Here is a 67173-nt window from a genome sequence, read left to right as displayed (position 1 = left end):
AGATTTCTTCTGCACAGCCAGATTCTTTGCCACAAGGCCAGGGCAGATGGTTGGGCTACATACACAGCCTTGGGGAGGCACTGCAAAAGTCTATTGTTGACTTTTCTACAGGTAGGAGAATGCAGGCTGGCTTGACTTGCCTAAGGAAATACTAAAGAAAGTCTTAGCACATTTTAAAACAAAGTGATAGTGGCATAGTTGGATATTAATTTTTTGCAACAAGCTAGCAATATTTGGTACAGCTCCATACTACAATGGTATTACTGCAATTTATGATAAGAAGTTTTTTCTATGACACACACCTTTTTATATTAATTAAAGCCATAATTAATCATATTGTACTTTTGTTTAGTATTATGTTGAAATATTGGTAAATTTATACACTCTTAAGCATTCATATGAACCTTTTACTCAAACAGGGTTTAAAAATCTGGTTAATTTTATAACACTTTTAAAGACCTTCCATTCAATTTATAACATATTAAATGAACTCAACTATTTAATTTTTCTTTCAAGGTAATTAGTTTGGATAAAAAGCTACTTTTCAGGATTTGATTTTGAGAAAGCAGGTTTGAAAATTAATTTCCTTTAAAAGAGATGAGACCTTTTTTTCTTTGAACACTGAGGAAATGATGAGGTTAAAGCACAAGAAGCTATTTTGATAAAACAGACTTTCTTTGTATACTGATTATTCAAGATGAAAACTTTTTATAAACTTTTATCAAAACAGGCTAATGATTTGAGAGACTTTGAGAAAGAAGAAAATTTTAACTTTGCATTAGTATACTTCTTGATACTAAACTATTTAAAACTTTATAGACAGACCCATCAAATCTTTCTTAACTTTAACCATAAAAATTTCTTTTCCATTAACCTTCTACACTTTCAGTATTCATTCAGGTTTTGTCACACATTTTTTCTTTCTTAATAATCATTTTTCTTAGGACAAAATCATCTCCTGTTTCCTTAACAATAAAAACACATTCCGTATATCCCACATACATAAGTTACCAAAACAATTTTGGAAACTTTACAGGCAACCTTTTTCCAAAATATAATTACTATCAACACTAAACAAACTTGTTAAAATAATGAACTTTTCTTCATTTTAAATAGTTATTAGCATGTAATACCAGAAATAGTCTTTTAGAAGCAGATTGGCAGGGGAGGCTGGCTGCCAACAAGTTTTCTTGTTATAAAATTACCTTTTATTATTATTATTATCAATTCAGGTTTTGTTTAATAATGACTTTTTGCAATTATCCATTTAAGTACCTTAATTTAAACAATGCTTTGTTAAAATTCTTATAATTATTTGTAACCATATAGACTATAATTATATTATTTTAAGACAAATTTTACCTTCACAGGACACATTCCCTTACTCAAAGTTACTACAATACCCTTTATAACTTACCGTATGCATTCAAGTTCTGTTCTGCATATGTTCTTTCTGATTTTATGAAGACCAGCTGTCTTATTTCAGGACAAAATACACTTTTTTAAACAAATGTATCAACTTTTAGTTAGCACTTCTACAAAATTTTACTTTTCAAAATATTTATTCAAGTTTTACATCCTTTATTTTGTGAATAAAAATAAACTATTCATTTCAACTTAGGCAAGAACCATTTTTTAATGAAGAGACATAGTAATTTCATTACTTAAGACTTACATTTTTTTATCATTGTAGAGATCCCATTAACATTTAAACTTAAGTATTAATATAAGCACTTATTTAATTTTTGGCCATTTGAATAAAACTCTTAGAAATTTTTATTTATTAATTTATATCACCATCCAGAGGTATCAAAACATAAACTGACATTGAACAAACACAAAACAATTACAACACATTAATAGGAACATACAGTTTACAATTGACTCATAATTCTTACTTTCTTACTTTTTTGGTATAGTTGTTTTTAAGTTCTCCATCATAGCACATCTTAGATTTTACTGTTTTTAAGATTTTTTCTGGAATCCATGTTGCCTGTAACATGCAAGCTTGTGCTTGGAAACATTTTTATTAGTTATCAGCAATCAGTTAAGATAATTTGAGCAGCATAAATGTAGTTAAGCTCTTATTTAGCAGTTTAGAACACACATTTCTTGGATTACTACTCTGTAAGACTATACTGAGACTTGAAGTTCAGGAGTAAACTATTGATTTAAAACCAAAAATTCCTTTTAACACCTTGATAAAAATTTTGTACTAGTTTTATTATTTTGGTTAAATAGGCCCAATCAGAATTAGCATGGAAACAAAACAGAACACTAATGTTGCTATGTTTATCTTCTTCTCCAAGAGTTTAATTCTATTAACACCCACTAGCCCACAACTACATTATTATGTAGACAGCAGGGGTTTACAGAGTTGCAGCCTGAATAATTTCCTTATCTTAGTTAACACTTTAACAGAGAGTTTTCTTACAAGCCTGATTTCACTAAAAAGGACTTTATTTAGTATTTTTACCTGTTTTAAATTTTCCCATACTTTAAAAGGTATTGGTTCATGATGGAACTCAGCACCTCCTTGAGGATTATTAGCATCTGATGGAGTTGGTCATGATATAACCAGAAAAGCTGATAAGAATTACATGGCCTCCAGATCCCCTTGTCAAGATCCTTGCAATAAACAGTATATGAAGGTTGTTCGAGGAGTGAGGTTGGAAACAACTATCTTTTTTTTTTATCATACAGCAATGGTTTATTTTTTTGTCTTTATTTTTTTAGTGTTACATTAAAAAAATATGAGGTCCCCATATACTCCCCACCCCCTCAGCCCACTCCATCCCCCCATAGGAACAATCTCCTCCATCATCATGAGACATTCATTGCATTTGGTGAATACATCTCTGAGCACTGCTGCACCTCATGGTCAAAGGTCCACATCATAGCCCACACTCAACCACTTCCCATTCAGTAGGCCATGGGAGGACATACAATGTGTGGTAAATGTCCCTGCAGCATCACCCAGAACAACTCCAAGTCCTGAAAATGCCTACACATCTCATCTCTTCCTCTCATTCCCCACACCCAGCAGCCACCATGGCCACTTTCTCCACACCAATGCCACATTTTCTTAGATTACTAATCACAATAGTTCATGAATAGAATATCAGTAAGTCCATTCTAATCCATATTCTATTCCTGCATCCTGTAGACCTTGGAATGGTTGTGCCCACTCCACATCTATATCCAGAGGGGGCTTAGATTCCACATGGATGCTGGATGCAATCCTCCTGCTTTCAGTTGTAGGCACTCTTGACTCCATGGTGTGTGGTTGACCTTCTTCAACTCCATGTTAGCTGAGTGAGGTAAGTCCAATAAATCATAGTGTAGGAGCTGAAGTCTGTTGAGGCTCGGGGCCTGGCTATCATATGGTCAGTCCAGAGATTCAGATCCCCTGGGTATATTTTATTTATTTATTTATTTTTATTGCCTTTGTAATAATATTACATTAAAAAAATATATATATGAGGTCCCATTGAACCCTACCACCCCACCTCTCCCCCCACCCAGCAACACTCCCTCCCATCATCATGACACATCCATTGCATTTGGCAAGTACATCCCTGGGCACCCCCGCAACCCATGGTCAACGGTCCACACCATGGCCCACACTCTCCCCCATTCCATCCAGTGGGCCCTGTGAGGATTTACAATGTCTGGTGATTGCCCCTGAAGCACCATCCAGGGCAGCTCCATGTTCCTGGGTATATTTTAAACCCCAGCATCAACTACAGTTCTGGTAAAAGTAACAGGAAAGGCTTGTGAAAAAAGATCACATCTGAGTCCAGCTCCATCACACAGAAACACAAACTCCAAAGAAGGGCCAACTGACATGGCACTGAACTCCATCTGCCATGACCATAGAACCTGTGGGTCTCTGTAGCCCTCAGAAGAACCAATACCCGGGGTTGTATCTACTTTGTCTCTGGGACTCTGCTGAGGTGTGCATAAAGGCAAACCCTCTGATAACCTCCCAACTCTTTTTTGGAGACTAATAGCCATATAAACTCAATTGTCCTTTCCATTTCCCCCTTGATTCAAGGTCAAAAAGCATTTTTAACTCCTGGTATTATATGTAGACTGAGATATTCTGCTGGTCCGAGTTGACCCTTTATTCAAGGTCATTTTCTAGTTATATCATCAGCTGATACTTGGTAGTAATCCCTCGACACCAGGGAGGCTCATCCCCGGGAGTCATGTCCCATGCTGGGGGTAAGGCAATGCATTTACATGCTGATTTTGGCTTCAAGACTGGCCACATTTGAGCAACACGGAGGCTCTCAGGAGATAACTCTTAGGCACCCTGCAGGTCTAGGCCTTGTTCTTATTTCAGGTGCACCGGCTCATAAGCATAGTCATTAGTATCAAGGGCTCATTGTTGGACCTCCATTCTTTTTCGGTCTTTGCCGTTGCACTTGGGGGATTGTTGCTGTTCCTTTAGGGACTGTGATAGAGCTCCCCTGGCTAGGAACTCAGCACTCCCGCAGTTGTTGTTTTTAATCATATCCACTATGAAAATATCCAAACATTTTTATGTACCCTGGATATATGCCCTGTAGAACTCCCTGCCAATCATGTGTCCCCTGTCAATAACATCCCACACCAGTATTTCTCTGCTGCCATTGTTGAACTTCTCTGTGATCCAAAGCTTCCTGAAAAGTGAAGCCCAATATATTGCCAGGTTGCCTTAATAGTAAAATGGAATATAGCAATGAGTTTAAAGGATAGATATAGAATACATATTAATTTGGAAAAATTATGGTAAAAATAAATTGGGGTATCAAAAAATTTAAAAATGCAAAAGCTTTGTTTTTGATGTTTTGCCTTCCATCACTGCAGTAAATGTTGTCCTGTATGCAAATTGTCAAGGCAACTACTTCCATCATTTCCTCAGTGTCTATGTCCTATCTTTTTGTTTTCTTTTTTCTAATTATTAAGCTTATCTTCACAAGAGTTTTAGATCACAGTAATTCATATATACAATATACAGTACTCTCACATAGCCAACATAAAACCTTTTCCCTTCCACAGCAATAATCTTTTTACATATTCATACTATATTTACTGAAACTGATGTACAGATATTGAGACAATAGCTTTCAAACAAGGTAACATCTGTGTTTTCATTGTGGTTTATATTTTAGATGATACAATTTTCTAAATTTTTAGTTATCTTATGTTTTACATTATGGTTTACATTTTAGTCCCTATATATTTTTGGTGTAATTTTACATGTCTTATATCCATCCTTGCATACTCTTGTGAAACAATTCTATTGCCCACACAGTTACATTGGTTCCACCTATTCAATACCTCTTCCCCCTCCCCTCAGGGCCCACAGTGACAGTCAATCTTCATTGCTTGAAGGGCCATGTTCAGAGATACTTGCAATAGTGTTGAGGGCTTGACATGCTAAACTGCCCTAATGCCCTGGGAACCACCATTTCTCTTGAGAGATACAGTTCCCTCTATTTGATGGCCTCAGTCCTCCCTAGAATGTGGGTATACCTTCACTCTCATTATATGGGTCTCTATCCAATGATATAACCCACTATGGCAAAATGAGCATTCACATATTCCCTAGGAGCCTGTCCTGTGTCATATTATCCCCTTTAAGCATCTTGAAGGTAACTTTCCTTATTATATTTTTGAAAAGGTTTTCTCAGCATTACTCTCAACCAAATACTTGACAATCTTCTATGTTTGTAAGTTTCCCCACCCTCCCCCCAATTTCTTGGGCAATACTACCCATCCTCCCATCCCTAAACCCCCTCAAGACCACAAAGTCCCACCCAAAGGTTAACACTATGCCCCCATTTTATCCCTTCCTTGTACAAATACTTACCCCCAGCTTATCATAGATTTCACCCATGTATGTGTCAGCTCGCAACCTTCCTCTACCCCCCAATTTCCTGTAAGCCTATCACCCAGGCTCTAGCTCTCTGAGGCAGCTTGGTTTACTTATTTCATACCATTGAGTCATGTAGTATTTGTCCTTCAATGTATGGGCTGCTTCACTCAAAATAAGGTTCTCAAGATTCATCAATGTTATCATGTGTGTTTGTAGTGTATTTGCTTTTAAAGCCGAGTAGTATTCCATTGTATGTGTATACCACATTTTATTTATCCATTCATCTGTTGATGGGCATTTGGGTTGATTCCAACTTTTGGCAATAGTAAACAATGCTGCTATGAAGATTGGTGTGCATATATCAGTTTTTGTCCTTGTTTTCAGTTCTATTGGGTATATCCCCAGCAATGGAATTGTTAGGTCATATGGCAAATCTATGGCGAGTTTTTTAAGAAACTGACAAACTGTCCTCCAGAATGGTTGGATCCTTCTGCATTCCCACCAAAAGTGGATGAGTGTTCCCATTCCTCCACATCCTCTCCAGCATTTGCAGTCTTCTGTTTTTTTCATAACTGCCAATCTTATGGGAGTAAGATGGTATCTCATTGTAGTTTTGATGTGCATTTCCCTGATAGCTAGAGATTTGGAGAGTTTTTTCATGTGCTTTTCAGCCATTTGTATTTCTTCTTTGGAGAAGTGTCTGTTTAAATATTTTCCCCATTTTTAAAATGGGTTGTCTATCTTTTTATTTTCAAGATATAGGAGTTCTTTATATATGCAGGTTATAAGTCTCCTATCAGATATATGGTTACCAAATATTTTCTCCCATTGTGTAGGCTCTCTTTTCACTTTCTTGACAAACTCCTTTGAGGTGCAGAAGGCTTTAATTTTGAGGAGGTCCCATTTATCTATTTGTTCTTTTGCTGCTCATGCTTTTGGTGTGAAGTTCATGAAGCCATTTCCTATTACAAGATCTTGTATATGTTTCCCTACACTGCTTTCCAAAGTTTTTATGGTCTTGGCTCTTATATTTAGGTCTTTGATCCATTTTGAGCTGATTTTTGTATAAGGTGTGAGATGGTAATCCTCTTTCATTCTTTTACATATGGATATCCAGTTCTCCAGGCACCATTTTTTTGAATAGGCCATTCTTTCCCAGTTGAGAGGGTTTGGTGGCTTTATTGAATATTATATTACTATATAAATGAGGATCTCTATCAGCTCTCAGTTCAGTTCTATTGGTCTGTGTGTCTCTCCTTGTGCCAATACCATGCTTTTTTCTCTACTGTAGCTTTGTAGTATGTTTTGAAGTCAGGTAGTGTGATTCCTCCAATTTCGTTTTTCTTTTTTCTTTTTTTTTTTTCAAGACACTTTTATTTTTAAAACAGGTCACAGCATTAAGCTTTTGGCCCATTCTGTGGTTATACAAGCTATAAATGCTTGCTCAGCACGTGAGAGGCATCCCTTAGAAGTATGTTTGAAAGTGAATAAAAATCCATATAAAACAAAATAATCAAGTAGTTTCCATAGGAACACAGATAAGTGTAACCCCATCTCCTAGTCTTCCTTATCGCTGTGTCTGTGCCAACCCTACTCTTAGAAGGACATTTCAAAACTAGCAGTAATTAAGTTAAATGATCCCCCCCCAAATACCTCCATTCTAGGTAAACTCACAGTTAGCAGCTACAAAAATAGTATTTACACATTAATACTAGCTGGAGCACAAGTGGCCAGGTGGTGCTTCATCCCACTTTCCCAAGCACAGGAAAAAGGCAGAGCACTGGCGTCTTGCTCCTCTACTTCGGGTGGAAACCCCCAGCTCTCGATTTGTTGCATGACTTGCCATGCAGGCCCTGACATCACATAGTAGATGGTTGGCCTCTGGAACCTATTGAAAGTGGAAGCAGTAGCCACAGTGTAAGCCCCCAGCATCCAGTCAAACAGCATCCAGTTGCCCACGTGCATTTCCGGCAGGCCACAGTGCTCAACGATCCGATCAAGGCCATCACACGTGGGTCCCCATATGCTAGATGAGTAATACTTCTCATCTGGTTTGCATCTCTTCTGCAGAAGAGGCTTTACATGCTCATGATCATAAAGGATACAATTAAATGATCCATATACTCCATCATTCACATAATACATAAAGGTTTGTTCACTTCATTCATCTTCATCATCAGAGCCTGTCTGTTCCTTAAATACAATTTATTTTGGCAATGATATTCACTGCAAGTGTGAAAGCTGAAGCAACATAATATCAGCCTGGTTCAGCTATGATTCTCACTCCAGAATCTAATGGGAAATACTTGTCTAATGCTGGATTAATGACACTGGTTATCTCTTCAAATTTAAGCTTCATGTCATCAGATCTGGGAAAGCCACCACCAATATCAAGCAGATACATGCTGAAACCAACCTCTGCTCCCATGTCAAAGACACAGCGGGCATCAGAGATGACCTGCACAAAAGTTTCAGGATCAGTACAGCCACTTCCCACATGGAAGCTGACATCAATGACATCAATATCGAGCTCTTTAGCCCATTCCAAAAGGAGCCTGCTGGTTTTGTGTGTGGCTCCAAATTTAACACTGAGGTGACAGACTGCTTTGGAGTCATCAGTGGCAATCCACAAAACCAACTTTGCCTTTGGATGTGCCCTGGCCACTTTCATCAACTCAACCTCGCTGTCAAAAGTCATCATCTCAACTCCATTATTGGTGGCATACTTAATTTGAGACACTTGTTTACAAGGGTTTGCATAGATTATCCTCTCTGGTGGCACCCCAAGACTCTGCACCAACTGGATTTCAGTCTTGCTAGCACAATCAAATCCTGTCCCTATGGAAGCCAGGGTCTTCACTATGGCTTTACTGTCATTACATTTGACTGCAAAGAATGGGGTGACACGAGGAAGAACTTTTAACCATCTCAGATGTTCTTTAGAATGTCTCCAAGGTCCACAACATAGACGGCATCTTTATCATCATCAGAAGAAACTTCATTAATTTTTTGGCCCAGAATGTCCTTGGCAGTAAAACCTTCATCAGGAAATGGCAGTCAAACTCCTCATTACTGAAGTTGTTCATGGTTTCTTGATGTTCCACTGAAACACAACAAAATGGAAAACTAAGAGACAGAATTTAAAGAGATTTCTGGGAAACGGACTTTGGCCCAGTAATTAGGGCGTCCGTCTACCATATGGGAGGTCCGCGGTTCAAACCCCGGGCCTCCTTGACCCATGTGGAGCTGCCCAGGCGCAGCGTTGATGCGCGCAAGGAGTGCCGTGCCATGCAAGGGTGTCCCCCGCGTGGGGGAGCCCCACGTGCAAGGAGTGCACCCGTGAGGAAAAGCCACCCAGCGTGAAAAGAAAGAGCAGCCTGCCCAGGAATGGCACCGCCCACACTTCCCATGCCGCTGACGACAACAGAAGCGGACAAAGAAACAAGACGCAGCAAATAGACACCAAGAACAGACAACCAGGGGAGGGGGGGGGAATCAAATAAATAAATAAATCTTTAAAAAAAAAAAGAGAGATTTCTTTCAACTTTTCAGGAAGGCAATTCTCCAGGAATTCCAAATCTTGCTGAATTATAAGACTTGTGCCCTTGATGCAGCAGTGGAAATGTTCTCCTAGCACTTGGGCACTGGGGCCACACCCCGAGGAGGTCCTGCAGCCCGCAATGCTGCCACCACCACCACCCACCTCACTCCCTCCCTCTGGGGGACTGCTGGCCCAAGGAGGCACCAGAACTGCTGCCAGAGGGTGGTTGGTGGCAGAGCTGCAGAGGCCTGACTTATTTTTCTTTTTCAATATGTCTTTAGCTATTCGGGGTCTCTTTCCTTTCCAAATAAATTTCATAGTGAGTTTTTCTAACTCCTTAAAGAATGCTGTGTTGATTTTTATTGGGATTACATTGAATGTGTAGATCAGTTTTGGTAGGATAGACATCTTGATAATATTTAGTCTTCCTATCCATGAACAGGGAATATTCTTCCATTTATTTAGGTCTTCTTTGATTTCCTTGAACAGTCTTGTGTGGTTCTCTGTGTATAAGTTTTTCACATCTTTAGTTAAATTTATTCCCAGGTATTTGATTTTTTAATTTACTATTGTAAATGATATTTGTTTCTTGATTTCCTCCTGAGCTTGCTCATGATTTGTATATAGAAATGCTACTGATTTCTGTGCATTCATCTTATAACCTGCAACTTCACTAAACTCATTTATGAGTTCTAGAAGCCTTGTTGTAGACCTCTTAGGGTTTTCTATGTATAGGATCATGTCATCTGCAAATAATGAATTTTTGATTTCTTCCTTTCCAATTTGAATGCCTTTTGTATCTGCTTCTTGCCTCAGTGCTCGAGCAAGTACTTCTAAGACAATGTTAAATAGAAGGGGTGAGAGTAGGCATCCTTGTCTTGTTCCTGATCTTAGAGGGAAGGACTTTAGGATTTCACCATTGTAAAAGATGTTGGCTGTGGGTTTTTCATATATACTCTTTATTATGTTAAAAAAATTTCCTTGTATTCTGATCTTTTGCAGTGTTTTTATCAAGAAAGGGTGCTGTATTTTGTCCAATTCTTTTTCTGCATCTATAGATATAATCGTGATTTTTTTCCCTTTAATCTGCTTATATGGTGTATTACATTGATTGATTTGCTTATGTTGAACCATCCTTGCATACCCGGAATGAACCCCACTTGGTTATGGTATATAATTTGCTTAATGTATTGTTGAATACAGTTAGCAACTATTTTGTTGAGGATTTTTGCATCTAGGTTCATTAGAGAAATTGGTCTGTAATTTTCCTTTCTTGTGGTGTCTTTGTTTGGCTTTGGTACTAGGATAATGTTGGCATCATAGAAGGAGTTAAGTAATGTTCCCTCTGCTTCGATTTTTTGGAAGAGTTTCAGCAGGATTGGTGTTAGTTCTTTCTGGAATGTTTTGTAGAATTCACCAGTGAAGCCGTCTGGCCCTGGGCTCTTCTTAGTTGGGAGGTTTTTAATGACTGATTCTATCTCTTTACTTGTGATTGGTTTGTTGAGATCATCAATTTCTTCTTTCATCAATATAGGCTGCTTATGTGTTTCTAGGAATTGTCCATTTCCTCTGAATTGTCATTTTTGTTGGAATATAGTTTTTCAAAGTATCCTCTCATGATAATCATTATTTCTGTGGGGTCAGTGGTGACATCTCCCTTCTTGTTTCTTATTTTGTGTATTTGCATCTTCTCTCTCTTTTTCTTTGTTAGTCTAGCTAAGGGTTTGTCAATTTTATTGATCTTCTCAAGGAACCAGCTTCTTGGTTTTGTTTATCTTTTCAAGTGCTTTCCTATTTTCTATTTCATTTAGTTCTGCTCTTATCTTTGTTCTTTCTTTCTTTCTTCTTCCTGTGGGGTTACTTTGTTGTTTTTTTACTAATTCCTCCAAATGTGCAGGTAGTTCTTCAATTTTTGCTCTTTCTTCTTTTTGGATGTATGAATTTATGGCTATAAATTTCCCTCTCAGTACTGCTTTTGCTGCATCCCATAAGTTTTGTATGTTGTGTTATCATTTTCATTAGTTTCAAGGTAGTTATTAATTTCTTTTGAGATTTCCTCTTTGACCCGCTGTTTTTCTAAGAGCATGCTGTTTAATTTCCATATCTTGGTGTGAAATCTCCACTGTAGTCAGAGATCTTATTTTTTATGATTTTGATCTTTCTGAATTCACTGAGCCTTTCTTTGTGGCTAGCATATGGTCCATCTTGGAGAATGATCCATGTGCACTTGAGAAAAATGTATATCCTGCTGTATTCAGGTGTAATGATCTGTAAATGTCTATTAGAGCCAAGTCCTCTAATATACTGTTTAAAGTTTTTATTTCTTTAGTGTTTCTCTTTTGAGATGTTCTATCCAAAGTTGATAGTGGTGTATTAAAATCTCCCACTATAATTGTAGAGGCATCTACTCTTTCACTTACTTTTTCCAGTGTTTGCCTCATGTATTTGGAGGTGCCCTTGTTAGGAGCATAAATATTTATGATTATTCGTTCTTCTTCAGAGATTGTCCCTTTACTAATATGTAGTAGCGTTCTTTGTCTCTCACAATTTTTTCACATTTAAAGTCTATTTTGTCTGATATTAATATAGCTACTCCTGCCTTTTTTGGTTATTGTTTGCTTGTAAGATTGTTTTCCAACCATTCACTGTCAACCTCCATGAATCCCTGGGCCTAAGATGTGTTTCTTATAGACAGCATATAGATGGGTCATATTTCCTTATCCAATCTCCAAGTCTGAATCTTTTGATAAGTGAGTTTAATCCATTGACATTCAGTGTTATTACTTTCAAGGAATTATTTATGTTAGCCATATTTTGATTGGACTTGTGTTTGTCATATTTTGTTTGTTTTTTTCCTTCTCTTTTTGTCTTTTTTGTTGCTCTTACATTCTCCTCCAACTCTGCCTCTCCTGTTTTTTTCTTTTCTTGAAGGTCAGGGTTATTGTTGGCATTCTCTTTCAATTTCTGTTTATCTGTGAATATTTTGAACTCTCCATCATTTTTGAATGCTAGTTTAGCTGGGTAGAGTATTCTTGGTTGGATTTTTTTTTCTTTTAGTACCTTGACTATATCTTGCCTCCATGGTTTCAGATGAGAAATCAGCACTTAATCTTATGGAGTGTCCCTTGTATGTGATGGTTTTCTTTTCTCTTGCTGCTTTTAGAATTTTTTCTTTGTCTTGAGCATTGGATAATTTGACACATATATGTCTTGTGGTGGGCCTGTTGGGATTTATGATGTTTGGGGTGTGTTGTGCTTCCTAGACATGTACATCCATCTCTCTCAGTAGATTTGGGAAGTTTTCAGCCATTATTTCCTCCAACAGCCCTTCTGTCTCCTTTCCCTTCTCTTCTCCTTCTGGGATGCCTATAATACATATGTTTGTGCATTTTGCATTGTCATTCAAGTCCCTAAGTCCTAGTTGGATTTTTTCTATCTTTTTATCTATCAGTTCTATTATCTGTTTGATTTCAGATGTAATGTCTTCCATGTTGCTAATTCTCTCCTCTGCCTCTTCTAATCTGCTACTATTTGCAGCAAGTGTATTTTTCATTTCTTGAACTGTGCTGTTCATCCCCATCATATCTGTTATCTTTTTGCACAGGTCTGCAATTTCCTCTCTAAGTGTTTTCTTCATATTGTTAATCTCTAATATATGTTTTGAGATCTTTAATTACTTGTCCAATGTTCTGCTTCCCTTCCCAGCTTTTAGTTTGTTCATTGGATTCAGCCATGTTTTCCTGATTATTGGTTTGCTTGGTAGTTTTTTTTGCTGTCTGGTCATCATTTTATCTTGATGGGTTTAATCAGTTCCTTAGCTTCTTTGTCTATTCTTGGGGATTAATTAGTTGTTCTTGCATAAGTGTTATGTCTTCTCTTTGTCACTTTGTTCTTCTTATTCTATGTTTTTGTTGCTGGCTAAGTTCACTTTGAAGGAAAATATTAGGGCCAGGGAAAGCAAAATGAGTAAGAAAAGAAAGTGTGTAATGTAGTATTGGTAATAACTGTTAACAGAGCAAAAATGTGAGATCTGGGAGAAAGGATATTAGACTCACGTAAGTTTTGTTGAGTTATAGCAGTAAATAGAGTACCTATAATGAGACAGTCTACTGAATATGGGAGAAATAGAGTATGAATTAAAAAGCAGTGTTTTAATGAGAGAGGGAAAGAGAAAAGAAAGACAATAATATCAAGAGTGGATAAAAGACAGAAAACAGAACAAAGGTATTAGAAATTAAAAGTCAAATAATTTGGGGGTCAAAGAAAGGGAGGTGGAATGTAAGGGAGACAGTAGATGATGGAGGATAATAAGATGTTGGGGGAAAGGGGATAGTGTAGGTGGCCAAAATCAATTCACACAGAAAAGAGGAAATGGAGGATGAGGAAACACAGCCAATGTGAAGCGCTCCCTGCAGCTCCTATTATATAAATTAAATATAATAAAATAAGAAGAAAAAGAGAGAAAAGAAAAAAAGAGAAGAAAAAAGAGGGTGGGAAAAGAAAAGGGAGGGAAACAAGCAAGAAAAAGAAAAGGAGAAAAAAAACTAAATAAACAAAAAAGGACCTTGGGGGATAAAATGGGAGAAAAGACCAGGAGATAATGCAATATTAGCAACTAAGACAAAAAAAGAAGAAAAATGAAAAAGAAAAAAAACAAACGCTGAGGGCTAGGATAATCAAAGACCTCAGTGGACCTCGTTGCATGGTGGATTCAGGGATGGGAAGTCTATGATATTGCAGACTTAAGGTGTGTGAGTCTCTGGAGTGTGGGCCACAAGGGTTTAGGGGACACAGACCTGAGAACCATGCATCCAGTTAACAGGGGGCCTGGGAGCACTGCAGTGCAACACAGCCTTCAGGGATCCCTGCAGCTGGGCACCAGCCCTAGGGAGAGGGGCCCCACCTGCAAACTCTGACCTCTGTGTCAGAAACCCAAAATTCCACCTCTTACAAGAATCTCTTCTGTTACTGACTCACCAAATCGACATCCAGACACCTCCTGCCCTGCAAGCCCCTGAAACAGCCTGCTGGGTGTGCTGCTGCACTACAAAGAGTTCAGGGACCACCCCAGACAGGCTGCCAGCCCTAGGTGGAAGGGTTCCTCCTAAAACTTCTGACCTCCATGTCAGAAACTGCAAGTTCCACCTCTTGCAAGAATCTCTTCTGTCACTGTCTCACCAAATTGACATCCAGTCACCTCCTGCCCTGCAAGCCCCCGAAACAGCCTGCTCAGGTTTAGGAACACCCCACACAACAAAGATCCCAGGGATCACCATGGCCCAGCCGCCAGCCCTAGGGGGAGGGGCTCCAGCCAGAACATCTGAATCAGAAACCCAAAATTCCACGTCTTGCAAGAATCTCCTCCATCACTGTCTCACCAAATCGACTTCCAGACACCTCCCACCCTGCAAGCCCCCAAAACAGTCTGCTCAGGGCTTGGGAACTCCCCAGCAAAGCAAAGCCTCCAGGAATCACCACCACCAGGCAGCCAGCCCCAGGGGGAAGGGTCCCACTCACAACCCCAACCTCTGTGAAAGAGACCCAAAATTCTACCTCTTCCAAGAATCTCCTCTGTCACCATCCCACCAAATCAACATCCAGACACCTCCTTCCCTTCAAACACTCAAAACAGCCTGGTCTAGCAGGACTCCAACCCTACTACTCAGCCGCTTCTTTGCAGGAGAGATTATAAGGTGCACTCACTCAGACGCCATCTTGCCTCCTACCCACAACTATCTTTTTAACATAGGGTAAAGCATCTGCCATATCTGAAAAGATTCCAGGTGTTGATGCTGGGGCAGCCATAATTGCTGGCTCAACAGGTGCATTAGATTGAACTGGATATAAGCTAGGATAAAGACCTGGATGATATATGGAGACTGCATATTTCATTAGAGTAGACAGGTATTTTCTTAACTATAAAAGGGTTAGTACTAGGACTAGGCATAAAGCCAGGAGACTCTCCTCTGCCTTTTGGCTCAGAATTTATTTCTTTCAAATGGCCCTCCACTTTCTGTTTGTCTATGGGTTTTGAAAATATAGTAATTTCTTCTTTGTCATCTTCCTCTGATTGTAAAGGCTCTAAGGTGGCAGTAATTTGCTGGCACAAAGCTCACACAGATAAAAGGAATGGATTCCCCTCTTTGATATGCTCTCTGTAAAGCTTTCATTACACATCTCCACTATTTCAAATTTAAAACATTATACCCCTGAGGCTGAAACCAACCACAATGCTTTTGTATTAAAGCAAACAATTCAATCAACTCTCAACTTTTTACAGGCACCCCACTAGCTTTCAACAAAGTTTTTAACACTTGCAAATATTCTTCCACACTTCCCATTTGAATACCCATTACCCTGATGACTTCGTGGAAATGTTACTTACCTAAAAGAAGACTTGAGTCACACTGCTTTGGACGTCATTTACAACCCTTGTAGGAGTCCTTTCCGTGGGTCCCAATACTGTTTTGGAAGACTCACTTCTTTGGGCTCTGCATTGGGCTCCATTTGTTGGAGATTTGGGCCTGAATGTTATTGGGAATGAAAGAAAGAGAAAAAGAAGAATGAAAGAAAGAGAGCGAGAGCTGGGATCAGGGGGTCTGTGAGTAGAGACTCATCAGATAACTTTTTGTTTACAAGGCACTCTATATATACCCATCTACATGAGAACAAGCAGCAACATGCAGTTAACTATCAGCATTACTCATAGTCTAAGGAACTTAAAAAAATCTTATCTCAAGGTACAAAGTCTAAGTGTTCAATTTACTACAAAACGTATGTGCTCATCTTTTCTTTTAGTCCTTAACAGCTTCCTCCTGTTTACTGGGAACTCTTTATTACCACATTCCTTCGGTTGCAAGCATAGCCATGGAAAGAGTATGTCTCTCCTTGTGAGACCACTGTGCCACAGTTTCCAAAGGGAAAAAGCTATAAAATATTCCAGTCTGTAATTGGATGCAGAAGTTATACCATACTCAGCCATGAAAGGATAGTAGCTGTGGTTGCAACATTACATGAGGTGTCAGCTGACTTGGGCAGGGGGCGTACTTTTTAGTTAATAGAGCTCATGATTTGCTGGTTGCTAATCTCAAGAAAAACCTAGCATATGTCAACTCACAGACTGACCTTTTTTGAAATCATACTGCTCACTCCTTAAAATATCCAAATCCTCTACTGTGATACTTTAAATCCAGTACTCTGTTGTCCATGCCTGAAAAAGACGATTCTCAAGATTGTGAAGTTCCTGTTTCTCAATTATTATCCCCAGGACCAGATTTACCAAAAATAAAGCAAAACAAAGCAAAACACACACACACAAAACAAGACAAACAACAACATAAAAATCCTTGCTAAACCTGGGTTAGATCAAATTTTAAGATGTGTCTTACCATAAAACAGAAACAGATAATTATGAGGCAGACTATGATGTAACCACTACAGTAGAAGCAATTACTGGTCAACAAGCCCCTAGCTTCACCATGCCCTAGTGAGCTGTGGTAAAACTTTTAAATAGAGGCAGTCATTTAGCTAAAAGGAAATCACAATATTTATACTGACCGTAGGTATGTGTTTGGAGTAATTCATGATTTGGGAAGTTTATGAAAACAAATGGACTCCCTGAAGTCATTAGGAAACAAATAAAAAATGGTAAATATCTGAAATAATAGGTGTATTTCTATCACCTAAGGAAAAGGTAAAACAAAGAAAAAATGCCGTGATAAAAGTGGAAGCTCACACTCACAAAACTTAGAAGAAAAATGCCAACCTAGCAGCTCAACAATATGTGGAGACAACAAAACAGTTTCCTTATACAATGTCCCTCATAAGCCCTCTCCAAATGAGTTAGCTCACAGTTAGGAAAGTGTTTTTGTATTTGAAAAAGAAAAATAGAGTCAGTAGGGTCACCAGTTAAATTCTGGGGATAGAATCTAGGAAGTGCTGGATGGTGCCCTGTTTGCCCTAGAGTGCCTAGAAGAAACTACATGTGAGCACTCCATGAAATTACCCATTACAAATGCAAAAAATGAAAAAGGACAAGGAAATGTATTGGTGGGCAGTCTTTGATAAGGTACTTTAAAAAATCTGTAACCAGATTCATACATGACAGGCTTGTAAACTAGGCAAAATTTATTAATGTATGTATCTCCATAACCTTAACCCCCATACCTGGACTATTTGAACATCAGCTGAAGGGCTTTACCAGCCAGTTCTTTCAATGGATTTTAATTATATATAGTTTATGGCTTACAGGTATTAAGAATGGGTTGAGGCATTCTCTTGTCAAAATAAGAATGCTTTAACTGTAGGGAAAAAAAGAAAATGGTTTTCCAAAGCAGGGAGTACCCTTTGAACTCTCAAGCAAGCTTCAAACTCACTTCACTGGAAAGGTTATAAAAAAGTGTGTCAATAAACATTTATGTAATCTAAGTATCTTTTTAAAATTTATATATATATATTTAAAGTTTGTGTCAAGTGGTTCCCATCCAGCAAATCACCCACTGCCCATACCATCCAACACCTATGGTAAGGTAGAATAAATCCATGAGATATACAAATTAAAGCTTAAATATTGACTCACTGGTTCTGTCTTGGCCAAAACATTCCCTTTGGTCCTCATGGCCCTGAGGTCTATGCCATCAGGCAACACCACTGATCCCACAAAAGGTAATTATAGGGCAGCCCATGTATGGGGAACAGTTCACTAGAGAGGATCTGTAACAGTTTGATGCTGGATGGATCCCAGAGAATCATGTCCTTAGAGCCAATCCATTCCTGTGGGAGTGGACCTATTGTAAATGGGACTCTTTGATTAGATTACTTCTGTAAGGCATGCCCCAGGGTGGGACTTAATCCTCTTACTAGAGTCCATATGGAAAGAGACAGACACAGGTGCTCAGAGTGAAATGCTCAGAAGCTGAGAGAGAAACCAGAAACTGAAAGCAACAGAGTTCAGAGGAGAAAGCAGAGACTGACAGATGACACCATGTACCTTCCCATATGACAGAAGAGTCCAGGATCACCCACAGCTGATCTTTGAGGAGAGAGCATTGCCAGAAGATGTCTTGATTTGGACTCTCTTCTCAGCTTCACAGCTGTAAGCTTGCAAGTCAATAAACCCCCTTTGGAAAAGCCAGTTCATTTGGGGAAATACTGTTTTCATCAGCCTCGGTTAAACTAAAACAGGATCCAATGATAGTGAATTGAGGTTTTTTCAGTATTGTAGGAAATCAGTGGAATATCCTCAGGGATTTTTTTTTTTAAGTTACTGAAGATTTACTGACCATCTACCACCTAAAGACAACATCCCACCACCTGCAAACTGATGACATTATATTCTGGAAAAGAAAACAATGAAAAACCAATCTCTGACCTACTTGAAATAAACTTATCAGATGTTAATAACTTCACATATAGCTGTCAAATTAGAAGGAAATGAGACTTGAGTACAACACATGCAGCTAAAACTGATGTCACTTCCAAGGTGGGTATATGAAATGGTACATGATTCAAAATTAAAATTAACCAAAATAATCCAGAAGCAGTTGACACTGTGTATCTGATGTGGACAGGTACTGCCAAGATCATGGAACAAGAACCCATTCAGCCAAGTGTTTTGTAGATTATGGGGAAGTTTTTTCAGTGATGAGGTACAAACACAGATACCCAGCAAGATAGCATGAAATGAGAGGTTCATAATATCAAAGAATCTGGAGGGGGAGAATGGAGAATCTTGGCATGGCAGGTCCCAGCTTACCTAGCCTGGGTTCCTGTGAGGGTTCATGGTAAGGCAGGTTGGAGCACATGTTTATTCCAGGCGCTTGTCTTTACTGTGACCCAGATGGGAAGGATCCAATGGATCCTGGGCCTGGCAGTTTCACAATATATGGTACAAAAAGCAGATGTGACTAAGGCCATGTGGAGAAGCTGGGAGCAGCTTCTTATCATCCAAGCCATATGGAAATTGATGCCTTGCAAATAAATTATGCAGCAGGAAAGAGCTGCAGTGGCAAGGGGGCAATTCAAAAGAAGTGGCAGAGGCTGATCATAGAAGCTGAGGTTAGCTCTTATCATCCATACGTGTGAAGGTGCAGGTGTTGCTAGTTGTGGTTATACCCAGGGAAGTGTTAACTCAGGTGGTTGCTCAAAATGACTAAGTTAGGACAAGGTGAAGATGTGTCAAAATAATTTATTTCATTACACCAAAATTCCCTTGTTTAATTGACACCCTTGTGCTTTTATCTATATTTACAATTTTGTTTTTATGCTTTTGTTATCTTCCTCAAAAGCCGATTTTCCATACTTTCTCTAGACATCAAGATAAAACCCTTAGTTTAAATAACACTATTAGGAGCAGATGTGGCTCAAGTGGTTGAGTGTCCACTTCTCACATTGGAGATCCTGGATTCAGTTGCCTCATGCCTCCTAAAAAATTAAGAAAAACAAACAAGAAAAACAAAAGAAAAAATCAATTCAGTGAAGCCTATGTGGCTCAATGTTTGAGCTCCAGCTTCCCACATATGAGGTCTCTGGTTCAAACCCTGGCCTTGGTACCTCAAACAGACAACAAAAACAACAACAAAGGGAAAACGGACTTTGGCCCAGTGGTTAGGGCGTCCGTCTACCACATGGGAGGTCCGAGGTTCAAGCCCCAGGCCTCTTTGACCCATGTGGAGCTGGCCCATGTGCAGTGCTGATGCGGTGCAAGGAGTGCGGCACCACGCAGGGGTGTCCCCTGCGTAGGGGAGCCCCACGCGCAAGGACTGCACCCGTGGGGAGAGCCGCTCAGCGCGAAGGAGGGAGCGGCCTGCTGAGGAATGGCGCCGCCCACACTTCCAGTGCCGCTGACGACAACAGAAGCAGACAAAGAAACAAGACACAGCAAAAAGACACAGAGAACAGACAACCGGGGGAGGGGAGGGGAATTAAATAAGTAAAAATAAATAAATCTTAAAAAAACAACAACAACAACAACAACAAAAATCCCAAGGGGACTGCACTTCATCAGTCCAAGAGTGGTTTATATGGACTAATATCCAGGTAACCCTTCCCAGGAGAACAAAAGACAAGTCAGCAAAGCCAGCATCAGGTGACCAAGGGTATTGGCTCTTCTAGGTTTGAATTTCCTAGTCTGAAAAGGCAGACTGTGTTCAGCAGTCATTTTGTTTTGTTTAAAAAAAAAAAAAACTTTCTCCTGAAAAAGGAAAAAAAATCATACTTTCTCTCATTTTTTAAAAGCATCACTACATAAAATTATGTGTTTACAAAGTAATAAAATTTGACATCCAAATAAAATAGTTTTTCTCCCAGGAATTTCTCAATCTCTTCTTGTGTCATATATGATGCTAACAAATATAAAGCAGGTAATCTAAATTTCAGTTTTGTGACAAAATGCATGTTTTTCCAAAGCTGCACAGAAAGCTCACCTAAACACTTGGGCCCTGAGAGAGTGGCCTTTAGGGAGCAAGCTGGGCACCCAGCAGCCTCTGGGGCTGAGGTCCAGAAGCAGAACTCCCTGTGAGTGGGGACTGGACCATGAAGGCAGCAGAGAGGCCACAGGAGCCCAGAGGCTTGGTGGGAAATCTCAGTCTCCATTCAGCCATGCTCCATTTGGTGTTCTCTGCACAAACCAAAGGCACCTGGATCCACTGTGTAAGGAGAGTGATAAAAGCACCTGGGGAAGTGGCTGCCTCCAGGGAGAAGACCAGGCTGGGGGAGCTCTCATTTACCCCCATGGAGCAGGGAAGAGCCTGAGGGCCATAAAGGACCACCTGCTCAAAGGGCCTCTATTCTCTAAGCACCGAGCTCAAGCCCTTGCCAACCACATCCCTCCAGTATAAACCAATGGTCTCTTTCTGACTGCACTCACCACTGGGAAGGCATTACTACTGCCCATGTGCAGAGAATGGTTTGTCAGGTCAAATCCTCCAAAACTGCAGGTTCTCTGTGTGAAGGAGAGGCAGACAGGAGAGGAGTTACCCCTGAAGTAGCTGGCAGAGCAGCACACCAACCCCAGACCCCACTTGCGGGGTGTCACTGAGCCACAGATGTGTGTGCAGGTGGAAGTGATGGGGGAGAGGGTGCAGGACTCAGGTTTCCAGGAACCTCTTGCCTAAACAGAGGTCCACAGTGTCCCTGACATACAAATGCCATGATCACCACAAAGCTCTCTGCATATTCTGTGCCCTAAGATTCCCAGTCTTGTCATGACCCAGCCTCCCATTCAACCTCCCTTATGTCAGCGACAAACAAAATAAGGGCTATTTATACAGGGTCATGCAGTTTTAGAAGAGAAGACAGAAGCCCAGTGGCTGCAGAGAGCCTTCTAATGGACTTCTGTGTAGTTTAAATCACTCAGAAAGGAACAAGGCTATGTTTATTGCAGGCTGACAGGCAGGCTCATGCACTGGTGTCTCCTAACCACAGCCACAACGTTACCAACCTACTTAAATAAGACCCTTTTTCTAAACGTGTGAAGGGAAGAGACCACATTCCCCCAGAAAGAAAAAGTTGGGTGAACAACTGTCTTCAGCCACACTCTTTAATTTCATCAGGAAAATTATTGAAGTTTTATAAGGAAGAAGAACTTCAGTGTCTTTTTAGCTTGTTTCAAACTTCATGGAATGCCTTTATATTAGGTAATATAAGGCAGTAATTTTATATTTCCAGAACTTGATTTGAATACACTGTTGACTAAAAAACTAAACAAACAATACCTAAACTTCTAAGAAAATAAGTGAAAGCAAAAACACCCTATTTTTGACACAGCTGATTATCTTTTTAAGTAGCTGTAATAAGATGTGAACAGCAGATACATGTTTCTCAAAGGACTATAGTTAATACTATGTATACTAGAACAGCACAATGAATATTAGAAGTGCTGCTTATTTAAAATAGGCATGCTTGCTCTAAATACTTTAATTAGCTGACTGAGAAACACCCAGGAAGGGAAATTCCAGACACTGGGCTCCCAGATGTGGACTCAAATCCTGTGTCTGTCCTATGCAGTGTGATGAGTGAAGTGCTTAGACTCAGCTCTGGTTCCCCAGCAGCAACACTTATCATGGACTGAAGACTGGATGGCAGGTGCTCAGTGAGGGCCACTGCACTCAGGACAGCCACCAGTGCCTCCTGACCACTGTGACCCTGAAGTTGAGGCTCAGTCAATGCCACAACCATGCAAATGAAGAGCTGGAATTCATTCTGTGAATTTCTACTCTAAAAGCAAAGCACACTGGGGAGGAATGGAAGGGCTGGATGTGGCAGTTTTGTCCAAAGAGGAGCAGGCAGCAGCCTTTCAAGGTGGCAGGTGATGAGGACACCACAGAACCTTCTCCCTCAGCAAACAGCTGCTGCTGCTCTGAATAATGTAGGGTGGATGTGATCTCCAATGGGACATGCCTAATTGATAGCAATTTAATGGGATATCTGACTTCCTTTATAGTCAACTTGGCTGGACCTCGATCTACTCTGTAAAAAGAGAAAGACCCACATGCAAAAACATTCACCAAACCACCTAACAAAGCAAATGGTGTTGCACCCACCCTTCAAGGCTGATTTTTAATATTAGCTTTCCCGTCCCACCTTATAAGGCTGAGTAAAGGTTCCCATGTTTACAAAGGCAATGATTTTATTTCAGTTCCTTTCCCCTGACTCGGGCTTCATGACAGTGTGAGGTCCAGATGCCACACTTGGTAGCATCTGCACATCCTTCTTTAACCAGCAGCAGCTTCACAAGACTGGAGCCTAGCTTGTTATTTCTAATGCACATGAAATAGCTGATAAAGAATTTATGAGGAAACTATGACTGCAATAAGTTAAGCAAACATTTAAGTTTCTAAATTCCTGCTGTATGCATTTATTCTTAAAATTGAAAGCTTAAAGCTAAGAATGGACTGGTTTTCTTAAATACCAACTAAGACCTCATCCTAAGATAAGATAAGCTATCTGGAACAATTTTTCTTTCAATCAGTGGGGGATTGACAAGGAGTATAACAATAAACAGTCTTCAAGCTAATCTCCAACTTTTTCTGTAATACCACATAGTTCTTGAAACAGCACTCCTTAAATGGAGAAAATAGGTTATAAACATTAAAAGAAAAATAACCCAATCTTTGATTTTGTGATATAAATGAAGCTATGTACTCCTTGCATCTTCTGTACAATTATAGAAATGTTTCAGACATACTTGTGGAGAAGGCAGCTAGTAAGTGGAATATGCCATGCAGTTGTCATGCATTTCTCTTCCCCCAAACAAAAATTTAATGACCAAATAAAATAAAGACAAGTGACACATCCAGTGTGTATGAGGCATTATCATTTCCCTGAGGTTTCATTAAGCAAATATGGCATTTTTAGAAGACAAAAAGATCAAGGTTGAAGAATAAAGGACAACTTTCAGTAAAATGAAGGAAATATATGAAAAGGAGAATGCAAAAGAACTTTAAAAATAAATAGAGCAAAGAAAACAATCCTAACCCCCTGAAAAACAACAAGAAAAATGTCTTATTTCTCAGTAAAACGATTTACATTACTTTCTCTGGATAATTAGAAAATTAAATGTTGTTTTCCTTATTGTACAGTAAAGAAATATGCACAAATATAATTGAACACTGAATACATTTCAGCAAGTGCTAAACTTCCCAGTGCTGCCCTAAGTTCATAGTACCTTAAAAATATTTAAACTTGGGCTGAGATTATATACATTGCTATCATTATGGCAAAATAAATATTTTCTTTTAAAAAATGGTACTTAAAAACAACCTTGTCTGATGTCTACATGATGCCTGTGGAATCAGTCCCTGACCCCCATGTTAGCACAAATCTGAAAAAAAAGAACTTTCAGAGGGAAGTTCTTGATGAAGTTACATTGTTATAAATGATGACATATGCAGTCTATGATTTAGGTATCATATTGATAATGTATCATCTTCTGTTGTGAACCTACATATATCATGAATACCATGAGGGTCATATGAACAACTGAATGTACTCAATTTGGAAAAATTGTCCGTGTCACATAATTTAAACCCACAAGGTTGGTCAGCCAATTAGGGAAGTGGGCTGTTTTATCATGGACATGAGCTGGGAAGACACTGGTGTGCTGAGCCTGTAGTGAGTCTGGCCATGGTATATTATACAGAACAGATGTGAGGCTGACTGAGCAAGAAAGAGAACTGTCATTTCAGCACAAAAACAAAACCCAAACAAAAAATACCATGCTAGAAAGGAAGAGAAAACTTTTGCTACATAGTAATAGTATTAAAAGAGCCACAAGATTCCTTTTTAGAATGGAGAAGGGTGTTTCACATTGGTGCTGACCAGACAAGGACCAGACAAGTAGCACAGCCTTGGGCTGGGGAGGATGGCAGGATGGAGGGCCACTGTCATCCTGAAGAGCTGGGTGGGAGCCCAGGGCTTCTCCAGGCTCTGGGCATTCATACAGACCATGTGCCAGCTTCAAGGGGACAGACACATCCTCTTACCAGTCTAACCACACAGTAGTAAAACTGAGAAGCATTTTATTATCTGTAAGCAACTGCTTCATTTCTGGCTACATACAGGAGAATAGACAAGATGTGTGTGTACATTTCCAAATGCTGCTTGTTTTGTTTAAAAAGATAAGAGCATCTAAGAGCTTAAGTAAAACAGAAGAGCTCTAATCTTCTTCCCTTTTAGTTAGCAGAGACAACAAGCATGTCTCTCAAGGCATCAAAGCAGAATGCTCTGATCCATATGGGTTCTCAGGAGGTTGGGGGGGCTCCATACTTAGCTTCCCAGCCCCAGTGGCCTCCCACTATCAAGAGGACAGATGGGAAGAGGGGGGAGCATGGCTATTAGCAACATTTGTTCCTTTTTTGGGGGGCTTGTGTTGCCCTGTGTGACTGGAAGGGGGATGGAGCAAGAAGCTGAGCCTTTTTCTGGTCAGAGCCTCTGACTCAGGTTCTGATGCTTTTGCCTCAAGGGATCTCCTATTCCCAATCTAATGTGTTGGAATACAATAGTGGTGTGAAATTGACACGCAGGCTTCCATGTGCCCCATGAACAGAACTGGGGAGCCTCAAAAGATCCCACTGTAGGCATGAAAAACCCTGCATGGCAAATGTGCAATATCAACAATTATCTATCTACTGATATGCTATGAGCACCTCACAGATTCCTGTTTCAGAACCAGAGACCCTGGTTAGAACAAAACAATCATTACTGAAGTTGCTAAAGTCTGTTGGTGCACAAAAACACACACAATGAAAGACATTATATTTTATCTTGGCCACTATATTATGACCAAGTGATGAGAAACAACAATATATTATATATTGTTTAAATATATAATTATCTTCTAGGGGAGTTGTTTGTAGTGCCAAGCTCCTCTGTGAAAGAACACAGGAAAATGTCTACAGAAACTTGGTAGTAGTCAACCAGCAGGAACCATCAGATTCAGGTGCATCTCTAAGTGAAAATAGGTGTCACCTTCAAGATGGCAACCATCAGGAAGCAGACTTTGTCCAGTGGATAGGGTGACCGTCTACAACATGGGAGGTCTGCGGTTCAAGCCCTGGGCCTCCTTGACCCATGTGGAGCTGGCCCATGTGCAGCACTGATGCACACAAGAAGTGCTGTCCCACGCAGGGGTGCCCCCCGCATAGGGGAGCCCCATCACAAGGAGAGCACTCCATAAGGAGAGCCAACCAGTGTGAAAGTTCAGCCTGCCCTGTAATGGTGCCACCTGCATGGAGAGCTGACACAAGACGATGCAACAAAAAAGAGACACAGATTCCCATGCCACTGAAAACAACAGATGCAGACAAAGAACACACAGCAAATGAACACAGAGAACAGACAACTGGGGCAGGGGAGGGGGAAGGGGAGAGAAATAAATAAAATATATCTTAAAAAAAAAGATGGCAGCCATCAAAGGGACCCTGTGCAAGAGGTGTAGGAGGAGAAACCTTCATCCTCAAATTGATTTTTAGACCTTCATCTAAAAGGAGAGTAATTAGTGAGACAGAAAATTCAGAAGACTTAGTTGGTGGACAACAGAGAAAGCACCACAAATCTGCTAGCATTTACCTTTCCTCTGATGAAAGTCTTGCTCTATAATAAGGAAGATATGGTGTAAAAGATTCTGTAGGAGTGAATCAATGGAGACTATCAAATCTGGATCTTGATACTGGTTTAAGTGAACATTCTGGTGATTGGTTGAATCAGGATTCAGTTTCAGATCAATTCAGTGTATAATTTGAAGTTGAATCTCTTCATTCAGAAGATTAGTGAAGAAGGACAAGAACTCTCATATGAAGATGATCAGGTTTATCAAGTTACTGTATATCAAGCAGGGGAGAGTGATACAGACTCATCTGAAGAAGATCCTGAAATTTCCTTAGCTCTCTGTGGGAAATGTACTTCATGCAATGAAATGTATCCTCCCCTTGTGGAAATGCATTACAACAGATGTGAGAATTGGCTTCCTAAAGATAAAGGAAATGATAAAGGGAAAATACCTGGGAAAGCCATACTAGAAAACTCAACACATATAGAAGAGGACTTTAATGTTCCTGATTTCAGAAAAATGACATAGAGGAAAAGAATAAAATCACACAAGCCTCCCAATCCCAAGAAAATGAGGGCTATTCTCAGCCATCAATTTCTAGTAGCAACATTTATACCAGTAAGAAGATGTCAGCCATCTGCCCATTGGGATTTAAGCCCCCTCTCAAGTAAAAGCAGTGGGATCACCATCCTGAAATTCTCAAGACTGGGGAGTGAACAATGGACTAAAGTAGACTTAGTATTATTCTATTATAGACTTAATATTATTCTAGCAATGGAAGAACTTTTATCATTGATGTAAAGGTAGTGGCCACCAGAGGTTCTGAGGTGAGGGAGAGGGAAGAATAGATATAATATGGGGGCATTTGGGGCATTGGAATTGTCCTGCATGACATTGCAATGACAGGTATAGGCCGTTACATTTGGTCATAACCTATAAAATTGGGTAAGGCAGAGTGTAAGCTATAATAGAAACTACAGTACATTGTTAAATAACAATGCTTCAATATGTGTTTATCAATTGTAGCAAATTTACCACACTAATGAAAGATGTTAATGTGGGAAAGTGTGGGAGGGTTAGGGTGAGGGGTTGGGGAATATGGGAATCCCCTATATTTTTTATTAAACATTTATATAATCTAAAGCTTCTTTAAAAATTAAAAAAAATTAAAGCTGTCTGAGAGTTTGAGAGGAATGAAACACAAGATAAAGAAAAATGCATGGAATCTAGTTTCCATCTTTGTGCCATTGAACCTTGTGACCTAAAATTGACTGTATCATCCATGACAAAAAAGGACATCTTAAGGCTTGTTTTACATGTTCAAAAAAGCTAAAAAAAAACACACACAAAAAACAAAATAAGGCCTGCCCAATATGTAGGCAGCTAGTTCAAATGATTATGCTAACTTATTTCTCATAGTTGACTTGTTTGTAAGAGTAGAATTATATATTTCTAACTCTGTAACCCTAAAAACTCAGATAGTTATTTTAGCAACATTAAATTTATTTTTATGTTTTTATACATACTGAAGTGTAAAAGTATCTCAGTCCATGTAGAATTCTTCTCCTTAATGTAATTTACCTACTTGGGGAGGGGATATGGTTTAGTGAATATTCATTTCATTTTAGGAAAATTTCACTTCTCTTTATAGTTCATATTTGGGTTTTAATGTAATTTGAATTGGCTATATAGCTGGTAACATTAAATTACAATTGGCAACATTAAATTTATTTTTATGTTTTCATACATATTGAAGCTTAAAAGTATCTCAATTCATGTAGAATTCTTCTCCTTAATATAATTTACCTACTAGGGGAGGAGATGGGTTTAGTGCATATTCACTTAATTTTAAGAAAATTTCACTTCTGTTTATAGTTCATGTTTGGGTTTTAATGTAATTTGAATTGGTTATATAGCTGGTTTTTTAACTCTATCCTTCATATTTTAATTCATTTCTACCTTCACTTAAATAAAAATATTTGATTTTTCAAAATATAAGTAGGGTATTCACATATACATCATTTAGTACATTTCTTTTAAGGAGATAAATTTTGTGAGAGAGATTTATTATTTAAATTTTAGATACTCTTAAATCTTCTCATCCTTACTCTGCTCTTTCAGAGTCTCTTAAAATATTCTTTACAGGAAAGCAGACTTGGCCCAGTGGCTAGGGTGTCTGTCTACCACATGGGAGGTCCACAGTTCAAACCCCGGACCTCCTTGACCTGTGTGGAGCTGGCCCACGTGCAGTGCTTATGTGCACAAGGAGTGCTGTGCCACACAGGAGTGTCCCCTGTGTAGGGGAGCCCCATGTGCAAGGAGTGTGCCCCGTAAGGAGAGCTGCCCAGCATGAAAGAACGTGCAGCCTGCCCAGGGATGGCACCACACACATGGAGAGCTGATGCAGCAAGATGATGCAACAAAAAGAGACACAGATTCCCAAGCCGCTGACAACAGAAGCTGACAAAAACAAGAACACAGCAAATGGACACAGAGAACAAATGACTGGGGGCGGGGGGCAGGAAGGGCAGAGAAAAAAAATCTTTAAAAGATATTCTTTACAGATAAATAGAAATTGGTAGTTATATTCTCTGCTACTGAAGTAAAAAATGTACCACTTGTTCTCCAGGTATAGGTGGTGATGATGTTGTCCATTGAGAGTCTTTCAGAAGAGCCAATACAACTTTTTTAAAGCTCTGCAGTAAAATGCGGAGTTGTCCTGGGAGGTCCAATGTGACATACATTTTCAGGGTTTGGTGGGAATTGTTTGTTTCTCTCAAGTGAAAAACAGTTTAATTCACTTTGAAGTGTCTTCTTAGGATTACACAGTCTCTATTAATTGCCTAGACATCAGAACTTTGCTTAAGACCAGTTTCAGAAACAAGTGAATTCAGAAAGATTAATTCATAAATTAGTTAAAAGGAAGAACTGTTAATTTTTAAAAAAATAGCTGGAAAGGTCAACATTTCTCTAAATTATCCAGAAAATATACATCACTTCCTTCAAGAATTACAGGGTCATGGGATTCTAATATTGCTGTCAAACTGCACAGATTAACTTATTGATTTATATATATGTATGAGTCCTTCAGCAAAATAGTATGAATAAACAAACCTTTAGATAAGTGGAGTTGAGTTTTAATTTAAAGTTCCAGTGTTTTGCTTCTGGTTATGACAGGTTGAGGGCAATAAAATAAACTGAACTATGAGTCTAGAACAGAACTGAGGGCCAATTTTAAACAGCAACATAGTGTGTGGGAAGCTGCCTCTGGCACAGGTGTTGTATTGGCCATCTTGTTGCTAAGCACTATTTTTAGATACTAACCCGGTTAAGTTTCCATTTCCCCACCCTCGCTGAAGCAATTAAGTTTCTATTCTTACACCACTCCCCCGGGCTCCAATTGGGCACTCCCTAAAGAGCACGAAAGTCTTTCCACTGACGTTGCCAAATAACCATCTGCACATGCATGTGGCATGAGAATCAAAATCTAGTTAATCAATCATTTACTGACACATGTGTTGTCATCAGTATGTACCACCTCATTCATCCCTGGCTATAAATACCCCTGATTGACCCTCAATAAATGAGACTTGATCAGAATCCTGTCTTGTCTCCATTCTTTGTGTCTCTTGTCCCTTTTCATTCCCAATCCCTCCCTCAGGTCTTGGTTCTACTGATCCGTGGGTCAGGTCAATAGTGTGTCTGTTATTAGCAGTAGATTGTTATAGATAGATTTCATAAAAACAATAAACAAATCCACATATGACTTACCCATGTATACGTATGTAAATATAAAACAAATGGCTGAAGGTATTGGTAATTAAGCCAAAGCTATTCTCAAATACAGTAAAGTTTAATTAATTTTTAATTTGATACCTCCAGCTAGAGCTAAACAGAATACATCCTTTCTTAGAAGAGTTAGTATAAATGAGATAATTTAATATACATTCAGAGTATACCTTTGCAGTGATTATGCTGCTTACAATGCAAAACTGAGCAAATGGAATCTCATTCTAAATGCCTATGGATTATTAATGTGGTCTTGATTACCTAAATTTTAAAGCATGGTGTAAAATATTATTGATTGATTTACAAAGAAACAACTTATTAAGTGATTTTAAAAATTTAAAAAGCAATGCTATTGTTGTAGAGAAATCAGGTGTGCGAGGTATCGAAGGCCACGACATGAGAGTACCGAGAAGGAAGTTGGTTTATTTCAACCGGCTGGGCTCGGTGGACTCTTGTCCTAATAAAAACCGAGGCCCGAATAGCTTTTTTCAGACCCTTTTATACAGAGGATATAGGATTAGGGAGACTAACAGTGATGGCAAACAGACCTCTGGTTAGGTTCTTCAGTGTTTGATCTTAGTATCAGATAGGTTATTTCCTCCAGGCGAGTTACATATTCTCCACATCCAAGGCAGCTTGGATTAGCATATCTTCCATATCTCATCTGGAGGCAACCCTAAATACACATTTAGTCTCACATCATATCTGATCATTCAAAGACTGTAGGGCCTATATTACTTATTTGGCTATTTTGGGGACCAGGTACACTGGGAAACAATTTTGAATTTATGCACAGGCTATATCACTATTAATCACTGCTACTTCTCTAAGGTTAGATTTAGCTCAACTCCAGTTATTTATAGGGTTTCTAGCATTATAAATTTAACTGATTGCTGGGTTTGCCAATATCTAGATGATAAAGACAGACCTAGATATTTGCCGGTGCGGCCGGAGCCACCGCCAACAAAAAGTGCGCGGGAGCCTGGCGGGCGCACGGACGGGCGCAGGGGCCATGGGCACAGCGCCCCCTCTCCGCCTCGCTACCGCCACAGCCACCACCGCAGGCCGGACCCCGCACGCCCTGAGCCCCGCCGCCCACGGGGATGCCTTACAAACCGAACTTGAATGCGCACATGCCCGCCGCCTCCCTCAACGCGGCTGGAAGTGTCCACTGTCCTTCTACCAGCATGGCCACATCCTCGCAGTACCACCAGCTGCTGAGTGACTATGGCGGCCATCCTTTGGCTACACCCAGGGAACTGGGAAGAGCCAGGTCCCCCAAAGCAAATATGCTGAGCTGCTGGCCATCATCAAAGAGCTGGGGAAAGAGATCAGACCCACCTACGCAGGGAGCAAGAGGGCCATGAAGAGATTGAAACGAGGCATCATTCATGCTAGAGGACTGGTTCGGGAGTGCTTGGCCAAAACAGAACAGAATGCCAGATCCTAGCCACCTCGTTAGCTTTGAAGGCTTTCCATCTTTTTACAAGATGAGAAGTTACAGTTCATCTACCTGTTCAGACGTAACTCTATTGTTTTCAAAATGTTAACAGTTTGTTTTCATGGTTCATTAGGCTCTGAACCTACCGACTAAGATTGAGAAAAGATTTTGCAGTTGATTAGGATTTGTGTTTTAAGTAGTTAGGACGTACCTGGGTATTTTTTTAAGCATTGATTAAAAAAATAATACTTGGAAAATTACCTATCTTACATCAAACTATAGTTTGCCTCCAAGATACCAGTATCTCACTTTAATCTTCTCTTGAATATATTTATGTTACCTAAGTTGTTATTTTCATAAGCTAATACAACTCTAAGGATTCTGTTTTTAGCAAATACTGACAGCATGCTTTTCTTAGTAGCCAGTCCCAGTTTGGCAATACAGTGTAGATTCTGCTTAATATAACTTTTTGCTTAAGCATTTGCATGACTATTAGTGCTTTGAAGTCAAATAAAAAGTGCACAAGTTATAAATACAGAAGAACAATCTATCATACTGAACAAGGATCCCCCAAAATTTTCATACTGAGACTGTGTAGCTTTCAGTTTTGTGTTTCCTGTAAGTTGATCAAAATGTCTGGGAAAAAATGACTGAAACTGTTTGCATCTTTGTATGTATTTATTACTTGATGTAATAAAGCTTATTTTCATTAAAAAAAAAAAAGATGGACCTAAAATAGTGTTCCATTCAGGCAAAAGTGATCACTGGCCAAAAAAAGAGGTAAATGTTTAATAAAAAGATTTGGTATCCTGTTAAAAATTAGTCAGCCCTTGTTACAGATCAGTAAGTTAAATGTATTTGGCATTGGGACACTTTATTTGAAGCTTTAACTACATTTTCACAACTTATAATTTGGTGACTATAAACTCTTCTTTATGCAAGAAAACTGTAATAAGACAGGGCCAAAATTGGATATATACAAGACTGGTTGTATATATTGGTTGTATATAAACAATCAGGTTAGATTCAGACAATAGAGATGGGACTCCCATAGTCAAAGACTGAGAGCTTAAAAGTGACTCCAATAATGATACTTTTACTGATGTAACAAAGAAAATCACTAAATTAGATATTCATTCAATGACAAGTATCCCACTTGCATGTGTAATGCCTGCATTATCTCTTTCCCCAATACGATAAACTTATATAACATGATTTAGTCAATATTCAGGTTATATTTAAAATGGAAACTCAACATACTTAATTAGGAGTAATATACATGATTTGTTACATCATTTAAATAGGAATGCTTTCTTCTTTCTCAGACTAATGGACTCTTGTAAAATGGCAATGTGCTGATGCTTATATGACCTCCTTAAAGGGTAAAAAAATACAAATAGAGAGACACTCAAGATGGTTTTCTGGATCTAATCTTAACCTAACTTTAGATCATATTGGATTGCTTATTTTCCATGTGGGAAAATATATAAAACTTTTCTCCATGCTTGGTCAGGAAGATGTGTACTAGGTTATCTTGTTCCATGTATACCAAAGATATTTACACTAGCAAGGGAATTTCCAGGAAGATGGCAGAGCAGGGAGATTCAGGACTCACTTCTCTTCCAAAAGAGCTAGTGAAGAGTCAGAAACTGTCTGTAACAGCTGTTCTGGAGCTCAGGAGGCCAAAGGAGCATTATACAGCATCCAGAGAATGGTGTATGGAAAAGGCTGAGAAACTGTGCTAAAAACTGTGTGTACAACATTATGATTATAATAAAAGCCATTGATTATACACTTTGGATAGATCATAGTGTATGTGAATACATCTCAAAAAAACAACTTAATGAACTAATAAATAATTTTGCAAGAGTAGCCAGAAATAGCAACTATGTACAGCAGGGGAATCATAGAGAGGTTGAGAGGTGAGGAATTTTCCTGTTTTTTATTATTACTGAAATAATAGAAATACTCCAATAATGATTGAAGTGATGAATGCACAACTATGTGATCATACCAAATTCCACTGTTTTTTTACTTTGTGTGAATTGTAAGCTTTATTAATATGTATAAATAAAATTGATTTGTTAAAAAAGAACACTACACAGTCTGATTACAATTTTTATCAAGTTTAAAAAATACTGAGTAGCTCACTCTATACTTACAGCTGGCACCCATCGCCCATTCATGATATGGGCTATCTTAGGATCTAGTCCCTGGCTGGCTGTTGTGGGTGGAGAGGAACATGGAAGTCTACCCTGAGAATGGTGGGGTTGAGCATATCTTTTGATCAGCAAGTTTTGATTACTGACTTCCAGTTCTGAACTGCTGTTTTAGCTAACCCAGACAAGGACAGCCACTGCCATTGACTCAACCCCACTGCTGACATGGAGGAAGGCAGTTAAAGCTTAAAGGCACAATACCTCCTTAGGGTTGTAGGGAACAGTTTTCTAAAGGGTGCCTATTTTTGGCAGGCCAGGAATTCAAGCTTCACCGAGTTCTGAAAAAGGCTTCTGGTGTCTTACCTGTACCTCTCTCCAGGGCTCACTGAGGCTGGCCTAAGCCCTTTTTGTGAGTCTCTGATCCTCATTTGACTGGAAATACTGACTTCAGAAAGTCTTTTCTGAGGTGACCATCCTCCAAGATTTTGCATATCATGTAAAACAGCTAGAGGCAATGAAAGGAGTGTATAAAAAAAAAACTCAGAACAGATCAATATTCTCAGAGAAGGAACTAGGAAAGAATCTTTTTTCTTAGGGTAAAACAATTACACACATAGTACAATCTTAAAAATTATAGCAAATATCCAGGGCTAGAATGAGATGAAGAACTGGGAAAATTTGATCAATTAAATACAGCCAATTCTAAGTGTCAGAGAAGAGGTTTTTTTAAAAATATTTATTTATTTATTATTATTTTTTAATTACATTAAAAAAATATATGAGGTCCCATTCAACCCCACCGCCCCCGCCCCCCACTCCCCCCACAGCAACACTCTCTCCCATCACCGTGATACATCCATTGCACCTGGTAAGTTCATCTCTGAGCATCACTGCACCCCATAGTCAATGGTCCACATCATAGCCCAGACTCTCTCACGTTCCATCCAGTGGGCCCTGGGGGGATCTACAGTGTCCCGTAATTGTCCGTGAGGCACTATCCAGGACAACTCCACGTCCCGAAAACGCCTCCACATCTCATCTCTTCCTCCCATTCCCCACACCCCGCAGCCCCCATGGCTACCGTTCCCACACCCATTTCACATTTCCTCTGTGGACATTGGATTGGTTGTGTCCATTGCACACCTATGTCAAGTGAGGGCTTAGATTCCACATGGGTACTGGATGCACTCTTCCCGCTTCTAGTTGTAGACACTCTAGGCTCCATGTTGTGGTGGTTGACCTTCTTCAACTCCATGTTAGCTGAGTGGAGTAAGTCCAATAAGTCAAAGTGTAGGAGCTGAAGTCTGTTGAGGCTCTGGGCCTGGGTGTCATATTATCAGTCCAGAGATTCAAATCCCCTACATATATCTTAAACTCAGCACCAACTACAATTCCAATAAAGTAGCATGCAAGTCTTGTGAAAAGAGATCCCCTCTGAATCCATTTCCATCACGCAGAAACACCAGCTCCAAAGAAGGGCCATCTGTCATGGCAGTGAACCCCTTCTGCCATGACCATAGAACCCGTGGGTCTCTTTATCCCTCAAAAGAACCAATACCTGGGGTTGTATCTACCTTATCTGTCTCTTAGACTCTGTTCAGTTGTACATAGGGGTATTCCTTCTGACAACCTCCAGACTCTTTTTTAGAGACTCACAGCCTTATAATCTCATTTCTCCTTTCCATTTCCCCCTTACATTAGGTCAAACCGCTTCCCGAAGTCATGTTATTATATGTAGACAGGTATATTCTGCTGTTCCGCATTGAATCTTTAATTCAAGGTCATTTTCTAGTTGCTTCTTCAGCTGGTATGTGGTAGTGATCCCTCGGTGCCAGGGAGGCTCATCCCCGGGTGTCATGTCCCACGCTGGGGGGAATGCATCACATCTACACGCTGAGTTTGGCTGTGAGAGTGGCCACATTTGAGTAACATGAAGGCTGTCAGGAGGAAACCCCCAGGCACAATGCTACTCTAGGCCTTGTTCTTATTGCAGGTGCATAGGCTCAAAAGTGTAGCCATTAGTATCAAGAGCCCACTGTTGGGCCCTCCTTCCTTCCTGGTTCTTGCCGTTGCACCTGGAGGATTGCCACTGCTCTCCCAGGGCCCACAACAGTGACCCCCCGGCCAGGAGCCCAGTACCCCCCCAGCTGTTGTTTTTAATTGTTTCCACTATGAGTATATATAGACATTACCATATACCCTGGGCATATGCCCTGTAAAACTCCCTGTCAACCATATATATCCTGTCAATAACATCGCATATCAGTATTCCTCCGCTGCCATTGTTGAACCACTCTGTGATCCAAAACTTCCCGTAAAGTGAATCCCAACATAATGTCAGCTTCAGAGGAGTCTTAGATCACCAAAATTCATATATACAATATACAGTATTTCCCCAGATCCACCATAAAACCTTTTCCCTTCCACAGCAATAATCTTTTAACTTATTCATATCATATTTCCTGAAACTGATGTACAGATTCCGAAACTATAGTTTTCAAACAAGGTAACATTTGTGCTTACTATGTGGTCCATACTTTAGGTTGTACAGTTTTCTAAATTTTTTAGTTATCCTATATTTTGTCTTATGGTTTTCATTATTAGTCTGTCGTCCCCTATATGTTTTTGGTGTAATATTAGCTGTTTTATATTCATCCTCGTGTACTCTCACATAACTCCTCTTTTGCCCCCTTATTTAACCTTTGTTCTATCCATTGCACGTCCATTTTCCCCTCCCCCTTAGGGCCCACAACGCCTGCCAATCTAATGCCCTGGGAGCCGTCCTTTCTCACGAGAGATACAGTTCTCTCTATTTGACGGCATTAGTCTTCCCCAGGATATGGGTCCACCCCACCCAATGGTAGAACCCACCTTGGCAAAATGAGCCTTCAGCTATTCCCTCTGGAGTCCGTCCCGCATCAGACCATACCCCCTGAGCATCCTAACCAGGTGACCCTCCTATTTATACTTTGATACGTTTTACTCAACATTTAGTTCTCAACGAACTTCTGGCACTCTCCCATGTTTGTATGTTTCCCCTCCCTCCCACCTATTTCTTGGACCATATTACCCCTCTTCCCATCCCCAGCCCCCCTCAAGCCCAGAAAACCCCACCCGAAGGTAACCCCTTGCCCCCATTTTGTCCCTTCTTTGTGCTCATACTTACCCCCAGCTCATCACAGATTCCACCCCTACAGACATTAACTCACATCCTTCCTCCACCCCCCCCATTTCCAGTAAGCGACTTTTCCAGACTCTAGCTCTCTGAGGCAGTTAACTTATTTCATATCATTGAGGTCATATAGTATTTGTCCTTCAATGCCTGGGTTGCTTCACTTAACATAAGATTCTCAAGGTTCATCCATGTTATCACGTGCGATTGTAGTGTATTGGTTCTTACAGCTGAGTAGTATTCCATTGTGTGTATATACCACATTTTATTGATCCACTCATCTGTTGATGGACTTTTGGATTGATTCCAACTTTTGGCGATGGTGAACAATGCTGCTATGAACATTGGTGTACATATATCGGTTTGTGTCCTTGTTTTCAGATCTGATGGGTATATACCCAGCAGTGGTATTGCTGGGTCATATGGCAAATCTATGGATAATTTTTTGAGAAACTGCCAAACTGTCCTCCAGAATGGTTGGATCCTTCTGCATTCCCACCAGCAATGGATGAGTGTTCCCCTTTCTTCACATCCTCTCCAGCATTTGTATTCTACTGTTTTTTTCATGGCTGCCAATCTTATGGGAGTAAGATGGTATCTCATTGTAGTTTTGATTTGCATTTCCCTGATAGCTAGGGATTTGGAGCATTTTTTCATGTGCTTTTTAGCCATTTGTATTTCTTCTTTGGAGAAGTGTCTGTTTAAATCTTTTTCCCATTTTTTAAATGGGTTGTTTATCTTTTTGTTTTCGAGATATATGAGTTCTTTATATATGCAAGTTATAAGTCTCTTATCAGATATATGGTTGCCAAATATTTTCTCCCATTGTGTGGGTTCCCTTTTTACTTTCTTGACAAACTCCTTTGAGGTGCAGAAGGCTTTAATTTTGAGGTAGTCCCATTTATGTATTTGTTCTTTTGCTGCTCGTGCTTTTGGTGTGATATTCATGAAGCCATTTCCTATTACAAGGTCCTGTAGATGTTTCCCTACACTGCTTTCTAAGGTCTTTATGGTCTTGGCTCTTATATTTAGGTCTTTGATCCATCTTGAGTTGATCTTTGTATAAGGTGTGAGATGGTAATCCTCTTTCATTCTTCTACATATGGCTATCCAGTTCTCCAGGCACCATTTGTTGAATAGGCCATTCTCTCCCAGTTGAGAGGGTTTGGTGGCTTTATCGAATATTATACGGCTATATACATGAGGTTCTATATCTGAACTTTCAATTCGATTCCATTGGTCTGTGTGTCTCTCCTTATGCCAGTACCATGCTGTTTTCACTACTGTAGCTTTGTAGTATGTTTTGAAGTCAGGAAGTGTGATTCCTCCTATTTCGTTTTTCTTTTTCAATATGTCTTTGGCTATTCGGGGCCTCTTTTTATTCCAAATAAATTTCATAGTTAGTTTTTCTAGTTCCTTAAAGAAGGCTGTGTTGATTTTTATTGGGATTGCATTGAATGTGTAGATCAGTTTTGGTAGGATAGACATCTTAATAATATTCAGTCTTCCTATCTATGAACAGGGAATATTCTTCCATTTATTTAGGTCTTCTTTGATTTCCTTGAACAATCTCGTATAGTTCTCGATGTATAAGTTTTTTACCTCTTTAGTTAAATTTATTCCTAAGTATTTGATTTTTTTATTTACTATTGTGAATGGTATTTGTTTCTTGATTTCCTCCTGATCTTGCTCATTATTGGTGTATAGAAATGCTACTGATTTTTGCACATTGATCTTATAACCTGTGACTTTGCTAAACTCATTTATGAGTTCTAGGAGCTTTGTTGAAGATCTCTCAGGGTTTTCTATATATAGGATCATGTCATCTGCAAATAATGAAATTTTGACTTCTTCCCTTCCAATTTGAATGCCTTTTATATCTGGTTCTTGTCTCAGTGCTCGAGCCAGTACTCCAAGACAATGTTAAATAGGAGTGGAGACAATGGGCATCCTTGTCTTGTTCCTGATTTTAGATGGAAGGATTTCAGGACTTCGCCATTGTAAACAATGTTGGCTTTAGGTTTTTCATATATACTCTTTATCATGTTCAAAAAGTTTCCTTGTATTCCGATCTTTTGGAGTGTTTTTATCAGGAAGGTGTGCTGTATTTTGTCAAATGCCTTTTCTGCATCTATAGATATAATCATGTGTTTTTTTTCTCTCAATCTGTTTATATGGTGTATTACATTGATTGATTTTCTTATGTTGAACCATCCTTGCATACCTGGGATAAATCCCACTTGGTCATGGTGTATAATTCGTTTAATGTGTTGTTGAATACGATTAGCAAGTATTTTGTTAAGTATTTTTGCGTCTAGATTCATTAGAGAAATTGGTCTGTAATTTTCCTTTCTTGTGGTGTCTTTGTTTGGCTTTGGTACTAGGGTAATGTTGGCATCATAGAAGGAATTAGGCAGTGTTCCTTCTGTTTCGATTTTTTGGAATAGTTTCAACAGGATTGGTGTTAGTTCTTTCCAGAATGTTTTGTAGAATTCACCTGTGAAGCCGTCTGGCCCTGGGCTCTTCTTAATTGGGAGATTTTTAATGACTGATTCTATCTCTTTGCTTGTGATTGGTTTGTTAAGATCATCAATTTCTTCTTTCGTCAGTATGGGCTGCTTATGTATTTCTAGGAATTTGTCCATTTCCTCTAAATTGTCATTTTTGTTGGAATATAGTTTTTCAAAGTATCCTCTTATGATAGTCTTTATTTCTGTGGGGTCAGTGGTGATATCACCTTTCTCATTTCTTATTTTGTGTATTTGCATCTTTTCTCTTTTTTTCTTTGTTAGTCTCGCTAAAGGTTTGTCAATTTTGTTGATCTCAAAAAACCAGCTCTTGGTCTTGTTTATTTTTTCAAGTGCTTTCTTATTTTCTATTTCATTTAGTTCTGCTCTTATCTTTGTTATTTCCTTCCTTCTTCTTCCTGTTGGGTTACTTTGTTGTTGTTTTTCTAATTCCTTCAAATGTGCAGTTAATTCTTCAATTTCTGCTCTTTCTTCTTTTTTGATATATGAATTTATGGCTATAAATTTCCCTCTCAGTACCGCTTTTGCTGCATCCCATAAATTTTGGTATGTTGTGTTATCATTATCATTTGTTTCAAGGTAGTCATTGATTTCTTTTGAGATTTCCTCTTTGACCCACTGTTTTTCTAAGAGTGAGCTGTTTAATTTCCAAATTGTCGTGTGAAGTCTGGGTCTCTGTCCCTTGCAAATTTCCAGCTTGACTCCACTGTGGTCAGAGATATTGTTTTGTATGATTTCGATCTTTCTGAATTCATTAAGCCTTTCTTTGTGGCCTAGCATATGGTCAATCTTGGAGAATGTTCCATGTGCGCTTGAGAAAAATGTATATCCTGCTTTGTTTGGGTGTAATGATCTATATATGTCTATTAGATCCAGCTCTTCTAATATACTGTTCAAATGTTTTGTTTCTTTAGTGATTCTCTTTTGAGATGTTCTGTCCAGAGTTGATAGTGGTGTATTAAAATCCCCCACTATAATTGTAGATGCATCTATTCTTTCACTTAGTTTTTCCAGCGTTTGCCTCACATATTTAGAGGCGCCCTTGTTAAGAGCATAGATATTTATGATTGTTCGATCTTCTTGACAAATTGTCCCTTCACTAAAATATAGTATCCTTCTTTGTCTCTCACAATTGTTTTGCATTTAAAGTCTATTTTGTCTGATATTAATATAGCTACTCCTGCCTTTTTTTGGTTGTTGTTTGCTTGTATGATTGTTTTCCAGCCATTCACTTTCAACCTCCATGAGTCTCTGGGTCTAAGATGTGTCTCTTGTAGGCAGCATATAGATGGGTCGTATTTCCTTATCCAGTGTCCCAGTCTGAATCTTTTGATAGGTGAGTTTAATCCGTTGACATTCAGTGTTATTACGTTTAGAGAGTTATTTATGGTAGCCATATTTTGGTTGGATTTGTGTTTGTTATATTTTGTTTGTATTATTTTATTTTCCCCTTCTATTTTTGTCTTTCTTGTTGCTTTTACACTCTCCTCCATCTCTGACTGTCCTGTTTTTTCCTTTCTTCCTGCAGAATTCCCTTAAGAATTTCTTGAAGGGGAGGTTTCTTGTTGATATACTCTTTCAGTTTCTGTTTATCTGTGAATATTTTGAACTCTCCATCATTTTTGAATGCTAGTTTAGCTGGATAGAGTATTCTTGGTTGGAGATTTTTTTCCTTTAGTACCTTGACTATATCATGCCACTGCCTTCTTGCCTCCATCGTTTCAGATGAGAAATCAGCACTTAATCTTATGGAGTTTCCCTTGTATGTGATGGTTTTCTTTTCTCTTGCTGCTTTTAGAATATTTTCTTTGTTTTGAGCATTGGATAATTTGACAAGTATATGTCTTGGGGTGGGCCTGTTGGGGTTTATGACCAGTGGAGTGCGCTGTGCTTCTTGGATATGTACATCTGTCTCTTTCAGTAGATTTGGGAAGTTTTCATTCATTATTTCCTGCAACACTCCTTCTGACCCCTTTCCCTTCTCTTCTCCTTCTGGAATGCCTATAATACGTATGTTTGAGCGTTTTGCGTTATCATTCAGGTCCCTAAGTCCTATCTGGATTTTTTCTACCTTTTTATTGACCACTTCTACTATCTGTTTGATTTCCAATGCACTGTCTTCCACATCACTAATTCTCTGCTCTGCCTCTTCTAGTCTACTGATATTTGCTGCAAGTGTATTTTTGATTTCTTGAATTGTGGTGTTCATTTCCATCATATCTGTTATTTTTTTGCGCATGTCTGCAATTTCCCCTCCAAGTGTTGTCTTCACGCTGTTAACCTCTTTCATTACTTCATCAAATTTGTCGGTGATAAATGTTCTGAGATCTTTCATTGCTTGTGCGAAGTCCTGCCCCCCTTCCTGATTTTCAGTTTGTTGATTGGATTCAGCCATGATTTCTTGATTACTCGTTTGGTTTGTAGATTTTTGTTGCTGTCTTGTCAACATTTTTTCTTGACGGGTGTAATCAGTTCCTTAGCTTCTTTGTCTAGTCTTGGAGATTAATTAGCTGTTGTTTTTGCGTAAGTGTTATATCTTCTCTTTGTCACTTTGTTCTTCTTATTCCAATTTCTTATTGCTAGTTAAGCTCACTTTAAAGGAAAGTATTAGTGCTGGGGAAAGTCAATTGTGTAAGGAAGGAAAAAGTGTGAAGTAGTATTGGTGATATATGTTTACAAAGCAACAATATGAGTTCTGGGAGGCTGGAGGTTAGATCATGTAAATTGTGTAGAGTTATAGTAGTAGGAAAGTACCTATAATGAGGTAGACGACTGAATATGGGAGGAATGCGGTACGTACTAAGAGGCTATTGTTTTCGTGAGAGAGGGAAAGAGAAAAGAAAGGTAATAGTTTCAGGGACGAATACCAGATGGAAAACTAAACAAAGGTATTAGAAATTAAGAGTTAGACACTTTGTGGATCAAAGAAAGGGAGATGGAATATAGGAGAGATAGCAGATGGTGGAGGATATCAAGTTGTAGGGGAAAGGGGATAGTGTAGATAGGCTAAATCTATTCACAGAGAAATGAGGCAGTGGAGGGTGAGGAAACCCAGCAAATGTGAGGTATTTCCTGTAGGACCTATTGTATTGTTAAGGTAAAATAGTATAAGAAGAATATTGGGGACAAGAAAGAGAGGATTGAAAAAAAAAAAGAACAACAAGAACAACAACAACAACAAAAAATAAAAAAAAAATAATAATAAAAAAAACAAAAAACAAAGAACAGAAACCCCACCGCCAGGCTCGGCTGGGCTCAGCTGGGCTCCGGTCCCCCACTCGCCGCCTGCCGCGGCTCAGCCGGGCTCGGCCGGACTCGGCTTCCCCGCCCACCACCCGCCGCCGCGGCGCAGCGCGGCTCGGCTCTCCCACTCGCCGCCCGCCGCAGTGCTAGCTGCCTCGGCTCCGCCTACCCAAGGAGGGAGTCCTCCACACGTAGCTGGGATCTCCGTGTATATTTCACAGATGGATCCTCTCTGTTACCTTCCCTCCAAATCGATGTCCAGACACCTCCGGACCAGGAAAAATCCCGAAACAGCTGGTCCCAAAGAGTCTCCGACGCCTCCCAGCCGATTCCCCCCAGGAGCTAGTAACCAGGAAGTTCACTCAGCCGCCATCTTGCCTCCCCCTCCTGAAAAGTCCCAAATTATATCTTATAGATCAGTCCTTTCCGTTACCTTCCCATCAAATCGATGTCCAGACACTTCCTGCCCTGAAAAAATCCTGAAAAAGCCTGGTCCCGGAGAACCTCCAGCGGTGCCCAGCTGCCTCTTCCCAGGAGAGATGGCAAGGCAAGCTCACTCAGCCACCATCTTGCTGGAAGTCTCAAGAGTTTTAATATAAAGCCAATCAACAAAAAATACTAGGCAAGAGAAAGAAACTGACCTTCATGTTGGGGCACTTTGAAACTTTATGTGGAGCCCAGGAAAAATCACATATTCTTGGAGCTAATTCATTCCTGTGGGCTTGAGAACTTGAATTGGATTCAATTTGGGGTCTTTGATTGGATTGCTTCAGTGAGTCTAGGGTGGGTATCGGTCCTCTTGCTGGAGTCCTTTATAAATGGAGGGCTGAAAGCAGCAGATGTGCACAAATCCAAACTTATTTCCAAATATGCCTAGAAAGCCAATTGAGAAGTATAAACTCTGTAGGCTTTGGATATTCAGGGAGGATATAAGCTGGAATGTGGGGGGGGGGTTAGTGCTAAACGCTGACTTGGAATGTGGGGGATATGCATTAATTCAAGCTTACCTGGGGGAAATAACCAATCCAATACTCAGACAAAACACTTGAAGAAACTAACAAAAATATTTTTGCATACATACAAGCACAATTTTTCTTCCCACTCTTATTTCCTCTGTACAAAAGGGACCCAAAAAATTCTATTTGGGGCTCAGTTTTTATTATGACAGGAGTCCACCAATTCTGGCCGGTCAAAATAAATCAACTTCCAGGTGGTGGACTTGGCCCAGTGGTTAGGGTGTCCACCTACCACATAGGATGTCTGCATTTCAAACCCAGGGCCTCCTTGACCATGTGGAGCTGGCCCATGTGCAGTGCTGATGTGCACAAGGAGTGCTGTGCGATGCAGGGTGTCCCCCGCATAGGGGAGCCCCACACAAAGGAGCACACCCTGTAAGAAGAGCTGCCCAGCACAAAAGGAAGTGCAGCCTGCCCAGGAATGGTGCCGCACACACAGAGATCTGACACAAGATGATGCAATAAAAAGAAACACAGATTCCCATGCCACTGACAACAACAGAAGTGGACAAAGAAGATGCAACAAATAGACAGAGAACAGACAACTGGGGTGGGGAGAAGGGGAGAGAAATAAATAAATAAATAAATCTTTAAAAAAATAATAAGTCAAATTCCTTCTCAGAGTTCTCGTGTCCTGGCCTTCAACACCACATACACCTGACTTCTCTGCTACTACAATTCTGGGGGCTTGTCCATGATTGCACTGAGAAGATCAGAGGTGGCAACAATTGTTTGCCCCTTTCGGATGTCTCTGAGGAGGCTGGGAGGGCCCAGGTGAAACCCAGCCCTGGGTGCCCCTGGACTCCCCTTTTAGTCCAGAAAGAGGTTGTGGTCTTCACCAGAGCCCTCCTGGAAGAACCAGAGCACCAGTGCATTTGAGAGACAATGAGAATGAAGCAAGGAGCACTACACATCAGATGGGTAAGACCCCCAGGGGCATAGTGCAGGAAAAGCCTAATTCTAAAATAAGGAGGGAGACTGATCAGCTCTCTAAAAGGGAGTACACCTGTACACCTGAGAATACAGGAGGAAGGTACCTCCTCTCCAGGTCTGAGAAAAGGAAAGGGGGGTGGTTGTGTGCATGTGATTGTGGCAACTGGGTGAGATGCAGAAAGTCACTTCTGTGTGGCAAGTGCAGAGTCCTGATCTGTGGTTCTGTGGTGACCTCATATGATCAAGGGCAGTCTGGGGGGTCCCTGCAAAGGGACCCTCTTCCAAGTCAGGGGTTTATACAGACCTGCTAAGGTTAAGAGGTGCCGAAAGTTTCTGTGAGGGTTGCGACCAGAGATGGACTAAGTGTATGGCTTGAGTGACTGTTGTGTACCATCAGCACAGGGTGGAAACATGGGAAACACACAAAGTAGGACCCTCTTCAGTTGTATGCTGAAAAACTTCCCCCATGCATTCCGTGAAGATGTATACAGCATAAGGTTCCAACCAGGAAAGCTTAGGATGCTTTGTGAATTAGAATGGCCAACTTTTGGCATGGGCTGACCCCAGTATGGCATTTTAGATCCCTGGATCATCCATAAAGTCCATGATGCAGTAACTGGAAACCCAGGACACCCAATTCCCCTACATTGATCCTTGGGAAAATGCTGTAAGCCAAAATCCACCTTGGTTAGGGTAGTGCATGAATATGGAAGCTAGAATTTGCCTAATACAGAAACCAAGGAATGCTGCCCCAGGGACCATACCAAACAATCACCATGCAAAGGGCCCAGAGAAAGTGTACCCTGAGTCCAGTGCCAATCTGCCCATTTTAGAAGGGCCATACAAACATGAATTTCTGCCACCTTATGCAATGACTCCTGCCCCAGAAATACTAAGGAATGAAAATGAGCTAGTCTCTCTAAGCAGTGCCCCATTATCATCATCCACACAGGGAAGAGACACCCATACCACCCCCACCACTGATTTTATCACCATCTGAGAGGGCACCTATACCATCCCTGCAGTTGCCTTTATCGAACCAGAGAGCCCTATGCCATCCCTGTAGCAGCTTTTACCATCTCCTCAGTGGTCTTTGATACCTTCTGCAATGGAAAATACAGATCTGCAGCTTTTACAGCCCATTGCCCCTGGCAATGCTGCTGCAGTGCTGCCAATCAGTCAGGGTGGAGATGCTGAGAGGTAGCAACTTAAACCACAGGAACCCCTAGGGGCAGAGGAAGCAGAGAGAAAGCCTGCCTACCAGCTACCTTTCCATGAAGGCTGGACCCCAATTTTTTATGATGCACATGGCTAGGTTCGGGGGGGAACTGGACATTCATCTATCAGCCCTTTACCACAACGGATCTTTTTTTTTTTTTTTATATACTATTTTTTTATTATTTTTTTTATTGACTTTGTAATAATATTACATTAAAAATATATATGTGAGGTCCCATTCAACCCCACCCCCCCACCCCCCCCCCTCTCCCCCCCCAACAACACTCGTTCCCATCATCATGACACATCCATTGGATTTGGTAAGTACATCTTTGGGCACCTCTGCACCTCATATACAATGGTCCACATCATGGCCCATACTCTCCTCCATTCCATCCAGGGGGCCCTGTGAGGATCCACGATGTCCGGTGATTACCCCCGAGGCGCCATCCAGGGCAGCTCCACGTCCCAAATACGCCCCCACCTCTCATCTCTTCCTGCCCTTCCCCATACCCATCATCCACCATGTCCACTTTTCCCAATCCAATGCCACCTCTTCTATGTGGACATTGGATTGGTTGTGTCCATTGCACCTCTATGTCAAGAGGAGGCTCAGATTCCACATGGATGCTGGCTGCCATCCTCCCATTTTCAGTTGTAATCACTCTAGGCTCCATGGTGTGGTGATTGTCCTTCTTCAACTCCATCTTAGCTGAGTGTGGTAAGTCCAATAAATCAGATTGTAGGTGTTGGAGTCTGTTGAGGCTCAGGACCTGGCTATCACATTATCAGTCCAGAGATTCAAATCCCCTAACTATATCTTAAACCCCAACGTTAACTGCACCTCCAGCAGATTAGTATGAAAGTCTTATGAAGGGAGATCCCATCTGAGTCCAGATTCATCACACATAAACACCATTTCCAGAGAGGGGCCATCTGCCCTGGTAGTAAACCCCATCAGCCATGACCATAACTCTCATGGGTCTCTTTAGCCTTCATAGGAACCAATATCTGGGGGTTGTATCTGCTTTATCTGTCTCTCTGACTCTGCTCAGTTGTGCATGAGGGCAATCCTTCTGCCAGCCTCCAGACTCTTTTTTAGAAACTCGTAGCCATATAAACTCATTTCTCCTTTCCATTTCCCCCTTACTTTAGGTCAAACAGCATTTTAAAGTCATGTTGTTTTATGTAGAAATGGATATTCTGCTGATCCGCATTGAACCTTCCATATAAGGTCCTTTTCCAGTTGCATCATCAGTTGGTATTTGATAGTGGTCCCTCGTTGCCAGGGAGGCTCATCCCCGGGTGTCATGTCCCACGCTGGAGGGAAGGCATTGCATTTACATGCTGAGTTTGGCTTCGAGCCTGGCCACATTTGAGTAACATGAAGGCTGACAGGAGGAAATTCCCAGGCACAATGTTGCTCTAGGCCTTGTTCTTATTTTAGGTTTATCAGCTCACAAGCATAGTCATTAGCATCAGGGGCTCACTGTTGAACCCTCACTCCCTCCCGGTCCCCGCCGCTGTACCTGGGAGACTATCGCTGCTCCCCTAGGGACCACAACAGAGCACCACTGGCCAGGAACCCAGTACCCCCCCTGCTGGGTTTTTAATTGTTGCCACTATGAGTATATCCAATCATTACCATGCACCCTGGACATATGTTCTGTACAGCTCCCTGTCAGCCATATATCACCTGTCATTGGTATCCTATACCAGTATCCCTCCATTGCCATTGTTGAAACACTCTGTGATCCAGAACTCCCCGAAATTTGAAGCCCAATATAATGTCATGGTCCCTTACTAGGGAATGGCATATAGCGATGGGTTTAAAGGATAGATAAAGAACTTGGATAAAGTTAGATAAAGAACTTAGATAAAGAATGTTGACTTGAAAAAATTCCACATCCTATCCTTTCCCCCCCCCCCCCAATTATTCAGCATTTCTTCGTAGGAGTCCTAGACCACAGCAATGCATATATATAATATACAGCACTCCCATACATCCACCACAACACCTTTTTCCTTCCACAGCGATACTCTTACACCCTATTCACATCATATTTACTTAAGGTGATGTACAGAGTCTGAGATATTAGCTTTCTAACATGGTAATATCTGTGCTTACATTATGGTGCATACTTTAGTATACACAGTTCTTTACATTTTTAGTTCTCCTATGTTTTACATTATGGTTTACATTATCAGTCTGTCGTCTCCTATATGTTATGGTGTAATATTACATGTTTTATATCTATCCTTGTGTACTCTCAAGAAACTCCTCCCTTGCCCCCATTTACTTTGGTTCCACACATTTAAAGTCCATTTTCCCTTCCACCTTGGTGCCCACAGTGACAGTCAACCTCTGTTTCCTGAGGAGCCACTTCCAGAGATAGATGGAATAGTGTTTAGGGCCTAACTTGCTCATCTGCCCCAATGCCCTGGGAGCCACCCTTTCTCTCGAGGGATAGAGTTCCCTCTATTTGGTGGCATTAGTCCTCCCCAGGATGTGGGTCCACCCCCACTCTCACTACTTGGGATTCTACCCCATGGTGTCACCCACTCTGGCAGAATGAGCATTTAGACATTCCCCAGGAGCCCGTCCTGCATCAGACCCTCCCCTCCGAGCATTCTAAACAGGTAACCCTCTTTATTATATTTTGATATTATTTTCTCGGCCTTTTACTCTCCACCAACACCTGACCCTCTCCTGTGTTCGTATGCTACCCCTCCCTCCCCCCACTTTTGGGCAACATTACCCAACCGTCCCTCCCCAGCCACCCTCAAACCCGTAAAGCCCCAACCAAAGGCAACGCCTTGCCCCCATTTTATCTCTTCTTTGTGTTCATACTTACCACCATCTCGTCTTAAGTTCCACCCCTGCAGACATCGGCTCATATCCTTCCTCCACCCTCTGATTTCCTGTAAGCCTATCATTCAGTCTCTTGCTATCTAGGGCAGCTTGTTTATTTCATATCATTGAGGTCATGTAGTATTTGTCCTTCAATGTCTGGGTTGCTTCACTCAACATAAGGTTCTCAAGATTCATCCATGTTATCACATGTGTTTGTAGTGTCTTTGTTCTTACAGCCGAGTAGTATTCCATTGTGTGTATATACCACATTTTATTGATCCACTCATCTGTTGATGGGCATTTGGGTTGATTCCAACTTTTGGCAATAGTGAACAATGCTCCTATGAACATTGGTGTACATATATCGGTTTGTGTCCTTGTTTTCAGTTCTGCTGGGTATATACCCAGCAGTGGTATTGCTGGGTCATATGGTAAATCTATGGCTAGTTTTTTGAGAAACCGCCATACTGTCCTCCAGAATGGTTGGATCCTTCTGCATTCCCACCAGCAGTGGATGAGTGTTCCCCTTCCTTCACATCCTCTCCAGCACTTGTATTCTTCTGTTTTCTTCATAGCTGCCAATCTTATGGGTGTAAGATGGTATCTCATTGTAGTTTTGATTTGCATTTCCCTGATAGCTAGAGATTTGGAACATTTTTTCATGTGCTTTCTTGCCATTTGTATTTCTTCTTCGGAGAAGTGTCTGTTTAAGTCTTTTTCCCATTTTTTAAATGGGTTGTTTATCTTTTTATTTTCAAGATATAGGAGTTCTTTATATATGCAAGTTATAAGTTTCTTATCAGATATATGATTGCCAAATATTTTCTCCCACTGTGTGGGCTCCCTTTTTACTTTCTTGACAAACTCCTTTGAGGTGCAGAAGGCTTTAATTTTGAGGAAGTCCCATTTATCTATTAGTTCTTTTGCTGCTCGTGCTTTTGGTGAGATATTCATAAATCCATTTCCTATTACAAGGTCCTGTAGATGTTTCCCTACACTGCTTTCTAAGATTTTTATGGTCTTGGCTCTTATATTTAGGTCTTTGATCCATCTTGAGTTGATCTTTGTATAAGGTGTGAGATGGTAATCCTCTTTCATTTTTCTACATATGGCTATCCAGTTCTCCAGACACCATTTGTTGAATAGGCCACTGTCTCCCAATTGAGAGGGTTTGGTGGCTTTATCAAATATTATGTGGCTATATATGTGAGGTTCTATATCAGAGCTTTCAATTTGATTCCATTGGTCTATGTGTCTTTCCTTATGCCAATACCATGCTGTTTTCACCACCGTAGCTTTATAGTATGTTTTGAAGTCAGGTAGTGTGATTCCTCCAATTTCGTTTTTCTTTTTCAGTATGTCTTTGGCTATTCGGGGTCTCTTTCCTTTCCAAATAAATTTCATAGTTAGTTTTTCTAGTTCCTTAAGGAAGGCTGCGTTGATTTTTATTGGGATTGCATTGAATGTGTAGATCAATTTTGGTAGGATAGACATCTTAATAATGTTCAGTCTTCCTATCCATGAACAAGGAATAGTCTTCCATTTATTTAGGTCTTCTTTGATTTCCTTGAACAATCTTGTATAATTCTCACTGTATAAGTTCTTTACCTCTTTAGTTAAATTTATTCCTAAGTATTTGATTTTTTTATTTACTATTGTGAATGGTATTTGTTTCTTGATTTCCTCCTGATCTTGCTCATTATTGGTGTACAGAAATGCTACTGATTTTTGCGCATTGATCTTATAACCTGCGACTTTACTAAACTCATTTATGTGTTCTAGAATCTTCGTTGTAGATCTCTCAGGGTTTTCTATGTATAGCATCATGTCATCTGCAAATAATGAAATTTTGACTTCTTCCTTTCCAATTTGAATGCCTTTTATTTCTGGTTCTTGCCTCAGTGCTCGTGCAAGTACTTCTAAGACAATGTTAAATAGGAGCAGAGACAGTGGGCATCCTTGTCTTGTTCCTGAGTTTAGAGGGAAGGAGTCTAGGATTTCTCCATTGTAAACAATATTGGCTTTAGGTTTTTCATATATACTCTTTATCGTGTTCAAAAAATTCCCTTGTATTCCAATCTTTTGGAGTGTTTTTATCAAGAAAGGGTGCTGTATTTTGTCAAATGCTTTTTCTGCATCAATAGATATAATCATGTGATTTTTTTCCTTCAATCTGTTTATATGGTGTATTACGTTGATTGATTTTCTTATGTTGAACCATCCTTGCATACCTGGTATGAATCCCACTTGGTCGTGGTGTATAATACGTTTAATGTATTGTTGAATACGATTAGCAAGTATTTTGTTAAGTATTTTTGCGTCTAGGTTCATCAGAGAAATTGGTCTGTAATTTTCCTTTCTTGTGATGTCTTTGTTTGGCTTTGGTACTAGGGTAATGTTGGCATCATAGAAGGAGTTGGGTAATGTTCTTTCCGTTTCGATGTTTTGGAATAGTTTCAGCAGGATTGGTGTCAGTTCTTTCCGGAATGTTTTGTAGAATTCACCTGTGAAGCCATCTGGCCCTGGGCTCTTCTTAGTTGGGAGATTTTTGATAACTGATTCTATCTCTCTGCTTGTGATTGGTTTGTTAAGATCCTCAGTTTCTTCTTTCGTCAATATGGGCTGCTTATGTGTTTCTAGGAATTTGTCCATTTCCTCTAGATTGTCATTTTTGTTGGAATATAGTTTTTCAAAATATCCTCTTATGATAGTCTTTATTTCTGTTGGGTCAGTGGTGATATCGCCTTTCTCATTTCTTATTTTGTGTATTTGCATCTTCTCTCTTTTTTTCTTTTTTAGTGTTGCTAAAGGTTTGTCAATTTTGTTAATCTTCTCAAAAAACCAGCTCTTGGTCTTGTTTATCTGTTCAAGTGCTTTCTTATTTTCTATTTCATTTAGTTCTGCTCTTATCTTTGTTATTTCCTTCCTTCTTCTTCCTGTTGGGTTACTTTGTTGTTGTTTTTCTAATTCCTTCAAATGTGCAGTTAGTTCTTCGATTTTTGCTCTTTCTTCTTTTTTGATATATGAATTTATGGCTATAAACTTCCCTCTCAGTACTGCTTTTGCTGCATCCCATAAATTTTGGTATGTTGTGTTATCATTATCATTTGTTTCAAGGTAGTCATTGATTTCTTTTGAGATTTCCTCTTTGACCCACTGTTTTTCTAAGAGTGTGCTGTTTAATTTCCAAATCGTGGTGTGAAGTCTGGGCTTCTGTCCCTTGCAAATCTCCAGCTTGACTCCACTGTGGTCAGAGATAATGTTTTGTATGATTTCAATCTTTCTGAATTCGTTCAGCCTTTCTTTGTGGCCTAGCATATGATCTATCTTGGAGAATGATCCATGTGCGCTTGAGAAAAATGTATATCCTGCTGTGTTTGGGTGTAGCGATCTATATATGTCTATTAGATCGAGCTCCTCTAATATACTATTCAGATGTTTTGTTTCTTTGGTGATTCTCTTTTGAGATGTTCTGTCCAGAGTTGATAGCGGTGTATTAAAATCCCCCACTATAATTGTAGATGTATCCATTCTTTCACTTAGTTTTTCCAGCGTTTGCCTGACGTATTTAGAGGCACCCTTGTTAGGGGCATAGATATTTATGATTGTTCGATCTTCTTGACAGATTTTCCCTTTCACTAAAATGTAGTATCCTTCTTTGTCTCTCACAATTGTTTCACATTTAAAGTCTATTTTGTCTGATATTAATATAGCTACTCCTGCCTTTTTTTGGTTATTGTTAGCTTGTATGATTGTTTTCCAGCCATTCACTTTCAATCTCCATGCATCTCTGGGTCTAAGATGTGTCTCTTGTAGACAGCATATGGATGGGTTATATTTCCTTATCCAATGTCCCAGTCTGAATCTTTTGATAGGTGAGTTTAATCCGTTGACATTCAGTGTTATTACTATCAAGGAATTATTTGTGTTAGCCATATTTTGATTGGATTTGTGTTTGTCATATTTTGTTTGTATATTTTTTTGGTCTTTTTTGTTGTTGTTGTTGGTCTTATACTCTCCTCCAACTTTGCATTTCCTGTTTTTTCCTTTCTTCCTGCAGAACTCCCTTTAGAATTTCTTGAAGGGGAGGTTTCTTGTTGGTATACTCTTTCAGTTTCTGTTTGTCTGTGAATATTTTGAACTCTCCATCATGTTTGAATGCTAGTTTAGCTGGATAGAGTATTCTTGGTTGGAAGTTTTTTTCCTTTAGTACCTTGACTATATCATACCACTGCCTTCTTGCCTCCATGGTTTCAGAAGAGAAATCAGCACTTAATCTAATTGAGCTTCCCTTGTATGTGATGGTTTTCTTTTCTCTTGCTGCTTTTAGGATTTTCTCTTTGTCTTGAGCCTTGGATAATTTGATAAGTATATGTCTTGGGGTGGGCCTGTTGGGGTTTATGACTTGTGGAGTGCGCTGTGCTTCTTGGATATGTACATCTGTCTCTTTCAGTAGATTTGGGAAGTTTTCAGCCATTATTTCCTGCAACACTCCTTCTGACCCCTTTCCCTTCTCTTCACCTTCTGGAATGCCTATAATACGTATGTTTGAGCGTTTTGCATTGTCATTCAGGTCCCTAAATCCTAATTGGATTTTTTCTATCTTCTTATTGACCCCTTCTACTATCTGTTTGATTTCTGAGGTACTGTCTTCCACATCACTAATTCTCTGCTCTGTCTCTTCTAGTCTGCTGATATTTGCTGCAAGTGTATTTTTGATTTCTTGAACTGTGGTTTTCATTCCCATCATATCTGTTATGTTTTTGCATATGTCTGCAATTTCCCCTCCAAGTGATGTCTTCATGTTGTTAACCTCTTTCATTACTGCATCAAATTTGTCGGTGATGAATGTTCTGAGTTCTTTCATTGCTTGTGCCAAGTTTTGCTCCCCTTCGTGCTTATTGGTTTGTTGATTGGATTCAGTCATGTTTTCCTGATTATTGGTTTGGTTTGTAGATTTTTGTTGCTTTCTGGTCATCTCTTTATTTTGACGAATTTAATCAGTTTCTTAGCTTCTTTGTCTGCTTTTGGAGGTTAATTCGTTGTTATTTTTGCATAGGTGTTATATCTTCTCTTTGTCACTTTTTTCTTCTTACTCAAGTTACTTGTTGTTGGTTAAGTTCACTTTAGAAGAAAGTATTAGTGTTGGGAAAAGGCAATTGTGTCAGCAAGGGTAAAGTGTAAAGTGGTATTGGTAATGTATGTTAACAAAGCAAGAATATGAGATCTGGGAGGATGGAGGTTAGATTCATGTAGATTGTATAGAGTTATAGCTGTAGGTAGAGTATCTTTTATGAAGTAGATGACTGAATATAGGCAGAATATGGTATGAACTACAAAGCTATTGTTTTCATTAGAGAAGGAAAGAGAAAAGAAAGGTAATAGTTTCAAGAGTGGATAACAGACAGAAAACAGAACAAAGGTATTAGAAATTAAGAGTTAGACACTTTGTGGATCAAAGAATGGGAGGTGGGGGGTGGAATATAGGAGAGACAGTAGATGATAGTGGTTATCAAGATGCAGGGGAAGAGGGATAGTGTAGGTAGCCTAAATCAGTTCACACGGAAATGAGGCAGTGGAGGATGGGAAAACCCAGCAAATGTGAGGTGTTCCCTGTAGCACGTATTGTGTACTTGAATTAAAATAAAATAAGTGGAAAATGAGGGACAAGAGGGAAAGAGAGAACCGAAAAAAAAAACACTAATTATAATAAAGAAAAAAAGAAAGACAAGAAGAAAGGAAGAAAGAAAAAGAGGATAGGCAAGCGGTGGGGAACAGATGGGGGGAGAGAGATACAGGTATACACGTGTCACAATTGCAACACTATCTAAAACAACAACCAAAAAAACCCCTAAATATCTGTATATATAAAAAAAAAAAGGACTTTGGGGGAGACGCTAGGAGAAAAGACTAGGTGATAATGCAATATTAGCAATCAGGGCGTCAAAAAGAGTAAAAAATAAGATAAAGTGAAAATAAAAACAAAACAATATGAACCATTAAAGATAAAACGCAAACGTTGAGGTCCAGGGCACTCAAGGACCCTAGGTAGACCCCAGAGCGTGATGGATTCAGGGGTGGAAAGTCTGAGACATTGAAGACTCAAGAGGTGTGAGTCTGGGTTGTGGACCGCCAGAGTTCAGGGGACCCAGACCTGGCAAGCTCAAATCTGGTCCACAGAAAGCTTAGGAGCCCCGCAGTGCAACACAGCCCTCAGGGATCCCCGTAGCTGGGTGCCAGCCCTGTGGGGGAAGCCAGATCCGCGAATTTTATATTGAATTTCTGATCCCTGAAATTCACCTAACTCCTCAGGGTATCAGCCTTTGGACAGCTCCCTCCCTGTGCTCCCTCGCAACGGCCACTTGAGGGCGCCTCTACACCACGGCCAGTTCAATGACCCAGATCCCAAGCCCCGCCGGGTGGGGTGGGCTTCAGCTGGAAACGCCGAAAACAGACTCTAAGATCCGAAATCCCAAACTTCACAAAATATCCTCCAATCAGCTTCCAGACGTGTCCTCCTCCCTCACTGCACCCTACAACAGTCTCCCAATTGTGTCCCCTTATTGTCCAAAATCCAATTCCTTTGCAGATCGGCAGCCGGACCTGTGGGGATGGGGCTCCAGGCGGAAGCACTGCCCCCCCTGTCCAGCGACCAAAAACGTCCCCCGCTTCACAAGAAAACACCGTCTGTCTCCCCAAATCAATCTGCAAAGGAGTCTTGTCCCAACAATCCCTCACCAGCCAGCCCAGTATCCACGAATTTCTCAGCACCGCAAAGCCTCTAGTAAAAGGAAAAAAAAAACAAAAACCCTGGCCGCCGCGGCTCTGGAGCTTCAGGAGCACCCGCTACCGCGGCTCCGCCCACCCAAGGAGGGAACTTCCCGAGCCCAGCTGGGACCTCCGTTTATATATTATAGATGTATCCTCTCTGTTACCTTCCCACCGAATTGACGTCCAGACACCTTCCAACCAGCAAAAATCCCCGAAACAGCGCGGTCTCAAAGAGCCTTCAACGCTGCCCAGCTGCCCCCTGCAGAGACACTACCAGGCAAGCTCACGCAGCCACCATCTTGCCCGTATTTATCCACAACGGATCTTTTTAACTGGAAAAGCCACACCTCACCATTCTCAGAGAAGCCTCAAGCCACGATGGACATTTTCCAGTCCATCATACAGACCCACAAACCCACCTGGGTTGATTGTAAACAATTTATAATGACTTTATTAAACTTTGAAGAAAGAATGCGTGTCATGCAGGGAGCTCTAACCTGGCTTAGCACCCACCTGAGGAAAGTTTGGACAGTGACCAATATGCCCACTTGCAGTCCCCAGAGGAGGACCCCCTGTGGGATCCAAAGAGCACAACCAGGCTCAACTGACTAGAAACTTTCCATAGGGCCTCAGGTGAATGATTCATCGTGGGGAGCCACAAGACAATAAACATGGCAAAAACTACTCAAATTCTACAGGCTCTGGATGAGAGTCCAGCTCAATTCTATGAGAGGCTGTGCAGCATGTTTTGTGTATGCACACCCTTCAAACCCAGATGCTCCTGAGAGCCAAACAATGGTCAACACAGCATTCGTTTCCCAATCACAAGCTGACACCCAAAGAAAACTGCAGAAGTTGGATGGGTTTGCTGGAATGAATATCTCTCAGCTCATGGAAGTAGCTAGTAAAGTCTATGCCAAACATGATGTAGAAACAAGGAGGGAAGAAAGTCAGAAGATGAAGAAGAAGGCAGATCTGACAGTGGCAATCATGGAAAAATCCATTCCTGTGTCAAGGAGAGTAAATTGGGAATCCCCTGTCCCAAGGAGAGGGAAGGGCCTATGCTAGGGCAAAATTAGTGTGTGTACTGCAAAGAAGATGGGCATTGGAAGCAAGAGTGTCCCAGCTGGCCACTCAACCCTGCCACTGCAGTTAAAACATTAACAAGGAAAGCTAGTGGGGCATCACAAACCAAAACCTGGGTCCAAAAAAGTTCAGGAAAAAAACCCTGCAAATCAGATAATTGGGCTGGCAGGAATAGAGGACTCTGATGGAGATTATTAGGACAGACTGGGCTCCTATTCTCCCGGCCCTGCAGAGCCTATGGTCAGAGTCCAAATTGGGGGCCACACCATACATATGATGGTTGATGCTGGGGCTCAACATTCTGTAATGACCAAGCCAATTGGGCCTCTCTCAAAAAGACAGGCCACTGTCATAGGTGCAACTGGCAAAAGTACCCAATGGCCCTTCCTTCAAGCCAGGACCTGCAACATTGGGAGAAAAGAGGTCACTCACAAATTCCTTTATCTTCAGAGTGCCCAGTCCCCCTCCTGGGTTGCAACCTGCTGTCTACACTGCAGCTCAAATTACCTTTGATGTCATGGGGCAATCCACACTGACACTGGGGCCACAGGACCCTCTGAGAATAGTGCTAACCCTTCCTCTGCAGGAGGAATGGAGACTGTTTTGCCTCAGTGAAACTGGCCAGTCCATGCCCATGCAGCTCCCTTTTGAAGATGTGCCTGAAGTATGGGCAGAGGGTAACCCAATGGGGATGGCACATGACATTCCTCCAATTATTATTGAAATAAAGGCCACAGACAGTCCAATAAGCATAAAGCAATATCCAGTACCACGTGAAGCACAAGCAAATGTCCAGCTACTTATTCAGAGATTACTGAATGAAAGCATATTGAGCCATGCCAGTCTCCATGGAACACCGCACTCTTTCCAGTTAAAAAAGCTGATGGGGATTACCGCCCAGTCCAGGACTTACTAGCAGTTAACTCGGCAGTAATAACCCTTCATTCTGCAGTTTCTAATCCATATACTTTTCTCAGCTTAATACCCTCATTGGCAATCTACTTTTCATGCCTAGATCTTAAGGATGCCTTCTTCTGCATTTGGGTAGTGCCCTGCAGCCAGCCAATTTCCACTTTTAGGTGGGACAATCTGAACCCAGATGAAAAGCAGAAGCTAACATGGATGCAACTGCCTCAGGGGTTTAAAAATGCCCCCACTATTTTTGGACAAGGTCTGGCTAGTGATCTCAAATCCTTTAAACCAGAAAGCCATAACTGTTTTCTCCTCCATTATGTAGATGACCTCATTCTCAGAAGTCCCACCTACCAAGACTGCGCTGGTGGAACCCACGCTCTTTTAAAGCATCTACAGCAAAAAGGCTATTGAGTGTCTAAGAAAAAAGCTGAAATATGCCTGCCTCAGGTCAAATATCTAGATTATAAAAATGATGCAGGGGCACCGTGAATTGGGACTTGAAAGAAAGAAAGTAATCTGTAGTCTCCCTGAGCCCAACAGCCACCAAAAGCTGCCAGTTCCTCAGTGCGGCAGGATTCTGCCACAAATGGAGCCCCAATTTTGGGGTCCTCATGTGCCCTTTATATGAAGTCACAAAGGGGAAAGATTATGATTCCCTGCTCTGGGAAAGCCCACAGAAAAATGCTTTCATTGCTCTCAAACAAGCTCTAATGGAAGCACTGAGCCTCAGGCTTCCAGATCTCAGTAAACCATTCTACCTCTATGTTCACAACTGCCAAAGGATCACAGTAGGGGCACTCACTCAATACCTCAGTTCCTGGCAAAGACCCATAGTCTATCTATTCAAGCAACTGGACACTAGCCCAAAGACAGGCTCTCATGTCTGCAAGCTGTAGCAGCTGCAGTCATTTTTACACTAGAAGCTATAAAATTGGTTCTGCATGCAGTAATCATAGTCTTCAAAGCCAAAGGAACACACCGGCTAACTAACAGCTGCCTGGTTAAATATCAAACCCCATTATGTGGTTTCCCTTCAACTGGAACTTGTAAAAACCCTAAATCCTGCCACTCTACTACCCGTGGAACTGGGGATTCTAGCCCATAACTGCCTGAAAACATCACAAGAAGTATATTCCAGCAGGCCAGACCTCCAAGACCAGCCACTGGCAAATTCTGACATGGAGTTCTTCATGGATGGGAGTAGCTTTATGCAGGACAGCAATCAGTGAGTGGGATATGCTGTGATATCAGGAGGCCCAGAGCCTCCTGGATAGCAAATCAGCACAGAAAGTCAAACTCATTGCCCTCACCCAAGCCCTACAACTTGCAGCTGGAGCAAAGGTTAATATCTACACAGGCTCCAAATATGCCTTCTTTACCCAGCATATGCACTGAGCCTTATACAAACAAAAAGAACTCATTAACTCAGGAGGAAAGAGCATTAAATATGGCACACAGATTCTGGAACTACTAGAAGCAGTTTGGAAACCTACCAAAGTGGCTGTAATGCACTGCAAGGGACACCAGACAAGCCACAGCCCTGTCACCCAGGGAAATCAGAGGGCAGATGCTGAAGCAAAAAGAGTGGCATGGGAAGGATCCCTATCTAAAAACCTGGCCACTGCTCTCATTCCTCAACCTTTTTAATTATCAGAAAGTCCAGTATACACTGCCTGCTCTTGTCCCACAGCCTCTGAATCAACAAGAGCTGCAATACACTCAAGCCAAGAGAGAGTGGATACTCTCTGAGGGTGGGATAGAAGGAGAAAATGGATGGTGGACATTGCCCGATCACACAATAGTTGTGCCACAAATATTAGCCACAACTGTAGTTCAACACTACCATGAGAAGACACACTTGGGTAAAACCCATCTTAAAGAAGTTTTAGAAAGATTCTTCAGGTGGCAGACTTGGCCCAGTGGTGAGGGCATCTGTCTACCACATGGGAGGTCTGCAGTTCAAACCCCGGGCCTCCTTGACCCATGTGCAGTTGGCCAATGCACAGTGCTGATGCACGCAAGGAGTGCCCTACCATGCAGGGGTGTCTCCCGCATAAGGGAGCCCCATGCGCAAGGAACGCAACCAGTAAGGAGAGCCACCCATTGTGAAAGAAAGTGCAGCCTGCCTAAGAATGGTGCTGCCCACACTGAGAGCTGACACAACAAGATGATGCAACCAAAAAAACATAGATTCCTGTGCTGCTGACAACAACAGAAGCAGACAAAGAAGATGAAGCAAATAGACACAGAGAACAGAAAACCTGGGTGGGAGGGGGGAGGGGAAATAAATAAATAATAATTTTTTTAAAAAGAAAGATTCTTCTACATTCCAAGTCTAGTTGCTATCACCCATGCCATATGCCAGTGGTGCATCACAAGTGCAAAAATAAAACCTTTGGCAGGGGGCCTATGGGAGTCCCAAGAGTCCAAAGAATTGACAATATGCCTCTTGAAGATCTAGTAGTTGATTTCACTGAAATGCCACACTCTGGAAGTTATAAATATCTCCTAGTCCTTGTTTGCACCTTTTCTGGCTGGGTGGAAGACTTTCCAACTTGAACATAAAGAGCTGAAGAAGTAACCAAAGTTCTCAGGGAAATCATTCCTAGATATGGGCTACCCCTCTCAATTGGCTCTGACAATGGACCCACCTTCATCTCTGAAATCACTCAAAAATTGCCAAAGCACTGAGCATCTGATGGAAACTGCACACCTCTTCCCATCCTCAAAGCTCAGGAAGGTAGAGTGAATGAACCATACAATAAAGACTTATATTGCCAAGATTTGCCAAGAAACTGGGCCAAAATGGGTGCAAGTACTTCTGAGTCCTCTTCTCCAAGTTTGGGCAAGCCCAAGCTGAAAGCCAAGCCTAACCTCTTCTGAAATCCTCTTTCAGAAACCACCCCCTTAATCCAAAATATAGAAGGGGATCTCAGAGAAAGAGGAAACTTACCAATAGCTCAGCAAATGTTCAGCTTATGAAAAACCTTACAAAATCTGCAACACTAGGTCCAAGAAAGGGCCCCCATTAGCTTAAGCAACTACATACACCTGGAGAAGCCAGGAGATGCAGTCTGTGTCAAAGAATGGAAATCAGCTCCACTAATCCCTCTATGGTGGGGATGCTATCTTGTCATTTTATCCACCCCCAGTGCAATTAAAGTAGCTGAAAGCACCCCATGGATACACCATAGCTGGGTCAAGCAAGCTGCCCCAGAGTCCTGGACCTGTATTCCAGATGCCCACAACTCAACCAAACTCATCTTGCAAAAGAACAAAACACCAAGCCCTGCTCCAGTCACACCCCAGAAGCTGACTGGTCCGTGCATGGCTGAAGGTTGAGGATGGGACACCGAGCTCTGCTCCAATCACACCCCAGAAACTGATAGGTCTATGTACAGATAAAGAATAGTTTAATCCCAGTTACAATGCCCCTTTGATTATTCTCCCTACTCCTAGCCCTGACCCTCCCCTGGTCCCAGGTTGGCATCACAGAGTGTGAGCCATTATCCAAAAGGTGTGAATGGGGGCCCATGTCAATACCACATTAATATATCATAACCATTACACCTGCAAGGGCCATATAGCTGCCTGCCAGTTTCAAGGAATCTCCTATAGTGTCTGTAACATATCTGGTCAAATAATCTGCTATGACCCCAAACCTCCAACAGTCTCCTGTAAATGGGAAATAAGGGTGCTTAATCAAAATGGGGAGCTACTTAGCTCTACCCCAGCCACTAGCCAGAACCAATGAGTGTCCCTCCTATTTGATGCTTGCCAAGTTATAGACTCTGGGATACCATGGAACACCAATTGTGGAGGGTTTAGCAGGGAGCAAAAATATACTCATAACAATAAGTATATGTGTGGTCCAGAAGTGAAAAGTGCAGTCCAAGGTGTAAACGCATAGGTGCATACTACTGCCCCTACTGGTCCTGTGTCACCTGGGCCACATGGAACACAGATGCAACTAAACAGCCATCCTCACCAAAGGAATGGCCCTGGCCATTTATGCTGTCATTGTAACCACTTAAACCTCACCATCCTTAAACCTGAATCCCGACAGACTCAGGGAGTCCAAATGAGTCTCTGCATTGATGGTAGAGGAATAGACCCAGGAGACTACATCTGGGTTGCGTATTGGGAATACCCACTCACAAGTAAAGCCCATTCTGTGTTCCACTCCTTCTATGAAGAAATGGAAAAGCCCTTTTCCATTCTACAAGGAGTGAGAAACCTCTTCATAAGCCTAGCTGAAGTAGTAGGGGCAGCTTAAATGTCTCCTTGTGCTATGTATGTGGAGGTACTAATATGGAAGACCAACGGCCCTGGGAAACTAGAGAACACAATTACAGCCAAACATATAATGAAACTGGCCTCTCAGCTGTCCCCTGAGATAGCATGTGGCCCTTGTAAACTTCTGTCATAGGAAAATATTGTGCTTCAAGGGCCTGCCTATACTCTTCTTTATCTGTTGGAAACCTAACATGTACAGGGGGAGAATTCCAAAATTATACCACCAACATAACAGAGCCTTGGGGAACATGGAATGAATCTGACCTCACTCTCATAAATTGTACTTTGCCCAAATTAATCAGTGTGGAACTCCACTGCAAAAGGCCCCTTTAATGCCCCAAATGGTCTGTACTGAATTTGTGGGAAAGTTGCATTCTGAAAACTTCCCCCAAACTGGTGTGGTACTTGTATGCTCAGTACAATAAAACCTTCCTTCTTCCTCATTCCCTTAATGGAAGGGAAAGAGCTAAGCCAGCCAATGTATCAAAATATAAGAAAGGGCTGTCGTTACCTGGAGAGGTGAAGAATGGCCCCATGAATGAGTAATCCAGTACTATGTGGGCCAGCATCTCAGGCAGAGGATGACATGTGAATTTATTGAACCCTTATCTATATGCTAAACTGAATCATCCACTTGCAAGCCATGGTGGAAATAATAACTAATGAAACTGCCCATGCTCTAAACCTACTAGCCCAACAGCAAACTAAATTCAGAAATGCTATCTGTCAAAACCATCTCACCCTAGACTATCTCCTGGCAGCTAAAGGGGGAGTTTGTGGAAAATTCAATCTCTCTAACTGCTACATTGAACTAGACAGCACTGGAAAGGTTATTGATGAAATTACAAGCAAAATGGTAAAAATTGCTCATGTTCCAGTCCAGAGCTGGAATGGGTGGAATTTAAGTAATCCCATTGGAAGCTGGCAGCCAATAGTAAACAATTTCAAGTTTCTACTGGGAATAATTGCCTTCATCATAGGAGGATGCACCATACTTCCTTGCCTCCTCCCTTTAATCATAAACAGAATGTGCACCCTAATAAATGATATAGTAAACAGGCAGACAACTGCCCATCTCATGGCAGTATATACATACCAGTCAGTCCAGAGACTCTGACAATAGTGATGCCAAAGCTTAATAACCTTAAGCAGGCATCAAAGGAGGGAAATAATATTGCCTGTGCATAGATTCAAACTTATTTCATATCCAAATATGTCTAGAAAACCAATTGAGAAGTATAAATTCTATAAGCTTTGGATATTCAGAAAGGATGCGAGCCAAATGTGGCAAGCCTACCTGAATGTGGGGGATATGTGTTAAATCAAGCTTACCTGGAAGAAATAACCTATCTAATACTCATGTGAAACACTTGAGGAAACTAACAAAAAGTCCTTTTGCATACAACCACCATTAGACCCCCACTCTTATTTCTTCTGTATAAAAGGAACCCAAAAATTCTACTAGGCATTCAGTTTTTATTAGCATAGGAGTCTGCCAAGTCCAGCTGGTTGAAATAAACCACCTTGCTTCCCAGAGTTCTCATGTCCCGGCCTTTGATACTGCATACACCTGACTTCTCTGCTACTACACTTTCTTGCCAAGGACCAGCTGAGTAGGTACAACCACAGGTACTGGTACTCCTGAGTGCTAAGGAGACACACAGTCTACATTCACATCTGATGACTCCAGATTTCAGTGCCCTGCCAGTGGGTCCTACTTTGGAATTTGTGCTCCTGAGTGTGATGGAGTTGGACTCAGATGTGACTTTCTACACATGCCTCTTCTGTCACTTTGACTGAAGCTGTGTTTGGCACTGGGGTTTGTGTATACTCAGGAGTCTTGAATCTCTAGACTGCCCATGTGCCAGCTGGGTCCTGAGCCTCAGCAGAGTTACAAAACCTACTCTCCAGTTCATTGGACTTACTCAGGTGAGCTAAGAGGAAGATGAAGATGGTCACCCACCACACCAGGGAAGTGAGAGTATCTATACCTGCAAGCAGGAGAATGACACCCCCCAACCATGTGGGGTCAAAGCCCCTCTTCACTGAGAGTTGGAGTGGACATAATCAACCCAGGGTCCACAGGATGGAGGAATAAATTATACGTTAGAGTGGACTTACTGGTATTCTATTATAGAACTACTGTGACTCTAGCGATGGAAGTTTCTGGTTTTCAATTTTTGGTGTTTTGTTTTTTTTTTAAGATTTATTTATTTATTTAATTCCCCCCCCCCCCGGTTGTTCTTGGTGTCTATTTGCTGTGTCTTGTTTCTTTGTCCGCTTCTGTTGTCGTCAGCAGCACGGGAAGTGTGGGCGGCGCCATTCCTGGGCAGGCTGCTCTTTCTTTTCACGCTGGGCGGCTTTCCTCACGGGTGCACTCCTTGCGCGTGGGTTTCCCCCACACGGGGGACACCCTTGCGTGGCATGGCACTCCTTACGCGCATCAGCACTACACATGGCTAGCTCCACATGGGTCAAGGAGGCCCGGGGTTTGAACCGCGGACCTCCCATATGTTAGATGGACGCCCTAACCACTGGGCCAAAGTCCGTTTTCCCCAGTTTTTGGTGTTTTAAAGGATGTTTACTGCTTTGTGCTTTTCATTGCTTTCCTTTTTTTGTTTTTCATAAAGACATAGTTTATTTCCTCTTGAAATTCCAGATAAAAGTTACTAAGTTGACACATGATATATTAAAGGAACGATTCAGAATAGACTAAAGAAGAATTTTACAAGCTGGAGTGTCTAGAGCTTGCAACAGCCTTCAGGATCAAATAACCATGACCTCCTCCCATCCAGGGAGATAACAGTTTCCTCAAAAGCATTTAGTCAAGGGTTGATTAAGTGTGTAGGAGACATAACAAAAGTAGGCTGATGAGCTATCAAAAGATCATCATCCCTATTACCAGTAATAACACATTAGTTAAATTACAATGCAAACAATATACATAAAAATACCCTTCTACTTTTGTAATTTTCAGGCCTCCCCTGCCCCAATACCAAACAGATAACAGATGACAACAAACACCCACCCTGCCCTTGATTCAACAGGATATACTAGTACCTGTGCAATCATAAATGAAACTTATTGTTTTTACATTAACAGAACTGGTCAGGTAAAAGAAAATCTTAAAATCCTAAGAAAAATATAGAAATCATTCAGAAAACCCAAAATAATAACTATGAAAATCAATCACGGCTATCCTCATTCCTTTTTTATTTTTCTTCACCCATAAAATCAACCCTTTTACCCTTATAACATCATTATTAACAGTATTGCTGCTGCTGCTTTTTTAAAAAAATTTATTTATTTTCTTTATTTAATTCCACCCCCCTCCCCCGGTTGTCTGTTCTCTGTGTCTATTTGCTGTGTCTTGTTTCTTTGTCCACTTCTGTTGTTGTGTGCTGCACAGGAAGTGTGGGCGGTGCCATTCCTGGACAGGCTGCACTTTCTTTCACGCTGGGCGGCTCTCTTTACCGGTGCACTCCTTGCGCATGGGGCTCCCCTACGCGGGGTGCACCCCTGCGTGGTGCGGCACTCCTTGCGCGCATCAGCACTGCACATGGGCCAGCTCCACATGAGTCAAGGAGGCCCGGGGTTTGAACTGCGGACCTCCCATATGGTAGACAGACGCTCTAACCACTGGGCCAAGTCTGTTTCCCTGCTGCTTCTTTTTGATCCTGGTCTCTTACAGCTTCTTGTCCAATTCATACACCAAATCATACAGTCAATAACCCAGGAATATGTAAATGGTGTCTCTCTGCTACATGAACAACAATATCAATGCCTATGAGACCTAAAACCACAGCCTACTATACAGGATGGATGAGAACTTCTTTTCTATGCCCCTTGACAGCAGGAAGTAGCCAGACAGAACAAACACCCCAAATCCCCTCACCCTCTGATCCTTCCCATATATATATATATATAATTAGGAATGTTAGAGATTTGCAATAATTAACAAGCTGTAGCTCAATTTCCCCTGATATGCATTGGGAAAAGGCAAACCCCCTCCCCTGGGTCTGAGGGCATAGCATGGCACTTTCCCACAGGCTAAAGAAATCTCATAGAGACAGGAATAAAGGGAGATAGAGATCTTCATCATCTGCATATCAGAGGTAGATGGAGATCTTTACTATCTCTACCTGCATATCAGAGGGAGAGTGAGATGGAAGTCTTCAATATTTACATATCTTTTAATCCCTACAGATGAAAAAAAAAATCTGCTCCTGCAGCATTCCAAAAAGCCGTAAACTCCCTCAACCCTTTCCCACTACTGCACTCAGACCCTCAATCCCCCTCCCACGAACTATCAATTCCCCTCCTAGGAAAGTTCTGTATAAATTCAAGTACCCCCCCTTCCAGAATTGCACTGAAGCCTCTCTTCAGACCCCCACCATGTTGGTCAGGGGGGGGGCCGAAGTCTGTTTTTCAGACCCCCTCCATTGGGAGAGCTTCTCAATAAATTATTTTTCTGCCTGTGGTCAATCAGTCTCCATGTCCCAGTGAATGCCATTTTTCTCCAACAGTAATATTAACAGTTCCTTCTATAATAACATAAGGAGGTGTTGGGAGCGGTCAATACGAGTATACACTGAGTTCGGCAATGCCAGTAACATGGCCGCCAGAGCGGAGCCCACTTCCTTATTCTTCCTCCCCACTCCTTTGTTCTCCGTTTCCCACCACTGCCCGGGCTGATAAGGCAGTACAGCAGGAGCAAGGTGCGAAACTAAAGTCTTCCCTCCACCCTAGCAATAGCAGCTACCAATCCCTAGCCCCTACCCCCTCACCCACCACTCCTCCCCTCCCCAAGAGTATAAATGCTTTGTTCTCACAATAAAATTTTACAGCTTGATCCTCACCCTGTCTCGCTGTCATTCCTCGCGTCTCCTGTCTCACCATTCTCCTCCACGCAACCATGAGCCCCCGTCCCATGCCCCGCTGGCTGGGGCAATTACACTAATGACATTTGGCGCCCGACGTGGGGCTTTTGGCTTGCGTGTGAGAGGGAACCGCCGCCCTCACCAAGATAGAGAGCTCTCTTCACTCCGGCCAATGCAGAGGCAAAACTAGTGGCGCAGAAGTCCGGGAATCCGTGAAGGATCCTGTCCAGGAGGGAGTCCTGGGATGACCTACTTAAGGTAAAACTTCTCTTATTCTCTTTACTTTTCTAAAAGCAAAACTTTTCTTATCATGGGACAGGAACAATCTAAACATAATCTATATCTTAACCAGATAAAGAAAGCACTCAAGGCCGAGGAATTGTGGTAAAAAAGAAGGGTCCCCCATCACCGCCTTTAG

At 41.0% G+C, this 67173-nt stretch overlaps 2 pseudogenes; one reads left to right on the top strand and one right to left on the bottom strand.

Annotated features, from left to right (window-relative positions):
• Positions 1-7564: 7564 nt before the first annotated feature.
• Positions 7565-8995, bottom strand: LOC131277506 (ornithine decarboxylase pseudogene; annotated as a pseudogene).
• A 22351-nt stretch (positions 8996-31346) lies between these two features.
• On the top strand, positions 31347-31886 carry LOC131277505 (cyclin-dependent kinase 2-associated protein 1 pseudogene; annotated as a pseudogene).
• The last annotated feature ends 35287 nt before the right edge of the window (positions 31887-67173 follow it).

Source organism: Dasypus novemcinctus, unplaced genomic scaffold, assembly GCF_030445035.2.
Source record: "Dasypus novemcinctus isolate mDasNov1 unplaced genomic scaffold, mDasNov1.1.hap2 scaffold_119, whole genome shotgun sequence".
In the NCBI taxonomy this organism is placed as follows: Eukaryota; Metazoa; Chordata; class Mammalia; order Cingulata; family Dasypodidae; genus Dasypus; species Dasypus novemcinctus.
Note: the sequence above shows the minus strand (reverse complement) of the source record. Positions and strands in the feature narration are given on the sequence as shown.